Source organism: Sinocyclocheilus rhinocerous, unplaced genomic scaffold (assembly GCF_001515625.1).
Source record: "Sinocyclocheilus rhinocerous isolate Xijiao unplaced genomic scaffold, SAMN03320098_v1.1 scaffold111, whole genome shotgun sequence".
NCBI lineage: Eukaryota > Metazoa > Chordata > Actinopteri > Cypriniformes > Cyprinidae > Sinocyclocheilus > Sinocyclocheilus rhinocerous.
Window position 1 is genome coordinate 1,700,269 of NW_015642811.1, and position 57,306 is coordinate 1,757,574.

Consider the following 57,306-nt stretch of genomic DNA (forward strand, 5'->3'; position numbering starts at 1 on the left):
CACGACTGAGGTGCCCTTGAGCAAGGCACCGAACCCCCAACTGCTCCCCGGGCGCCGCAGCATAAATGGCTGCCCACTGCTCCGGGTGTGTGTTCACGGTGTGTGTGTTCACTGCTGTGTGTGTGCACTAAGGATGGGTTAAATACAGAGCACTAATTCCTAGTATGGGTAACCATACTTGGCCACGTCACGTCACTTTCACTTTCATATAGACATGAGGGTGAGTAATTAATGAGTATTTTCATTTTTGGGTGAACTAACCCTTTAACTTCATACTTTTTTTTTTTAAACAATCTTTCATTACAGCCTGCTTGTTCTTTTTTTTTATGTATTGTTATAACTATATATACTGTATAGGTGGTCATATTTTTATATACTTGTAATTCAATTAAAAAAAGTAAAAAATACTGATCAATGAATCAAAACATCATGACTCATTCATATCTCCTGCATGCACAAAATTTCAATGCTTCTTGCTATAAATCCATAGAGTGACATCTCACTCTCCACTAAAGAGGGCCTAGTATCTTCTGTGCTCATAGCAGTGGTCAGAGGGCATCTCTGTGATAAATGAGCCGGCCGCTCCATCAGAACACTCAGGCCACACAAGATCTGCACTCACTGCAGGCTATGAGTGTGATCTACGCTTATTGACAGATTAGACTCACTGCATGTGGTTGGGACCATGAAATATTCAACAGTGCCCATGTTTATAAATAGCATGTTGATTATTTTGTGCTGAGAATGAGAATATAGGTTTGAACAGTGACATCAATATGAGTTCAAAATTGACTGGACTAAATAAAATAAAAGGTTGTGCTTCAGACTAAAGACTAAAGACATGCCAGAAAGGGTCATGAAGAGTATCAACAGCAACACCTGTCAGTCAACAGTTGGATGGCACCATCTGTCCTGCGCAGCGCTGGCAGCCTATCAACCGATACGATCAGAAAGGCCCCTTAGAATTGATGGATCTACTAACAATAGCTGAGGATTCTGGGATACTAAAGCATGGGTAAAAAAGACAGTGGGCTTAACAGATATTGACTGAGGAATCTAATTAAAGCGTAGACACCCTGCATGTTTATTTTGCTCATAAACTCTGTTTGTCTGAACATAGATAAACAGGGAAATTTATGGGCCCTAAAGAGATTGTCTGGATAAAATAAAGCAAATAAATATATTTTATATAATAAATGTACAGTCATCAAATTGCTTATGTCCTGGACAATATTACTGACTTAAACTGAATACCTGTACAAAAAAAAAGTGGTAACCTGCAAATTACTAGAGCTATTTCTACCGAATAAAAACTTAGTTTTGTTGGTATAAATTAATGTATTTAGGATGATTCAGTTAAATAATATTTTTGACTTAAATAATTTAGATGCTATGTAGTATTGAATCAACCAAGCATCATATTAACTAAATCAGTTTATTAGACTATATAAATGGATGTTTCATTTTATGTGAGTTTACATGATTATAAATGTATTTTTACAAAGTATTATGGATTTCTTTATGTGCAAAAACGTTTTATGAGAAAAAAAGTGCACTTTTAAAAGTGGAAACAACCTGATCTGTAGATTGGTGCAATTCATTGATCAGTAAGATCAGACTCTGCCCCCTGCTGGAGTAGGACTATCAGTGAGGCCCTCGCATTTTGAATTGCCTGAGAACACCTTTTCAATTACACAAGCAATATTAAAACATATTTACCACTTCTTTATCAGTCATACGATTCTCCATAATCCTCTTATAAAGTGCCGAGCCACAGGTAATGCATTTCACTGTTAAGCTCTGAAGTTCATTTATTTCGTTCATTGAACCATATGTATAAATCACCTGACATACTCCATTTAATCATGGGATTTAAGCCAAATTAATTCCTTAAGTCACTGTAAACAACATGGAATTATATTAATCTGCATTGTTCTTTATATGATGGGATGGTTGGGTCAATCATCTCCATGACTCATGATGATCCTTGACTTAATATTTATAAATCATGCTTAAATATGCTTTCTTGGAGATTATTATTCTCTAAAATGCTTGGTTTGATGGTGATGACAGCAGTGCCAAAAACAGAGATCATTATAAAACCTGAATTCTTTCATTACTGCTTGTTCTTTTTTTTTTATGTATTGTTATAACTATATATACTGTATAGGTGGTCATATTTTTATATACTTGTAATTCAATTAAAAAAAGTAAAAAATACTGATCAATGAATCAAAACATCATGACTCATTCATATCTCCTGCATGCACAAAATTTCAATGCTTCTTGCTATAAATCCATAGAGTGACATCTCACTCTCCACTAAAGAGGGCCTAGTATCTTCTGTGCTCATAGCAGTGGTCAGAGGGCATCTCTGTGATAAATGAGCCGGCCGCTCCATCAGAACACTCAGGCCACACAAGATCTGCACTCACTGCAGGCTATGAGTGTGATCTACGCTTATTGACAGATTAGACTCACTGCATGTGGTTGGGACCATGAAATATTCAACAGTGCCCATGTTTATAAATAGCATGTTGATTATTTTGTGCTGAGAATGAGAATATAGGTTTGAACAGTGACATCAATATGAGTTCAAAATTGACTGGACTAAATAAAATAAAAGGTTGTGCTTCAGACTAAAGACTAAAGACATGCCAGAAAGGGTCATGAAGAGTATCAACAGCAACACCTGTCAGTCAACAGTTGGATGGCACCATCTGTCCTGCGCAGCGCTGGCAGCCTATCAACCGATACGATCAGAAAGGCCCCTTAGAATTGATGGATCTACTAACAATAGCTGAGGATTCTGGGATACTAAAGCATGGGTAAAAAAGACAGTGGGCTTAACAGATATTGACTGAGGAATCTAATTAAAGCGTAGACACCCTGCATGTTTATTTTGCTCATAAACTCTGTTTGTCTGAACATAGATAAACAGGGAAATTTATGGGCCCTAAAGAGATTGTCTGGATAAAATAAAGCAAATAAATATATTTTATATAATAAATGTACAGTCATCAAATTGCTTATGTCCTGGACAATATTACTGACTTAAACTGAATACCTGTACAAAAAAAAAGTGGTAACCTGCAAATTACTAGAGCTATTTCTACCGAATAAAAACTTAGTTTTGTTGGTATAAATTAATGTATTTAGGATGATTCAGTTAAATAATATTTTTGACTTAAATAATTTAGATGCTATGTAGTATTGAATCAACCAAGCATCATATTAACTAAATCAGTTTATTAGACTATATAAATGGATGTTTCATTTTATGTGAGTTTACATGATTATAAATGTATTTTTACAAAGTATTATGGATTTCTTTATGTGCAAAAACGTTTTATGAGAAAAAAAGTGCACTTTTAAAAGTGGAAACAACCTGATCTGTAGATTGGTGCAATTCATTGATCAGTAAGATCAGACTCTGCCCCCTGCTGGAGTAGGACTATCAGTGAGGCCCTCGCATTTTGAATTGCCTGAGAACACCTTTTCAATTACACAAGCAATATTAAAACATATTTACCACTTCTTTATCAGTCATACGATTCTCCATAATCCTCTTATAAAGTGCCGAGCCACAGGTAATGCATTTCACTGTTAAGCTCTGAAGTTCATTTATTTCGTTCATTGAACCATATGTATAAATCACCTGACATACTCCATTTAATCATGGGATTTAAGCCAAATTAATTCCTTAAGTCACTGTAAACAACATGGAATTATATTAATCTGCATTGTTCTTTATATGATGGGATGGTTGGGTCAATCATCTCCATGACTCATGATGATCCTTGACTTAATATTTATAAATCATGCTTAAATATGCTTTCTTGGAGATTATTATTCTCTAAAATGCTTGGTTTGATGGTGATGACAGCAGTGCCAAAAACAGAGATCATTATAAAACCTGAATTTAAGAAATTGTACACATAATTACCAATTAACGGACAAATTTGACATTTTTAGAAAATGTGCAAAGTGAAACTTCCTTGATTTGAACACTTCGATATTGTAGAGGAAAATTGAAAAAAGGTAAAAACTCAAAATGAACTTTTCCACACTCTCAAACAATTAAAAAAAAAAAATTAATACATGAAATAAAAGCAGGTTTTCTTTCAAATGATTCTAGAAGAAAAGTTCCCCTAATTGAAGAATCTTAAACAAAACACCTTACTAGAAACTAAATGATTTTGTCAAGTATTTGTTCTTATGTCAGTCTATCAAATAAACTTATGCCAAACCTGAATGCTAACCATAACCAGCCTGACTGGTACATTAGCATTGTTGTTTCATGCCAACAAGGATGTTGATCCAGGAACATTAAGAATAGACACGATCAGCCTTGAGCACTGATCACTGACACTGTCAATCACAAGCTCTGACGTGCCATAATTTAGTGAAAGACCTGCCTGAGAGCAAGACTTTACAGAGAAGCAGGGGTGTGATTTAAAAACCCTGCACTGGAAACGATAGAGACGCATTATAGCATTTATGAGGGTGGATTTAAATGATCACTGGCAGAGCTGCTTTAGATGAGCTCTCCAGGTCATGTGATTTTGAGGAAATTGAAAAAGCCCCGGAATTAAATAGACTGGTATATTGGCATGTGGCAGGAAACGGATGATTTGTTGAACTATAAAGTGAAATGTAGTCCAATATTCATCAGGCTCCAGCAAATCACTGGATGCATATGCAGGCAGTGACTCACTGGATGATTAAGCTGAGTCTTTGTGTTAAACCGTTTGGTTCTTCTCATGATACTGTTTGAAATGCAAAGAGCATCTGATGTGACTGTGTGTGTAACTCAGATAACTCCTTTAGGGGAGGGGCTGAGAGAAGAACCGACAGATCAGCATGATAAATGAGAGGGCAAAAGAGGCTATCGCCAGAGATTTGATTGTCTGCCAAAATTTTGTAATGAAACTTTGTCATTTTGTGCTAGTGATGCTTCAGAAAGAATACAGTATTAAAAACTGTAATCAGCACTTAAGATCCATGACAGTTGATGAGTGCAGTTTTTCCTGTGTTGTTGTATTTCATGATGAAAGAGGAAGTTTGGGTGGGATGTTTTGTCTTTGAAGTAGCCTTACATCACCTATAATTTCGTCAGCTGCACACTACACTACTGTTCAAAAGGCTGGGGTCAGTAAGAGTTTTATTTAAATAATTCTTTTATTTAGCATTAAATTAATTAAAAGTGACAGCATTTCAATTGCAAGTATTTCAATTAGAATCAGCATATTAGAATGATTTCTGAAGGATCTTGTGACACCGAAGACTGGAGTAATGATGCTGAAAAATCAGCTTTGCCATCACAGGAATAAATTAAATTATAAAATATATTCAAATAGAAAACAGTTATTTTAAATTGTAATAATATTTTTACTGTATTATAAAATAAATACAACCTTGGTGAGAATAAGAGACTTATAAAAATCTTAACAACCCCAGACTTTTGTGGCAAGTAAAATAAATAAATTAATTAATTAATTTTGTCAACATACACTAACAAATATGAATTCATAGCTAACAAACACGCACAAAACCCCACAAAACATTAACATAAATATTTCAAAATCTTTGTAAAGGGGAAATATATCTGTCATTTTTGTTTTCTGTAAAAATGCTCACTTAAAAAAGACCCTTTCTCTAGTACAGACTGTGCAAACAGAAAGTGACAATATGCCTATAAATGGCTTTGTTTCAGTTAATGCATAATGTATTCCATTTCCATCTACTGTGATGCAAGATGTGAGTATTGGCCTATTGAGCTCGCCAGCACACAATATGGCTTGGTCCACTACTGCATTGCCATTGTAGTAACAGAGAAGCTGCAGTGCTACCTGCAGCCCCACTGGAGGGCAGATGGGTGCAAACACCAGCCAATGACAGAAGAGCTCCGTTTCCCCTCATGCTCAAGCACAGCAGGTGAATGCATGCAGACCTAGCGCAATCTTCTAAGTGGCTTGAAACTGCAGTGCATTAAGAAGTTCTAAGATGAATTGAGAACCATAGTAGCTAATTAAATAGAAAAAGTCTCTCCATCTTACTGACAAGCAATCATAAATGATTTACCAGAACTTCTAGCTGCTCTATAGGGCAAATCAATGTCCTTCTCAAATGCATGTAAAATACTGTCTCAGCTAACTAACATAACGAAACAAATGTTGAAGGGGAGTTCACAAAAAAAAAGTTATTTACTAACCCCCTAGAACTTTTTGTGTATTATTTGTCCATACAATGAAAGCCAATAATGTTTCATTCATACAGTTTTGGAAAATGAGAATGTGAAGTGAATGATGACAGAAATGTCTTTTTTTTTAAACCTGAGAACTTAATTTACAAACTTTCTGTTTATGAGTCAAGGCTATTCACAGAAAAAAAAAAGAAAAATCTATGGCATGATGAATTATTAAACAGACTATCAGTTTCTTCATGGTCGGTTTTCTCAGTAACCATGGCAAGGCCACGTGCATTATTAACATGTACAGGAACACTGGAGGTGAGGCTGATGTTAACTCACAGATCAACCTCTTTCCGGGTCTGTTCGCTGTGCCTGGGCTCCAGGGGAATCATGGAGCAAAACCGGGGCTAAATATTTCCATCCACCAATGAAACTGAGGGATTAAAATCACCTTTTCTTTGTGGACCATGTAAGCCGATGCAATGGAGGAGGCTTTGTTGACACCGGAGGATGGAAAGAGGCAGAAGAGGGTGAGATTCCGGGTGGCCTCAGGGAACAGCGGGCGGGTTTTGAAAGAGATGTTTAAGGATGAAGGGCCGTCGGATTCCCTGGATTCAGACTGCACCAGCAGCTCCGAGGCGGACCGGGCCAGCACTCCATCCACCAGTGGGGAGGCGAATGGACACCTGTGTGGATTCTTGGGGTCGGAGTTGGATGACAGTGGAAGTGAGCCTGATGACTTGCTGATGTTTGCAGGAGGAAGAGACAAAGTGTTGAGTACCAAACGAGTGAATATCCTCAGCAAAAATGGGACGGTTCGGGGAGTCAAGCACAAAGTTAGTGCTGGCCAAATACTCTTTGATAACTTGGCTAAAAACAATGGGGTAAGTCTTTGAGGGTCAGTTTTTTCCATCTAAAATCTTGACAGTGGATGTCAGTGCACATTAGCTCTGATGAAAACTGACATTAAAATAATCAGACTTTCTTTAATATTGACAGCTGCTCGGAAGCTTTGTGTCCTTAACAGGGTCGGAGCCTCTTTCCTCAGCAGCTATTGGTTACAGAACATGTTCTCTTCTCTCAGGCTTTGGCCAGAGAAACGAGCTGTCCCACTGAGCAAGATCACTGTACGATTAAAGATTAATGATGCATTTCTTTAAGTGTTTTGGCTAAGCTAATCATCTTAATGTATTCTCAGGACCTCTGCTTTGTAGTTGAGCATTGAAAAAGTTGCTGACTGCTTTTGTCTGATATCAGATGTAATTCTATATCTTTTTTAACAGAGGGTAAATAGGGGATTAGACGGACCAATAAAAACTACATATAAGGTCATTATTTAAATAATGTAATACATGACGCCTATCAAACAACTACGGAGCCCATAAGGGGCAAGGAGATTGAGATAGAAAGAATAATTATATTTCGATGCTTTTGCGTTCACTCACAAAACTTGCAAATGCAAAGTTTCTTCACAGCAAACAAAGAAACGTTTTGTCAATGTATCCATTAAGTTGTGAAAATATTATTTCTGATGTTCTCGGAACATTTAAAAAAGTCATTAAAAAAAAAATGTTTTAAAGGGTTAGTTCACCCAAAATGAATTGCTCACCCGTAAGACCTTCGTTCATCTTTGAAACAAATTAAGTTGTTTTTGATGAAATCCGAGAGCTTTCTGACCCTGCATAGAGAGCAACGCAACTGAAATGTTCTCAGGCCCAGAAACGTATTAAAATAGCCCATGTGACATCAGTGGTTCAACCGTAATTTTGCGAAGCTACGAGAATACTTTTTGTGCGCAAAGAAAAATTTCTTTTCTTTGCGTACTTTATTCATCAATTCTCGTCCTGTTCTCCGCCATTATCGAGAGTACACTGTAAAAAATGACCGTGAATTTAATGGTAAAAGACTGTAAAAATGCTACAGTAAAAACCTGTTAAATGGTTAACGGTAAATTCCCCTACTATATATGGTGAAAAACTGTATTGGACATTACATGTATTGGACATTAATTTTACGGTTTGTGTGTTAGACCTAATGTTGTTAAATGAATGTTTATTGCATTATTTCAGTTTCATGTGTGTTACCATGATGGTGTTTGGTGTTTGTGTGAATGACACTGTGCACCTTCTATATATGTTACTATTTAAAAGCTGCTTGTGATAGGTTTTGGTTCATCATGTGACTTTTTCATCACCACCTGCATTTGGTGGTTATCAGTGTATTACAAGGTACAAAACAGATTTCAGTACTTCAATAGGTTGGTATATTAACATTATATCAGTTAATGAAATTACGGTATTTAACTGTAAATTTAAGTTAAAACCTAAAACGTTGCTACCATATTTTTTACGGTAAAATTTCGGCAACCACAGCTGCTGGCTTTTTACCGTAAATTTTACGGAATTTTTTTTACAGTGTACCATGATGCATGTGCGTGCTGCTGCTGACGTAGAAAACGCATTCGCTGCGCCTTGTTTACGAGCAGAGGAAAGCACCTACGTGTGTCGTGGTAAGTTACTCTCGATAATGGCGGAGGACGGGACGAGGAGGAGAAGAACTGCTGAATAAAGTCGTTATTTTTCTTTTCTTTGCACACAAAAAGTATTCTCATAGCTTCGTAAAATTACAGTAGAACCACTGATGTCACATGGACTATTTTAACGATGCCCTTACGTTTCTGGGTCTGGGAACATTTCAGTTGCATTGCTGACTATGGGTCAGAAAGTTCTCGGATTTCCTCAAAAATATCTTAATTTATTTTCCAAAGATGAACAATGGTCTTACGGGTTTGGAACAACATGAGGGCGAGTAATTCATGACAGAATTTTCATTTTTGGGTAAACTAACCCTTTAAGATTATCTTGATTATACAAACGTTAAAGGAATATACAATTTTATTATTTTGCAAAAATTATGGTAATGTTACCGATGAATGTTTTTTGAATGTTTTGAAACAAGTAGTAACTTTGAAATATCATTAGACAAACATCCAAATGAAACATTTCAGAAAAACGTTCCATGAATGATTATAAATAAATTTTTTGTGCTAACCTTTAGAGAACATTATAAAAGACCAGATAACTTGGAACAAATGTTCTATTAACGTTACTGAAAGAATGTTAGTTCCAGAACGTTAGTCAAAGTTCTGTCAATGTAATCACCATTACCTGTTAGCAGGGTAGCTGCAAAAATGTCAGTTCTGAGAACAGTTCATTTTTATTTAATTTTTTTGGAGATGACACTTTTAGTTTGATAATTTGTTATCTAATGCAACGACATCTGTATTTTCTGCTCCCACAACACTGTATCATGTTTATCCCAGATGGCCTAACAAGAAAAGCCATCACCATCTTTGTCAGCATGTTTCAGTATGTCAATATAGCAAGTATATAAACTTTTTATGAGCTGCTATTTGATGTCAGATAAGGATGGTGAGAATCATTAGTCTGACAATAAGCGCACAATAATTGCACTACTGCAGATTTATTGGCACTTCATACTTTAATCTTAACAGCTGACTCATGCTAATGCCTAGCTTACAATGCTACAGTATTTGCACTTGGCTTGTAGTTGTGTTCTTACTGGAATTTGAGGATTAGTACAATTTTCCTCAACTAGAAACATTTATAAATTGCTTGTAATACCACATCAACCAAACCATAATGTAGTAACTAAATGCTACAGTTGCATTAGAAAGTCCATCCTCTAGTCTCACTTCAAAATGTGTGAAGGTTGAGTCTATTTTTGCTCTTTGCTAAGAAAAACACCTTCACACTTCATGAGAGCTGTTCTTCTAAGAAAGGTCAATCTCAAGAAGAGTGACTCACAAAATCAATAGATGCTGCCTGCTGCCTCATGTTACCTGCAAAAGCTGCTGCAAACGTTGTACAGACTTAGAAAGCATAAAATACATTTATTATGCTTCTCAATTACAGTTAAAACCATACTTTTAAAATGAAGTATATTAAACTGATTTGTTCTTATTTCTAAAGGTTTTGTTGCAGATTAATTAGCTTACTCTTGAAAGCAAGTGAGAAGTGTCATGATGATTAGATTGAAAACTGAGAGAGCCCCTCTCATCTATGCTTTCTTTGGCCCTCTCAGCCAGAACTGACTCTAGAGTTCGGGCGAATTGTAATCTACACCACCAGTTTTCGAGTGGTCAGGACTACATTTGAGCGATGCGAGCTGGTCCGAAAGATCTTTCAGAACCACAGGGTGAAGTTCATAGAGAAGAACATCGCTTTGGACAATGAATATGGGAAGGAACTGGAGACACGCTGTAAGCGAGTGGGTGAACCTCCCTCACTGCCTGTGGTCTTCATTGATGGACACTACCTAGGGGTCAGTGTTCACACTCATGCTCCTGTTTCAAAATTCACGCCATTATGCTAATGCTTGAACCCTTAATAATGATTTGCGTATGTTTTGCACATTCAGGGTGCAGAGAAAATACTCGCAATGAATGAATTAGGGGAGCTTCAGGATCTCCTCACCAAAATAGAGGTAAATATTGATATTTTACACTAAAATAAAGGTTTCATAAGGGGCTTTTTGCAGCAATGCCAAAGAAGAACCATTTTGGGTGAACTTGTTTTCTTAGTGTGAAGAACATTTTAATAATAAGAACCCTTTTCCACTAAAATAACTTTTTGTGCATTGAAAATGTTCCTTGGATGTTAAAGTTTCTTCATGGAACTATAAATGTCAATAAAGAACGTTAATTATTTAAGTGTAGTATAAACCAAAAGTCTACATAAAAAGATATATTTTTACCTTTTGGTTCCAGATGCTCAAGTAAAGTCAAATCTGGTTTATTATCATAGTTTATTCTGTAAAAGGAAACATTAGCACTTGTGACAAGAAAGATTTATTATTACAGTTCATTATAGCTCTTTACACAGACATACATGCATTATTTATCAGTGATTAATATTATTTACATTACATTTATGCATTTGGCAGGCACAATTTGCTATACAGTGGCTTCTCAAACATAGTGAATGTCAACAATTTCAACATAATCTTGAGGCAAATTTGTAACTATTCTACATTTTCACAAACTCCTATGAATTTATGCAATCTCATATCGTTTAGGAGTGGACCTTCACGCTTACGTTTTTTTAAAAATTGTTCGTTTTTGTATGATTGACATTGTATACATTCATAAGAAATCGCCACTATGTAAAATAGTTACATCTTTCTGTGAGATTGGGTCCCATCAATAATTGCAAACGCTTTCAAAATAAAACAAAATAAAATAAAAGTACTAATAATAGCAAGCTCAAAATATTATTGTGCATTTATAAAACCAGTGTGCAGAACAGCCCAAAATAATAGATAAAGTCAAGCTTGCATTTGTCTTATTTTATTAAATAAATAAAGCATCACTCAGGTCAGGTATTTCATTCAAATGCACTCACATTCTTCTCTCTGTTTCTCTGTCTGATGGTAGAGGGTTCAGCACCCCGACACATGCCAGACGTGTGGGGGATTTGCCTTTGTCCCGTGTCCTATGTGCCATGGCAGCAAAATGTCTGTGTTCCGCAACTGCTTCACCGACTCTTTCAAAGCCCTGAAGTGCACAGCGTGCAACGAGAATGGCCTCCAGCCCTGCTCCAGCTGTTCTCACTAAGGTCCTCTTCAAGTGCCTGCAAACCCCTTCCCAGCAAAACCTCCACCCCCACAAGCCATGTATAAAACAAGAGACACAGAAAGAACTGCTATTTGTGAATAAACTGTTTTTTTTTTAGAAAACTCAATTACATGTCTACAGATGTAGTTTTTTTTTTTTACCATATTTGCTATTTGATGATGATTAATTATCACAGTATGAGGCTTTTTTTTGTCACATGCCAACAGATGTCTGGCAACATTACCTAATCGGACAGCATGGACACTGTCTGTCACTGTAAATAAATATAGCAATTAAGTAAATTAACTAGTAGTTCAGAGAGGCATATCATCTTTCTGAACCCTATGATCCCAGCATGAGACAAAATTCAAAGCATTATCTGGTGAACATCAAAACAGGTGACCTACCGAGAGAAAAAACAAAAACAAAACAAAAACAAAGGACAAAACCCCAAACAAGTTAAGAATTTTAATAATAATAAAACTTAATATTATTGTTGTCATTTTTTATATATAATAATAAATTAAAAATAATGAAATATTATTTTAGAATAAATAAATAAATAAACATTAGGGATGTAGTTACGTACGTTATATTTAATTATTCAAACTTTTGCAGGAATTAAATTGCTTGACACTGAAAGAAGATGACCTAATGTCTGTATACGAATGATATCGCTTTTCAGTTCAGTTACAGGGTTGATTAAACAAAGCGTCAAATCTGTTAATAATTAAAAGAAGTGTAAATCAAGTGCATTGCAATGATACAAAATCATCACATAAATATACTTAAGGTTGACAGAAATCCTTCACAAACAGCCGGGCTGATATGGAAGTGCGTCTCTGTGCTTTCATAGCCCTGTACAATGCTGCTTGATTCTGGGTCTACAAGGCAGCATTGTAAAGAGGCTCAAAGCTCAGAGTAAATCATCTGTGCATGATGTCTACTGAGGGTACATAACACCACTGGCTGCCTCTCAAAATCTAGCGAGCAGCAGCATTTTTGGACATCATTGTAAGATGCCTCATAATGCTGTCTAGGTAGGCAGCTCGTTAGGTTTTCCAGATGCAGCCAGTGTCACATTAAGGTTAGATAAATGACAATATTGAAAGGTAAATTAACAGATAAATATAGTGTAATGCTTCCATTAATAGAGCTGGAGGACGTGGCCAACAAGACAAGGCCGATAGCGCCCCCTATTGGTGTGTTTGCTATGACAAACATCAATAACAATAGGAAAATTCACACGAATATCAAATATCGACAGTCGATAAACAATTCAAAAGGCCTGGCATTCACACACACACACGGGATATATATTACGGTTAAACTCCAGCAATAAAGCAATACTAATACAAAATGTAGGTATTTTAGAGAACATCTGATAATAAACATCTTATATATTGTGAACAAAACACAAATTTATCGTTCGTTTGACTTCTACAAGGCAGCATTGTAAAGAGGCTCAAAGCTCAGAGTAAATCATCTGTGCATGATGTCTACTGAGGGTACATAACACCACTGGCTGCCTCTCAAAATCTAGCGAGCAGCAGCATTTTTGGACATCATTGTAAGATGCCTCATAATGCTGTCTAGGTAGGCAGCTCGTTAGGTTTTCCAGATGCAGCCAGTGTCACATTAAGGTTAGATAAATGACAATATTGAAAGGTAAATTAACAGATAAATATAGTGTAATGCTTCCATTAATAGAGCTGGAGGACGTGGCCAACAAGACAAGGCCGATAGCGCCCCCTATTGGTGTGTTTGCTATGACAAACATCAATAACAATAGGAAAATTCACACGAATATCAAATAGCGACAGTCGATAAACAATCCAAACGGACTAGCATGCAGACTCGGGATATACATTACGGTTAAACTCCAGCAATAAAGCAATACTAATACAAAATGTAGGTATTTTAGAGAACATCTGATAATAAACATCTTATATATTGTGAACAAAACACAAATTTATCGTTCGTTTGACTTTTAACAAAGCGAATTTAAAAAAGCGCAGGATGTATAAACTCGACAGATTTAATGGAACCTTCGCAGAATCAGTGATTTATTTTGATATATACGCATCTCAACGACAATATCCATTTCTTTACAATCTATCGAGTAAATATTAGTCATCAGATCAAAAGAAAAAACACACTTCACCTTCACAGAGAGATCAAACCCTCAGTCGCGGGAAGAAATCCGATGTTCAGCCGCGGCGTCTCTACCTTTCTTCATGATCACCATCACAGATGCGCCACACGTTTCTCGTGTCCCTCCGCGGCGGCGTCTCAAAACCTAGTGCGCTTCCTACCTAGACAGCGTTTTGGGACGCGTAGGGCGCAACCGAGTCAAATGCTCACAACGCGCTCACATATGTTGTCTAGGTAGGCTGCTCACTAGAATTTGAAACACAGCCGATGTACAATGTCCCTGCTGCTGTAGATGCATCCTGTACACCGCAAACTGAAATCACGGCTGCCATTGACCATACAGCATCCTATATGATGCTGCATATTAGGTGGTCGAAATCTATATGGTTCTATTATTTTGAGAAACCCTTTTATATATGTAGGTTGCAGCTCAAATGTCCAGAAATACATCTGAGCCAATCAACATGAAAGGCTAAGATTACTGATAAGTGTACAAGCCAATGACATTGACATTTTTTTGAAGTGCTATGTTAAATAAGAGCCGTCATATAAGGAATATATGAATATAAAATATTTTTTAAATGTGTTTGGAAAAAGTCTCTTATGCTCACCAAGGCTGCATTTATTTGGCCAAAAATACTGTAAAACAATATTTTTTAAATATTATAACAATTTAAAATAACTTCAAAATAATAATTCAAAAGTTAAATTTAAACTAATTAAAATGTTTTGTAACATTCTAAACAATCAAATTTTATGTAACTTTTGATTAATGCATCATTTGAGGAATAAAAGCATTAATTACTTTAAAAATAGATTTTTTTCTTAAAACAAAACAGTAAAAAAGACAAATATCCAGTGGTTTAATAAATTAATTGCAAGTTATTCATCCTCTTTCTTCAGTAGCTCCAAACAGCTCAAAGATCTAACCAAATAGCAATCTGTCAAATAAACATATTTAAAATATATAGTCTTAAAGCCTTTTCCATAACTAAATTTTACCCTTCATCCTTGCTAACCATCCTTGAATGTGTTCATCCAACCTGCATTAGATGTCTGACTGTTCCTAAGGGGAACTTTTACAATGTTCAAAAACAATACATAGACTTCAGAAGAGAGCAGGTATCTACCACAAAATATACTGTTTGTATGTGTACTGAGGGTATTTAAATGGACTGAATGCTTCTTTTTCAGTTATCAGAATAAGAGTGTTGCATTTTCACAGTCAGGAATTATTTACAATGGAAAAACACATGCGCTAGTGTTCACAAACTAGGTTGGAAACACAACAATGCCACCAATGACTTTAGAAACAGAGCTGTTTTTGGACATCTACAATTGCTTTCTTCATTCAGTCACACTAAATTACAGCATAAACAGATGAACAGTCCAGAAAGCAGCATAATGACATTAGTACTTTTAGTAGAGGAAGGATGTGAAGATCTGAGTAGTCTTCATCACTTGAGGGGTCTGAGGTGGGCCATGGATACCCGTTGTATTAAATTTGGTTCTATAGTTCTCTCATTACTGATAAATGTGGATATAATATGGTTTAGAACACACTTTCTTCATCTGTTATTAGTAATATTTTAAATAAGTGTAATTTATGAAGGAATCTGAATTTTTTTTTTTACTGATTTAAACATCAATTTAAACTGGATTAAAAAAAGTAGATTACAATTACTCTTCATTTTACCCTTCAAGCTAGGTTATATCCTGTTTACTAATACTTTAGTGTTATGAGAGAACTGTTGTAAAATATGAGTGTTCATGCTGCTTTGCATGTAAATTGTGAAATGAAGTAAGACCGGTCCTTTTACAATCCATGGACATGATTTCAAAGCTCTGATGGTACGAACTACCACAGATCTGAAAGTTAATGACTGTAAAATAATCATTTATTAGCCTTGTCTCTATCCAGCTGGAGTCCACTCTGTACTGGCTATGGTTTTGCTATATTATCAGCTACTGAAACCATGTTCAGGTTAGTGCTTGGTTGATGTGAAGACCTCAGCTGATTGGCTGGTTGGAGAGAATGGGGCGCTCATGGTCACTCAAGGTTTGATTAGTTTTCCTTCTGCTCCATCCTGATCTCCATTCTGCAATGTGTCATGATGACATTATAAAATCTCCAGATCCACATGCCGCACCTCAGGATTACGTTGCTGTCGGAGATACAGAGCAGGAGTCAGTCAAGGAAAAATGAGGACTAGTAAGTACTAACTTGTTCTAAAGAACATTCGATTCAACACATTACCATCCAAAAGTTGTTTTTTTTAAGAAAGAAAAAAAATGGACACTTTTATTCTGCAAGACAGTATTAAATTGATCAAAAGTGACAGTAAATACATTTACATGTATTTAAAAGTGCTGTTATTTTGAACTTTCTCTTCACCAAAGAATCCTGAAAAAATGTATCACGGTTTTCACAAAATATTAAGCAGCAGCAACTGTTTTAAATGTTGATAATAATAAATGCTAAAATGTATAAAAATCTTTTATGCTAAAATCTTAAAATGTTCATATTTGATTTTGAATTAAATCTCCTTTCTGTAAATTCAGAGCATAAAAAAAACGTAAATAAATAAATTGAAAAGCAAAAAGTAAATGACAATTTTCACACAACAATGTGCATTTAACTTTCTTGCCATCTGCCAATACATCATATACAGTGTGAAAAGGCAATTACAGTGTTGTTCTCTGTGAAACATCAAATCTGATTTTCCTTTCCCAAAATGAAACCCTGGAGAGTGAAACTGGAAGGTTTCACTTTGATTTATTTTGAATAGTTGTGGCCAAATAGCTGAACTGATTTCCTTTATGTGCAATCATGAGTGTGGTGTCTGCTGAATGTAGTGCTGACTTATTCTGACAGCTAACCATACATCATGTAGGTCAAATTTACTGAAGGATTGTCAGGATGGAGACAAGAGAGATCTGAATCATACATTCTTAAAAATAAAGGCTCCAAAATGGGCTTTTCACAGCACTGCCAAAGAAGAACCATTTGTGACCCTGGACCACAAAACCAGCCACAAGGGTAAATTTTTTGAAATTGAGATTTATACATCACCTGAAAGCTGATAAATAATAATAATAATAATAATAAATAAGCTTTCCATTTATATATGTATTGTTAGTATAGGACAATATTTGGCTGAGATACAACTATATGAAAATCTGGAATCTGAAGCTGCAAAAAAAAAAAAACTATATATAAAGAAAATTTCAATTTAATCTAACCAAATTATGATCTATGCAATGTATAAAACTAATATTAAGTCACACACACACACACACACACACACATTATGCGCAAAACTCCGCATTTGAACAGTCAATAGCAAATACTTAAACTAATAACAAAACATACTTACAGTAGCTGATTCAGAAGCGCCAGATTGTCATAGCAAAGTCAGAATTACCTCCTCTCCTAGGTTCACGAAACGGTCGTCCATAAAATGCATTGCTGTTCTGTTGTAAGTGATCTTAAAGATTCCTAAATGCATCTACTTCTGGTAGGCCAAATAAAGTGCTTTTGCTTTCGCACTGAAACACACAGCGTCTCCCTGACATGGTTGCTTCAACACTAACTGCGGTTACTGAAACCATGCCTTCTTTCTTTGCGTGAACATTTGGGCGGCATTATGCAAATATTTCCACATGGTGAGGTAGATATGTGGGGGCGTGTTAGAACGAGCCGTTTTAGGGGGGCGTGGCAGAGTCTTAACTTTGATAAAGAATATCTCTTTGGTTTTGAGACTTTAGTCTTTGCAACTTCAGGGATCTTATCTATGCACAATCAGCTTGTAACACTCCAAAGAGAAAGGAAAACTTGAAATCGCATCATATGACCCCTTTAATATCCTAACGATTTTTGGCATAAAAGAAAAATCGATAATTTTGTTGACCCATACAATGTATTGTTGGCTATTGCTACAAATATACCTGTGCTACTTATGACTGGTTTTGAGCTCCAGGGTCACATTTATGGTTTGCCAAAGAACCTATCCGTGAACAGTTTTTAAGAAAACATTGGTTTCTTAGTGTGGAAAATATTTCAAAGAATCTTTTTTTCACTATAAAGAACCTTTTGTACAATAGAAAGGTTCCATGTTTGTTAAAGGCTCTTCATAGAACCATAGACGTCAATTAAGAACTTAAGTGTGGTCTTCTCAGATACCTTAAGTTCTTTCTCTAGACGGTCCACCTCTGCTCCTAAGGTGTCAATAATGTTCTCCCCATGCTTCAACATAAAGTTCTCCAGCTCCTCTGGCGTCTTCACCTGCTGAATGTCCTGCAGGCCAAACACAAACAGTTACACTATTAATATGCAGAGCTCACAAAAAGATGATTCTTTAGCAAAAACTACCATGAATTTGTTTGAGTGCTAATAGTTTAGTCACTTCTATGAAACAATGGACAGACTTGAAACAAATGCTAAAGTCACGTCAGATGATCTACATCACAGCAGAAGCCTTGTCTCTTAGCACGTACGTTGAGGATCTGTTCAATGTCTTGCTTCTCCAGGTATGATCGTGTCACCACCCGCCCATCAAAGTCCACCTCTGCCTTGAAGCGCACTTTGCTCAGCCCCATATCTGTGGCTTTGACATCATGAATCGCCCTGGAGACAAAATGACCTGAAGTGAGGACATCAAATCTAATTTCATCAAAGCACAAATGTACACTGATGTAACTCTGTCTGAGCAAGCTTACATTTCAGAATGTGATGCTTGCCTGAATTTGAAAAACATTTGAAGCAGGTTGCTTCTGCCTCCTTGTTAAAGCACTGTCATGAACTGTAAGATGGCAGCTTGTTTGCTGATGAAGCTCTTATTATGCAGACTTTGGGTACATGTAGTGGACACATACAATGGAGAAAGGCAGGGACGGAGGACTGACCTGACAGCAGGGTCATTTTCCAGAAACTCTGTGAGCTTCTGCACATGCTCGGCCTGGATGGAGCGACCCAGCAGAGCCTCTGTGTTAGTGTAGATGAGGAATGCAGATACTGTTCCTAACAGGGTGCCCACACCCAGAGAACCCAGACTGTCATAGTAGGGGTTACCTATGAAGGGGGAGAAAGAGAGAGGCATTAAATGCATTAAATGTCATGTACAGTACATAATATGTGAGTGCAACCCACATCAATGGTGCCGGATGACATTCTGACAAATGAATATAGCATCTACCATGAATAAGGTTACCCACGACCCACTGAGTTATAAAAAAGGTGCAACGAGCTGTGTGTGTAATATTAGCAGTATCTAAATGGCAACTAAATGTCACATTTTTACATTTATGCACATAAAGGTTAACAATGAATTCTGAAGTAATCCATTTAGCTATATGCTAAAATTCCCACACAAATTTTCATATATTAATTCGCAATATGAATGAAATAATTGTCTTCATATTATCTTCTCAAAATGCCTTCTCAAAATACTTAAATATTCATATATATATATATATATATATATATCTCAAGGTTCAAAGTTTATTATAAGCCTGGAGGGCATTTTTTTGTGCAGCATAAAATTCAAGAATTTTATATTTATAAAATTTGTAATAAATTCAAAATAAATTGTTTCTAAACAATTGTTTCTAAATAAATTAGTTCTATATTTCATCATTATTTTTCATTTATGTCATTCGCAATGCTTCATGGGACTGTTATTGTTTGCCCCGTTAAAGTTAAGTAGTTAAGTTAAGTCTTGTACCTTTTCTTGTCTTTTTTTTTGCTTGAACTACAAGTTTGTAATGTTTTGATTCACATCATAGCTGGTTGCCTTGATTCACAGCTTATAAACAAATAAATTTTGCTTGGTTGGAACAGCAGCTACGCTAATTATGTCTCTATTTGTTTCTCTGTTTCTGTAACTAGGATTTACACAAGCTTCAGTCTGGATCCAGAACACCTGAGAAGAGATGATGCCAACCCCTCAGAGGAAGGAAGATGATGCCAACCCTAAAACAACATACAGAACTACCACATTTTGCTATAAGTTTGATTGCATCAATTAATAATTGCTGTTAATAGTGTTCATCATCTGTTTGATTACATCTTTAATACAGTCACCACTGATAAGCTAGCTACCACTAAATATTGTAGAAACTTAATTTGCTGTAAAGTTGCTTTGTAACGATTTGTATCGTGAAAAGCGCAATACAAATAAACTTGAATTGAACTGAATTGAATAACACTTTAACAAAGACACTTTAACAAAATCTCTATGGAAAAATACTGAAAAAGTTGGCGGGTACTAATGCACTCCACAATACAAATTGTTTCTTGAGTATCAAATCAGCATATTAGAATGATTTCTGAAGGATCATGTCACACTGAATACTAGAGTAATGACTGCTGAAAATTCAGCTTTGCCATCACAGCAATAAATTAAATTTTAAAATGTATTATAATAGAAAACAGTTCTTTTAAACTGTAATAATATTTTACAATTGTACTGTTTTTACTTAAAAATTTTTTTTTATCAAATAAATATCAATAAGACTCTTATTTCAAAAGAAAAAACCTTACTCAGGGCTCGACGCTTACTTTTCTTTTTAGGAGCACTTGTGTTTAAAAATTGTAATTAAAACGACAGAATAAGAGTAGAATAAGAAACATAAGTTAAAAATCAAATGAAATCAGTATTAACAAAATTAATTTGTAGAGGTGGCACAGAAGAACACAAAAGTGGCTTGATGTACTTTCAGACATTTAATGAGGTTCAGAAGTGGAATGAGTGCAATTAAATCCATAAATTCATGATGATATTAATGTTTTAAATATAAAATTTTGAATATAGAAATATTAAATGATTTAAATAACTGAAAAGATACTTTAAAAATGAAACTAAAACTGCCAGCACAATTTACATTTCAGAGATCATTACAAATAAATTATTAAATGCTAAAACTGAATAAATTTAAATGAACAAACTTGGCGTTGCATTTGCAACCATGTGAAAACAGGGGGTGCTGCAACCCCCTCAGCACCCCTACTTCCCGCGTCCCTGTCTCGATCTCACATCTATAATCAACGAAGCTCTCTACACTGCACAATGAATCTCTTATTTACACCCTGTCTACACTTTGCTTATGAAAGGATCCGTGAGATATGTCTGTGATACATTACTCAACGCTGCAAAAACACGTAGAAACCTTTGAAGCTCCCGAGCGCAATCACAAGTATGATGATGATCGGGTCAGTCGCACTGGTGCTCCTAAAAAAATTTTCATAGTCGCATGCAGTAGTTTTCAGTCGCACTGTAGAGCCCTGTTTGGTCTTAATTATTGCCACAAAGTTTGGTTTTACTTTTCTTAGTTCAGTAGTTTTCAGTCGCAAATGCGACTGAAATGGTCGCACTGTTGAGCCCTGTTACTGATTGCAATCTTATGAATTATAGTGTACGTGAATTGGTATACAGCAGTCTTTAATGCCACAATAGAGACCTCTAGTGGTACAAACAAAAGTGCTATTTCCTTCTTTTAAAGCCCTGCTATGTAAAATAACATTGCTGTTAGTTTCATGGTTGATTACACTTCAATAACATACAACTGTAGTAAGCGCCAGATAATAAACTGAGCTGAAACTGCCATCAGGGCTGTTCTCAAGCATGAAAGCAGGTTTACTGAATAGAGCATTATCCAGATCTCTACACAAATTTTCCACAAAGCCATGAAAACCACAGGGCAAGAGGACCAAGCTTCTGGGCAGCCGTAGGTGTTGACTTTGTGTGTGCACAGAAGTGCATTTAGAGCTGGATATACAAAGCTTAAAAAGAACATCAACTGCTCTTTATAAAGGGGATAAAGCTCGGGCCCATGTGCTTATTAAACCTGACCCTGTGGTAGAGACCACGATTAGCATGAAACAGGAGGGGCAGGCACTATTCTTGTGTTTATTTGAAATACCTGTGAGAGACGTTAGTCCCATACATCCAGCTGCCAGCACCACCCCGAGCACAGCAGCAGCGTCCTCCAACAGGACCACGTTAGTGCTGGGGTCTCGACTTTGCATCACTGTCATACACAAACAAACAAGGATTATCAAACTGATCATCTCCAAACTGTGTCAAAACTATAATCACAATCAAATAACATACAAGGCTAATAGAAGAATTAAAGCTGCAGTCCGTAATTTTTTTGTGTTCAAAATTTACAAAATAATCGAGTACACCATGAATCCATTTTCCAAACCGTGTTTTTGGCTTGTCCTGAATCACTACGGTACACCTATAATACGTGTTTATATGCGGATTATTTTAGACTGGTTCGGGTAGGTACCGCTGCGGAGTAGCCCAGTACCTGCGTGATTCGTCCTAGACATAAACAGAGACAAGTAGCTCCGGCTACAATGTTCTTCCGCAAGACGCACGCATGTGTTTATTAACCGCTAGAGCGCCAAAAGTTACGGACTGCAGCTTTAACCGAAGGTACATACCGTACTCATAAAAGGACAAGCCTTGTTCACGTGCACTCTTCTTGATCTCGTTAATGGCCACCAATAGTGTAGCTTTATGGGGAATCAGCAGACAGATGATATTAAAATAGTGATACTGTCAGACCTTTCTGAATATTAATGAAACTATGGAAGAGGAAACCACGTCTCACCTCCTTCAGATACCAGAGATCCTGCTAAAATACAATAAGCCTGCAAAAGACAATAATAAAAAAAAAGAGCTATATTCACTATTGTTCAAATTTTGAGGTCTGTAAGATTTTTTAAAATCCACTTTTATTCAGTACACTAAAGGCATTTATAATACAACAAAGATTTCTACTTCAAATAAGGCTGCGTTTACACTTGGCATTAACATGCGATCACCGTGATCCGATCAAGCAGATCGGATCATCAGTCAATCAGGACCAGTCTATGATCAGGACACGGCGCGTTTACACTTGGCAACATCAACTGACTTTTCTATCTGGATAACCGACCGGATCTGTCTTTCACGTGCAATATTTAAATAAGTTTGCAGAGAATGGCCCGGTGCAAAGTCAACCTGAAGTTTTACAAATCAAAGATAAGTGTAGGAGTCTCAACTAGTCTCCACACGGGTGTTCTCCGTCTTTTTTTCTGACAGTTCGCGAGAGAGGGGGCGGCGTTTTGCGTGATGTCGACCTGCGAATGCAGACACGATGGCTGGATTGCGTTTACATTACACTGAGATCCGATCACAATGCGTCCTCGACTACCTCTGGACCAGGACACGCTGATCGGATAACATTCCGATCAGAAGCGCGTTTACACTTGTCTTTTCAATGTGTATGTGGACAACATCCGGATACAGGGTAATGTAAACGCAATCCAGCCATCGTGTCTGCAGCCGTAGGTCGACATCACGCAAAACGCCGCCCCCCTCTCTCCCGATCTGTCGGAAGAACAGAGCACTAGTGAGACTCGTAGGCTACATTTATTTTGATTTGTAAAAATGTCCCGCGACTGAAAATAGTTTTCAAAAGAAAACCCACCACTTCAGGTCGACTTTGCACCGCAGACTTATTTAAATATTGCGCGGGAAATACAGATCCGATCGGTTATCCAGATCGAGAAGTCAGCTGATGTTGCCAAGTGTAAACGCGCCGTGTCCTGATCATAGACTGGTCCTGATTGACTGATGATCCGATCTGCTTGTTCAGATCACGGTGATCGCATGTTAATGCCAAGTGTAAACGCAGCCAACCTCTGGACCAGGACACGCTGATCGGATAACATTCCGATCAGAAGCGTGTGTGGACAACATCTGGATACAGGTCGCATGTTAATGCCAAGTGTAAACGCAGCCTAAATGCTGCTATTTTTAAATTCCTATTTATCAAAGAATCCTAAAAAAATTTAACATTTTCCATAAAAATATTAACCAGAACAGCTGTTTTCAACAATGATAATAAGGTGTTTATTAAGCCACAAAACAGCATATTAAAATGACTTGTGAAGGATCATGTGTCACTGAAGACTGGAGTAAAGGTTGCTGAAAATTCAACTTTGCAATCACAGGATTAAATTACATATTAAAATACATTCAAATAGAAACAGTAGTATAAAATTGTAATGTTTCACAATATTAAGATTTTTTTTTACTGTATCTTTGATTAAATAAATGCAGTCTTAAAAATCTTACAAACACCAAACTTTCGAAAGGTAATGTCACATCACAGACTTCATATAATTTTGTACATCTACAAGTTCTAACCCAATGCTACTAACCCAGAGCAGTGATTCTATTGGCTGAGGGTGCAGGAGTCCCATAATGCCGTGATACCAGGACAAGCCAGCACCCATCATGAAGATGCCGACTCCGCTGATGAGAGAGGCGATGTAACGCATGTTGGAGAAGCCATACCTGTAATAACAGAGAACAGTTGGCTTAGACATGACCACATGACCAGAGGACAACATCAGTCTGTATAAGCTGTACGTACGGATGGACGGCATCTGGGTTCCGGACAGACTGGCTGATGCCTATTACAAGAAGAGCCTGTCGAAGTGAAAGTATAAGAGAGGAATTGAAAAAATGAACAAGTATATACGTCTATGTAATTTATTTTTAAATCATACACCATCTGTTGTAGGTATATCCTGGAGGTCAAAGGTGGTAATACAGACATGAATGGCAAATTACCTGATTGCAGGTATCAGCCAGTGAGTGGATGGCTTCAGAAAACATACTGGCAGATCCTGTATAAACCCACGCTAACAGCTTGAAGAAAAAATTCAGTCCATTTCTGCAGTTAAAAAAAAATGAAATTAGACATTTATATCTCCACTTGATACACAAATACACTGATGTTTAAAACAGTAATACTTTTATTTAGCAATGTTGCATGAAATTGATCAAAAGTGACAGTAAAAAATCTTGTATTTCAAAAAATGTCAAAGAAACCTGAAAAAAGTGTATCATAGTAAATACTAAGAAAATGTTAAGCAGCACAACTGTTTTCAGTATTGATAATAAGATATTTCTTAAGCAGAAAACCAGCATATTAGTATGATTTCTGAAGGAACATGTGACACTTAAGACTGAAGTAACGGATGCTAAAAATTCTGCTTTGCCATCATAGGAATAAATTACATGTTAAAATATATTACAATAGAAAACAGTTATTTTAAGTTGTAATAGTATTTCACAATATTATTCACAATTATTTCACTGTTTTTTATCAAATTAATGTAGCCTTGTTAAGCATAAGAGACTTCTTTGGAAAAAAAAATAGTACAATGTTCACGGAAAAAAAATTAAACTTGTCTTAATGTAACTGATTCCTCAAGCAACACATAATTACATAATTTGGCTTGTTGTATAATGTACTAGACAAAGATCTGGTTGTTTTAAGGCTAACAGTCAGTGTGGGTCATACCTCATGTGGAAGCACGTGTCTTTTAACTCAATATCCTTAATCTAATAGCTAGATAGCATGAGGTTGGTAAAACTTACATGCATATAGCCACCATCACCACTTTTCCCGGTCCTTGTAGAAATGTCGCTCTCTTCCTAGACCGAGGCTATAGAGTCAAAAATGATAAAAAACAGTTAGCTAAAAATGCATTGTACTCATCGATATGCTCTGCTTTGAGGTTAAATTAGGAGCAGCATGAAAATACGAATATGAAAAAATGTCAAGAAAGAGACAGAAGCTGAGGAATATCATGAATCATGAGGACTGGCTACACCCAGGCATTATTATACCAAAACAGAAAAATCATAGTGACAGGCTTGAACTTGTTTTTACCTTTGTGTTCCCCCAGAAGTCTTTGTACTCCTTCAACAGCTTCTGATTTCTAAATATGTCTTATGGGTGAGAAAGAGAAAGACTAATGGTTATTTAGACAGTAGATGACATGAAAACATTAGAATGCAGATCATGCAGTAAATGAGGGGAAAATGACATACTTTCTTGGTACTCCCTTTCCACATCTTTCCTGAGATTCCTCTCTCTAGCAAGTGCCTCTTGACTTCCCCATACATCCAGCGCTCTAAATAAAGACACCGAAACAAGCTAATTGATCTCTCTACTCATAATTTCAGATCCTTGTACCTGATGCCAAATAGTACACTACAGTTTAAAAGGTTGGGGTCAGTAAGATTGTATACTGTTTATGTTCGATCAAGGCTGCTATTATTTGATAAAAAATACAGCAAAATATTTCTTGCTTAATATTTTTGTGGAAAATGTCAGCATTTTTGTCCTTTAATTCTTAGTAATAACTGTAAGTGTAAATGAAACTGTATCTTACTGACCCAAACTTTTGAATGGTAGTATATAAATATGGTAGTGTAACAGTTGTATATACTTTGCCTCCACATCTGATCGCAGGAAGACAGTGAAGGCTTCTGTGTCGTCATGGGGACTACGTCGACGGATTTTTCTAAGCTGCTCAAGGTCACTTTGAACACACAAAAATGCATAGATTCACATGTGAACATGGTAGTTTACTGGGTTACAACAAAGTAAACTACAACGCTCCACTTCCTAAATGTACCTGGGTTTGAGGCAGAACTCGTTCATAGCTCTAACTGCGGTAATGAAATTATTCTGGGTGTATTTGGTGCCATATTCCCTTTTTTTCAGGACAGCCCGTACTGAAAACACAAGAAACATGCAAGATAGTTAAAATACATAGAATTGTGATCATTCTGATTGGTCCGAAAGGAAAGTGTCTGTGCGTAAAACAAGGCTGCGCAACCTTTCACTTGAATGCTCTCTGCTTTTGTCAGACCTTGAGTTTTGGAACCTGAAATGCAAAAAAACCCAAAAACTAACTGATTAAAACCCAGTAACATTTAGAATAAATCATAATTACCATACATACATTATAAATATATAATATATAAGACACTATTTATTTATATTTACTCACAAAAACCTAAAAAAACTAATTGTTTATAGAAATGAGCACACTTTGACGTAATTTAAAAGCCTGTGAACAAATACAAAATAATGCAGAATCATTACCAGCTGTTTTTGCAGAGGACTGTGCAGCTTGTTCTTTCTCAGTGGGCTTTGGCTCTACAGGACCCGCTGGAGATCCAGTTTTATCACTGCCTGATGTGGAACAGTACTGGACCTGTGTCCACATTAAAGACGTGACTCTGGAATCTGGAAAGCTAAACCAGAGTTTGTGCACCCCTCCTCCACTTTTCCAACCTATTGAGTATATCAAATGTTGCATAATGGGAATGATTTCCGGATCTAGTCTAGAATTATTAAAACTGTCAACGTTGAATAACAAGATAAGAAACAGAATTAAAACAACATCCTCTCTCAGTCCTTATATTGACAAAACATGCAAATGACACTGTGTGATGCTCTTACCGAAACATGGCGTTGCTATTTTAGAGGGTCTCTGAGATAAAGGGGCTCGTTGTTGCAGGTAGACCCGGCAGAGGACTTGCCATGGTCTGTGGGCCAGGCAGGGGAACATCCTCTCTGTGGCAAGTCCAGGAGACACACACTGAATCCTGCTGGACATTGACATTACGTTATGTTAGTAAATACAAATCTCTGGATGTATGTGATAATCTGACAATGAAGCATATATAGTAAAAAAGGGGAGTGTGGACTGGTCTACAAACATCAGATTAAGCCTATTAGAGCAACGTGATTGATCATATGACCATCCACATGAAATCTCTATGCACAAAACTGAACACATTACACAGGATTTTAATAGAACCTGTATAAATAAATGTTGCCCACAATCATAGTGACAGTTCTATCTATCTGCCTATCTATCTATCCTCCCATCTTATCTATCTCACATCTTGAACACTACGTCAGCTAATTAGCTAAATGTGACAGTGAGTTCCAAGAGAACTTTTCCATAGTTACATAAAACCTTTCCAATTCAGTAAAAGTCAAAATTCGGAAACATTTAAAGCTAGTATAAACACTTGCATGATTTTTTAGATCAGCATAAGTTTAGAATTACCACTAAATGATATCAGTACCCGGCTAGATATCCCGTTAACGCGTCCCTGAGCCAAGCAGCAGATGTCTGAACGTCCGACTGCTTTAATTTCTATCAGATTAAGTGAAGACTGCCGCTCTGACAACAACACACACTGCTAACTGAACCTGACTGCAGCCGGTGCCTTTCAGTTAGCTTAGCATGACAGCTACATTTTAGCAAGTGCTACAGTTGCTGAGGTAATTATAGACATATTACACACTGAAGCTGAAATAATAGACACTCCGTTTGGTATTATTTACCTTCATATAGCTCAGTCCATTATTTACTAGTGGTGGGCGGCTAACTCAACACAGTCCATAACAAACAGTACCAACACCGAAAGCAGTGAAGACGGAGAGCTCGCGAGATCGTGAGTCATTGAACGATAGAGCGTTAGTTTTGAAATTGCGCCTGCAGTCTCGCAAAGAGGTCTAACAGTGGAGGAGCCTGTCACTGGAGCAGTGCTTCTTCTTCTTCTGGTGTTAATGGCGGTTGGCAAACCAACTTAAATGGTGCATTCCCGCCACCTACTGGATAGGAGTGTGGAGCGCATAATGATTGGAACTGGAGCAGTGCTGTTAAGATATCTATAAAACTACATATCTTTAAAGGGGTCATATGATGCTTTTTTAAAGATCATTATTTGGTGTATTTGGTGTAACAGAATATAAAAATTCAATTTTGAATTGTAGTACAAAGTAGTATTTGAATATACAAAGACATAGAAAGATGTCTTGAAGACATGAGCAAAACAACAACAGAAAAGATAATCTATTTTTATTTGTATTTTCCTCAGTCCCATTCAGAAAAGTTTTCAAGCTCTTGAAGCCACTGCTTCTCCACCTTCACAAAGAGAGATAACAAAACAGTTAGGATATGCATTGTACTGTATAGACATCTTTTTGTGACTACGTATCGCTTTGAACAAGTGGCATACAGTATTTCCAATAACTTTAGAATTATCCACCTGTTCATTTTTCAGGTTAGTCAGGCTCAGCACTGAGGGTTTGTCTGCGATCATTCTGGTTTGCTGACTTTGAGGAAGCTGTATTGGGGACAGGGAATTTTTCTGGATGTTTGCTGCCTCAAAGACATTGTTCATGAAGGTGTCTGAATTCTCAGAGATCATCTCTGAACGTTGTCTCTTCGTAGGGGTAAAGCTTGAGTATTGAAGTTCAGAGTGAATCCTCTTAGAAGACAGTTCTGGTGGACATTTCAAAATATAACAATCTCAGCCAACTCTATTAATGATTTCAAAGTCAATAACCCCCCAAATGACATGAAATGAGAACAATTATAATGACAAAATTCCCAGTATCAGATCATTTCTAGGAAGTATTATTGTATGAAGACTATTAAACTCATTTAAAACCGTACCTTCCTCCCAGTCAAGAATGTCAAGACTACTCTGTTCAGTGCTAACAGCCTCCACCACCTTGTGAGGACATTAAAATCACAAACGTTCAAAGGCAAAATCATGAAAGCAGAAATGAAATAATCTAAAAGAAGCTTTGCAAAAGCACCTTTTCCTTATTACACCTATGCCTTGGAGTAAAGCGCCCATCCACGATGCTTTGAAGAGACTGCTTTAGTGAGGCATGTAACTCGCTGGTGCTCTTGACCTAAAACAAACCCAGTTTTAAAACATTTTATACAACTTTCACAAGTTAGCAAGCACTGTTCTTAAGAATAAGAAGTGAAATGACACATAAAATAGGGTGTTTTGGGTACCAGTATAAATTATAGCCATATGATATACCTTCATGCTCTCAAAACACGCTCTTCGAAACTCTCCACTGCTGCTGCTGGCAATTATACTGTTCATTGAGCTCAACACAATGGGTATGGCAGAACCTAACCTCTGCCTGGCCTGAAGTACACACAGAAAAGATGTATGGTTCAGTGGTCTTTAAAAAATGACTAATGGCTATACTGTCACTATTGTTCCATGTATATGTGTTCAAAAGTTTGGGGTCTGTAAGTTTTTGAAAGACGTCTCTTATGTTCACCAAGGCTGCCTTTATTTGATAAACAACAGTAAAAACAGTAAGTTTGTTACCTTTTATTATAATGTAAAATAACTCTTTTCTATTTTAATATTTTTGACTAATTTTTTTAATGTAATTTATACCTGTGGTGGCAAAACCGAATTTTCACATCAGTGTCACATGATCCTTCAGTAATCATTCTAATATGCTGATTTGGTGCTCAAGACCCATTTTTATTATTTTCAAAACTGAAACAATATATATATATATTCTTTTTGCAGATTTCTTTTGATGAATATAAAAGTCAAAAGATCACCATTTATTTGAAATAGAAATCTTTTGTAACACTCTTTAATCTTACTGACTCCTAAACTTTTGAATGCTAATTAAATGAATGAATGAAAGTAGCCAAAATTTTTTACATTTAAAAAGAACGTTAACAGATGAATCTTACAGCATGTTTTTGCTGAAATCCTTTCAGCGTGTTTTTCATGGTAGTGTGCAGCGTCGCCCTCACTTGATCTCCGTTGTACCAAAGAATTGCATCCAAGTGTCTCCCTAAAACCTCTTCACTGCCTGAAACATTTAAAAGCAGAATGTCAAAATATTATGACCCATCTCAAGATGTCTATATGATATGAAAAGCAAACGTGACTCACCTATGAAGTCGGAGATCTGGGAGTGGAAGGGGTCAGTGTATTGAGTGAAAACGAAGACAGTCAGAGTCTGTTCTACAGCATGGCTCCATTCTGACTCAATGTCCTGCTGTACAGCACTACTACATCTTGTTTCCTGGCTGCAGTCAGTCTCAACAGAGAATTCTACATCAGAACACAGAGATTCTATAAAGAGAAAAGCCAGAATTAAATAATATATAGACATGCTGGAAAACTGTCTGAACAACTCTAGCCTCAAAGCCAACAGTGATTTGTAGCTCTATACTTTATGCTTTGCAGCGAGGCTTCCATCCATAAAAGTATAACACAGTGAGGGAATTTGCCCTCAGTATCCCCAATTTCTCCCCATTTAGGCCTGTAATTTACCCTGGATGTTTTGTGCTTCCATACAACAGACTCTAGAAAGGCCGAGATCTGCCCAGGAAAGTGAAGTAGCCAAACTCTGGAGGAAACTCGTCTGTGTTTGTTGCATTAAAGGCATGCCGCATGGACTGTACACTAACATGTGCAATGAATGTTAAGGAGAACATATCTTTTTTGTTCATAAATATGAATAAGAATACATTTTACCAAAAAAAAAAAAAAAGACAGGCAGCCTAAAATCATATGCACACTCTTAAATTTTAATAACAATATTTATGTGCACATTACAAAGGATATCCGTATGCATGAGAGACGAGTGGGCCAATTGGAATACAGATTCATACAGGGAGCAAGTGTTGCCATGGTAGCCATGCTCATTTCCCCACACAGTCCAGCCTCTATGATGTCAGTGGGAAGCACACAGCTCAGTGTGTTTCCCAATACTGGGTGCATTTGTGGACAGGACGGGAGACACCGTACAGAGAACGGACTCCTTCAAAATAAAATAGAAATAAAATGTGCAAGGACAAACAAAATGCAAGTAGAGATTTTTAAGACGTTAAAACTCAATGACCAGTCTGAGGTGTTCATTCTGCTTGCTAGTAAGTTGTTCTATTTAATAAAAAATTGCAGGAACTGACTGTCCGTATGCGGCAGTGTCCATAGTAATGCTATGATCCATCGCTGAAACTTTACTTCCTTTCTCTCCTCCACTATAAAAGAGCAAATAAGGACAATTACACCCAAAACATTTTTAAAAATAAAGAAGAGTGGGCTTAATTAGTAGACCTGTAACACATCATTACTTGCAGAGAAGAATAAGAGCATCAAAAGCATAAAAACATGCTTTGACTTTTTTATTATTATCATCTACACTACCGTTCAAAAGTTTTGAGTCAGTAAGATTTTAGATGCTTTTGAAAGAAGTCTCTTATGCTCATAAAGTCTGCATTTATTTGATAAAAAATACAGTAAAAATGGTAATATTGCTAAATATTATTATAATATTTTGGACAATATATTTTCAAATATAATTTTAAAATAAGTAATTCCTGCAGTGTCACATGAAATCATTCTAATGTGCTGATTTGGTGCTCAATAGCCATTTCTTACTGTTATCAGTGTTGAAAACAGTTGTGCTGCTTAATATTTTTGTGGAAACCACGATACATTTTTTTTCAGGATTCTTTGATGAACAGAACGTCTAAAGGAACAGTATTTATTTGAAATAGCAATCTTTTGTAGTTTTATAAATGTCCTTACAAATTAAGGAATTCTTTCTGAATAGAAGTATTAATTTCCCAAAACTTTTGAATACATGTTTATTTAGACAACCTGAACATTTGCTTGCGTGTTGTTGAACCTGTCCTAATCTCAGATATGATTTTCACCTGTAATAGATAAAAAGGCAGAACCAGACCTTCACTTGAGGAGAGAGAATAATACCTTCACTCACAGTTAATTAAAAATTCTAAATACGCAACAGTTTTATTGCAAATATACACATTAACATAAATCACCTTAAGGGTAAATGTTTTGGTTTATTTCAATGTAATTGCAGGAAATTATCAGTGTTGTTACAATAGTTTGAATGTACCGCACTGGCCTCACCTGCGCATGAACCAGACTGAGTCTGTGCAGACATTTTTGGATCTTTGACAGTTCAGCCTCCACTGACTGACTAGTAGCCTTTTCAACCTTTTAGAAATTAAAATAAACTATTTATAATTAATATGTGAAAACATACAAAATATATAATCACAATATCAGAATTAAACACAAATGACCTTTAAGGAATGAAGATAAAACAAATTGTACAAAATATGTGAAAACATACTAAATATATAAGCACAATATCTGAATAAAACAGAACTGAATTTTGTCAAACACAAATTTCCTGGTAGATTATTCAGTGAGGAGGCACTCACATGGAAAGAATAGGTAAAAAACAAAGACCCAAAATTGTCAGTAAACCTCTGAAGCTCTTCCTGATGAACACACTCACAAGGTGGGACCTCTAAAGAAAGACCGTCTATAGCCTCTGAAAAATAAAAACAGAAGAAACAACGTAAATCTGAACATATTTAAAATTACAATCAATAGTTTTTATTAGGCTAGTACACACTCACCTTTCAAAGCAGATTTAGACATTTTCTTACACCAAGCACCAGCAGCAGATACTGTAAATGACATTTGACAAGATGAATGAAATATGCACAAAGCATTAAGTCAGTCATTTATCAATCTTACAGAATTAAAAAGTGACAAGTAAATCAGCATTAGTTTAGTTCGTTCGTGTTTTACCGGTTAAAATTGCGGGAGATTCAGATAGCGCTCTCATGACAACCATCAGACCTCCTGACCGTTTACACTCACCACACTCCCGATGAACTAAAGCCAATAAACACCTCAAAACCTGCAGTTAAATAAAGTTAAAACAATCATACGAGCGACATATAGTCAATTCAGTAGCTGACAAACGCAAATGCAGCTAACGTTAAATAAAACGCTAAGTAAACCCTGTATAAAATACATTTTAAATAAAACAAACAAAACACATTAGGGATTTTTAAAACATAAGTTTGAACGTACCTGTCGTAATTTACAGTACATTTTCAATCCCAATAACAGTCAGCTTAGTCTGAAACGCCCTCAGAAAAAGTTCGCTAACGCAGTTGCGCTGTCCATCCGCTCCACTAGATGGCGCGAAAGCCTGCAAAAAAGGAGAACTCTTGGAAAAAAGAGACACTTTTTTTTGCCAGCGTGTTGCCAAGTCCGCGGTTTTCCCGCGGAATTGGGGTACTTTATCACTGTTGCCGCGGGTTGTTTTTCATGTCCGCGGGTTATAGCGACCCCGATAACGTGATTTTTATCCCCTGGAGTGCGAATTTTACCAGGGGAACCCCGCCAAAAACGTGTATTTTACCCACCGGAACGCGATTTTTAACGGGGAGCCCCCCCCTCGAAATGCGATTGGTCTAGTTTTGGGCTAGGTTTGAATAGCAATTGGGCGGGTTTTGTTGTTGCAACCCTGGCAACCTTGACCTGGCAACCCTGCCTGTCACGTACTTTTTTAGTGCAGCCCAGCACATGTAAATAGGGAAGCGTCTGTGGATTTCTGTTGTTATCATTTTCGTAGTGAACATATCCATTTGGCCTTTAACGTTAATTGTGCAGGATGAGCGCGCAGCAGATGCTGAAAGTGTTCGTCACGAGACGCATTCCGCAGGAGGGCATGAAAATACTCCAAAAAGCCGGGATGTACGAAACTTTATTTGATCTTGTATGCATGCATTATATGTGAATTTAACGTATATAAAATGCCTTGATGCTTTCCCTGGAGTGTTAATGAGATGAAGTAGCTCGTGTCAAAACTAGGGTGGCCACGGTGTTCATTAACAGCATGTGTGTGTGAACCTCAAGGAACTTTGGAGGAAGATAAAGTTTGGCTTCACTCCTGCATTTAAAGTTTCACCAGTGACCTTGTAGCATGCTTACAGTCTAATTGTGAATGTCACACTGTTAGGACACGAGCCTTACAACAAATGTAGCAGAATAAAAACGATTAAATGATTGGAAACCACTTGCACAAATTTTAGGAGCAGTTTTTGTTCATTTAAATGCCTCTGTTATCCATTATGTGCAGGTGTAATTTGTCAGTGTGGGACTCTGATGAGCCTGTGCCCCGGGCAGAGCTCCTGAAGGGGGTGGCAGGTGCTCATGGGCTTCTCTGTTTACTCTCAGACAAAATTGATGCTGAAGTTTTGGATGCGGCTGGTAAGGCAAACCTCTTGTTCCACTTTAGAACAACTGCAGGTGAAGATACTGATTTAGTAATACTGATAACACACATTAAATATTCTCAGGACCCAACTTGAAAGTGATCAGCACTTTCTCTGTGGGATTTGACCATCTTGCCATAGATGAGATAAAGAAACGGTAAGTTTGTGTTTCTGTAAGCCATTAGATTTGACCCCAGAAAGTGAGAAAATGGACAGTGGATCGATGATGATGGATCACAGTAAGGACGTTTATACAATTTAAACACATGTACTATCTTTCTTCGCCCCAGAGGGATACGAGTAGGCTACACTCCTGATGTTTTGACGGATACTACTGCTGAGCTGACGGTGGCTCTGCTCTTGGCCACTGCCCGACGTCTTCCCGAGGGTGTAGAGGAAGTGAAAAAGTCAGTCCAACACCTTTTCTAATATATTACGTCATATATCACAGCTTTGCACAGTTCCAAATGTTCAGTAGTCTTAAAGGGATAGTCCATCCAAAAATGGAAAATGTTGTATTCATTTATACACTTTCTCCTGAGGAACACAGAAGAAGATATTCAGAAGTATGTTGGCAGCTAAACAGTTTTGGTTCCCTTGACTTTCATTGTTTGGACAAAACATAATGTCAGCCAATGGAAACTGAAACTGGTTGGTTACCAATCATGTTACTTGAAATATCTTCTTTTGTGATCCTTTTGTGATGAAAAAAAAGACACGAGGGTGAGTAAGTTATGACAGAATTTTCATTTTTGGGTGGACTATCCCTTTAATGTTTAATAAGTATTATCTTTAAAAACAGAGTCAGTACCACTGTAATATCCCAGTTTTTTTGGGCATATTTCCCATCTCCCAGTGGCGGCTGGAGTACATGGAAGCCTCTGTGGCTGTGTGGTTACGGTCTTTCAGGCAGTACTGTTGGGGTGATTGGTTTGGGCCGCATAGGTACAGTATGAATTATTCATTTTTTCTCTCTCTACCTTAAAATAAGCTACCTATGCATCTGCTCTATTATGTACACCATCTGTTCTTTTAATAAAGTGACTAATTCAGTGATAATCATAGTGAAAACAAGTCACTTTACACATAAGCAGCTTGTTACCATATGTAGTGTGATCTCTCTGGATAATTGAAGATGTCGCCCAATTTATGTTGTTAAAACAATGAAGGTGAATACTTTAGACTTAATCATTATAGGGAGAATTACATTGACTCTAATGCCTTGTTTACACTGCAGGTCTTGATGCCCAATTTTGATTTGTTGCCTATATCTGATTTTTTTTTGACCGTCCGTTTACACGTTCTTTCAATTGAGACCCATATCCAAATCATGTGTTTACACTTGCCATATCTCCTCCATGTTTCCTGTGTTGTTGTCATTTACCGCCTCCACACGTGCTTCTTCCTGAGAATAATATCACATCATTAAACTGCGGAGAAGTACCAAATTGTCGCAGTTTTTATGAAGTACAGAACGCAAGGCCTCAGATAATCTGATCTGCCTGTTTACGTGACAGTCGCATTGGCACATATCTGATATACAGTGGTGTGAAAAAGTGTTGGCCCCCTTCCTGATTTCTTATTTTTTTGCATGTTTGTCACACTTTAATGTTTCAGATCATCAAACAAATTTAATTATTAGTCAAAGATAACACAAGTAAACACAACATGCAGTTTTTAAATGAAGGTTTTTATTATTAAGGGAAAACAAAACCCAAAACTACATGGCCCTGTGTGAAAAAAGTGTTTGCCCCCTAAACCTAATAACTAGTTGGGCCACCCTTAGCAGCAACAACTGCAATCAAGCATTTGCGATAACTTGCAATGAGTCTGTTACAGCGCTGTGGAGGAATTTTGGTCCACTCATCTATGCAGAATTGTTGTAATTCAGCCACATTGGAGAGTTTTCGAGCATGAACCGCCTTTTTAAGGTCATGCCACAGCATCTCAATAGGATTCAGGTCAGGACTTTGACTAGGCCACTCCAAAGTCTTCATTTTGTTTTTCTTCAGCCATTCAGAGGTGGACTTGCTGGTGTGTTTCGGATCATTGTCCTGCTGCAGAACCCAAGTTCGCTTCAGCTTGAGGTCACGAACAGATGGCCGGACATTCTCCTTCAGGATTTTTTGGTAAACAGCAGAATTCATGGTTCCATTTATCACAGCAAGTCTTCCAGGTCCTGAAGCAGCAAAACAGCCCCAGACCATCACACTACCACCACCATATTTTACTGTTGGTATGATGTTCTTTTTCTGAAATGCAGTGTTACTTTTACGCCAGACGTAATGGGACACACACCTTCCAAAAAGTTCAACTTTTGTCTCGTCAGTCCACAGAGTATTTTCCCAAAAGTCTTGGGGATCATCAAGATGTTTTCTGGCAAAACTGAGACGAGCCTTTGTTCTTTTTGCTCAGCAGCGGTTTTCGTCTTGGAACTCTGCCATGCAGACCATTTTTGCCCAGTCTCTTTCTTATGGTGGAGTCATGAACACTGACCTTAACTGAGGCAAGTGAGGCCTGCAGTTCTTTGGATGTTGTTGTGGGGTCTTTTGTGACCTCTTGGATGAGTCGTCGCTGTGCTCTTGGGGTAATTTTGGTCGGCCGGCCACTCCTGGGAAGGTTCTCCACTGTTCCATGTTTTTGCCATTTTTTCACACCACTGTATTTCCACATATGAATGAGGCCTGAAACCGATCTAGAAATATCTGAATGCATGCATTTTTTTCCCCCTGTTTACACGGTCATAGAACACATCCGATCTGTGACATATGAGCAAAAAAAATCTGAATTGGGTCACTGTGTAAATGAGGCTTAAATAAATTTGTTTAATTGACGATTTGTAGGTTTGGCTATTGCAAGGCGACTAAAGCCTTTTGGAGTGAAGAGACTTCTGTACACAGGCAGACAACCCAAACCTCAGGCCCAAGAGGTTGATGGGGAATATGGTAAGAAAGGACAAGAAATTGCCTGATGTAATTCTATATATGAATTCAGATGCAATAAAACTATTTAGAGGGGATAAGAAGATTGTATGATGGCCTCTTTTTTTTAATTTTTTTTTTTTAATCTTCATTCAGTGCCTTTAGACACTCTGGTGAGAGAGAGTGATTTTGTGGTGGTGTCCTGTTCTTTGACTCCTGACACTCAAGGCCTTTGTGACAAAACCTTCTTCAGCAAGATGAAGAAAACATCAATCTTTATCAACACCAGCAGGTGAAAGACAAAGCAGAAAAGCAGAGCGGCAGTGGAACATGTTTGATTGTTTCACATATTTTTCTTTTACTACTTTGCAGTTAACAATTTCTCCTCAAGTCAATGCTAAACTAAAAAAATACTGTTTTCTTTTCTCTAGAGGGGCGGTTGTGAATCAAGAGGACTTGTTTGAAGCCCTCAGCAGTGGTCAGATTGCAGCAGCTGGGCTTGATGTTACAACCCCTGAACCTCTGCCTACCAACCACCCACTGCTGACCCTTAAAAACTGTGGTGAGTGAAAAGCAGCTTTTAAATCTCAATAGTGCTCTTGTAAATCCACTTCAATTGTTATTTTCATGCCATGTATTAGTAGAAAAACCTTGTCTAACTCAGTCTTATGTTGTCTTACAGTGGTTCTCCCTCATATTGGCAGTGCCACCTACTCCACACGTGGTGTCATGAGTGAACTGACAGCAAACAACTTGCTGGCAGGCCTGACAGGCTCTGAAATGCCCAGTGAGCTGAAACTGTAATGCAGATGCCATATTATGTCATTATATGAATGGAGAAGTCAGTAGCGCAAATCTAACTATTTAAATGCACTGCATTAACTACATGAGATTAGAAGGGATAAAACATGTATTACAATCATCTCACATGGATAATCTTGGTCATGACTGGAATAAGATGATATTATTTGATATGCTAAACATGCACATTTGTTCTACTGTGATATTGCACATTCAAAGTCAACACTGAAATGTCCTGATACACCCCAAGCTAAAGTAGCATCAATGTTATAGGTATTTAATTTGTAACAAATGATTTATTGAAACTCCTGTATTTGACATCTCTCGGAGAAACACAGCTTTTGTTGGGGAAACAGTTGAACCACGTTTTCAAGACATCAGGATATTAATGTCATTGTCATTACATTGATTTAGTTGAAAACTTAAAATGTCAAGTTTAGTTTTTACCCTCATAGCACATTTATAATAAAACCAAATATATAAATGGAAACTACTGGGATTTTAAATTTACATTAAAGCAAAGTAGATGATATAAATCCAATCCAAGTTTAAGTCTTGACAACTCAATGGGAATAACTGATCATAGACCATCGTGATAACATTCTGGTAGACATCTCTTGTTTGCCATAGTTTTCAATTGAGATTAGATGAGAACAAACCAAGTACATTCAACTGCATCCAGTAAAAAATATTAAATAAAATAAATGACACAAAGTTACACCATCTCTTCATTAACTGCCATGGTAAGTGACTGTGCAGCATCGTCCAGGTCCTGCATGCTCATCTCAGGGAATGTTTCTGTATCCAGTGAAGTTTCATATGCTGTCAAGCTTCTTCAAAACATAAGGTGCTGAAAAACAAAAATCAACTTATTTTAACCATAATTAACTTTTTAATGGACATTAAGAGACGTTGCTCTGTTTGACACAGAGTTGAATAAGCTCTGTTTGACCATAATGTACTTTAAAGGTGACCTCTATCATTCATAGCCATAGAGACTCCACTGAAATAAGAAGCTGAATAGATTATCAATTAACACACCTCACAGTCACACTGTGCCTCGAGAAACTAATAAAAAAAAAAACTCAGAGTGAGATAATGTCAGTTTTAAAACGAGAACACGCGCACATACATTCATGAAACGCCTGGATACTCACTGACTCGCAGAAGCGCAACATAAATCAAAAAGTTGCGAACAGACGTGATGACATCCTCGCGCATTTTTTTCTTCATCTCCTCCGGGTCCATTTTCGGCCCAAGGCCCTCGATTTTAAACATGTTTAAGATGGAATCAAGGATTATATGTGCCTCAAATGATCGCTCCAAGCCACATTCAATCCAAAATGCATGCGAGAAGGGAAATACGTCACGCTGGACCGGCTTCTAGGACCCCCGCTATTAGCCAACTACATGGTGCCTGATATTAAGTCGGGTATTGTCACGATCAATACATGATTAAAAATAAAGCGTTCCTAATAACATTTTATGATACATCAAGGTGCATATATACCACGAGTTTTAAAAAGTACATTTTAGAAAAAATACGTTTAAAATGTGTCATTTTAGTCAGGCAATATGAAAACCAACACTTCGTGTGACAGCTCATTGTTTTGATTTTTGGTGCGCGCTTGTTGTGAATTGCCTCTAACGTTACCTGTGCTGTGTATAGGCCACACAACTAATAACTTTATTTATTTTAATTATTTTATACAGACATTATCACAGATATTCTGGCGTTTATTTGGTATCCTGTGGCACTGAAGTCTTTTTAAAAACACAAATATTGTAGCTGCATGTAATTTACCTACAAAAAGTCCACATTATTGAATCATGGAGCACAATGGACTGCTGTCCAGTAACGCTTGTCAGACGCACCTGAAATGGGTTAATGGATTCACTGAGACCTCGCCCATCTGGTTACCCAGTAAACGTAAACGAAATGATGTGAATTCTGTAAATGGCCACGAAGAGGATGGTCCTAAGGGGGTTCCCTCCAAAGAGAGCTTGAGGAAACGTAAGTATGGCTCTTGGTTCAGGACATACGTGTAGAATAGGTTGCAGGATTACATACAAATCAGATTTTGAATTTAGGTCTCAAAGTCCTTGAAAATAATTAAATCATATTAAATGTAAATGTACTAATAAAAACATAATAAAAATGACAACAATTCAATATATCCTGTCCCTTATACACATTCTTATGTCCCTTATCCTTGCTGTACTGTATCAATATAGACCATTTGGTCAATAATTGTATTATTATTCATTTTCTTTTTGTATTTTTTAAACATTTTTTATTATTTAAATTTTTTTCTGTGTACTAGAAGCTACAACAAATTCCTTGTGTGTAACTAATAGTTTGCAGTAAATACCTTGCTGTGAATCTAATTTTGATCTTCTACAATTGCTAATACAATATGCATGAAGTATTTTAAATTATTAACCTAAACCAACATCAGTCTGTCATTTAGCAGTTCCAGTTGCCTTGTTTATGGCTACATTGTTAAACATTAAGATGTTAGGATTTGAGTATTTACTATATTGATAACATTTGTATTAGGACAAAATTGTAATTCATTTGACTCCTGTGAATTACTTCTAGGTGGTTTTGTCTTGATTGATGGCCAGAGAGGTGTGTTCTACTCTGAGAGCTGGGAGCCCAATGGCAGCACTTTATACCTGCCTGTAAATGGCACTTTGTTAGCCAACATCGAAAAATATGATCAGATCAGCTTTGAGCAGGGCTGCTTCTGCATTGGTAATACAGCAGGTGGATTTCAACAGAAAGTCCAAGGTAGTCCTCATTAGTTTGTTTGAACAATATGATGGATCGAATTAGTAGTAGCCTGGTTATTTCAAGTCTGCATTGCCTGTGGACATATTTTCTAGTAATCAGATATTTAAAACTACTACTAAGGGAATCTCTTTTTGATTATGCAGGTCAAGCGATCCATTGCTGGCGATATAGTGAATGTGAGCGAAAGCTTTTCATTGCACTTTCTTACTTGTTCACAAACTTACAAGTGAGTTTACTGTTTAATAATATAAAAACAATTGTCTATGCATTAAGGTATGGCAGTTTCTGTCTTCTCGTCATAAATGTGTATTTTCCTTCTTTATTCTGTAGGTGTTCCAGGAAGTTGTTAGCACTCTTGATTGTCTCTGAGGATTCGGAGTACACACAGTGCCATCTAAACTAAAAAGCATAGACCAATCCTATTTTATTTAGTGTAGCCTAGACATTTCTCTTCTTTGTTACAATGTCTTTTTTAAACATTATTTTACATATTGTGATAATCAGTTGAAATATATGTGCCTTGTTGACACAGTGTATTTCTGTTCTGTGCTGTTACAGCGCTTTCACAGTGAGTCAACGATGAAAGATATTCAAAAAAGTTTATTTAGCTAAGCAATGACATGATGTTCCATAAATGTGGATACTGATTTGTTTTGCATGACAAACAATATTGTCAGCGATCTTGAAGCCTCTGTTATTGCTGTGAACCAAAACATGACATGAAAATACTGTATTTTAGATGCCTGTCAAGCTTGTTGCTGATTTTGTGCACATAATTTGTACTCTAAAAATGTTTGTACTGCTACATTGCTGTTGTATGTGTTTAAGCTTTGCTTTTGGTGACTTTTTATATTTTTTACAATAAAATGGAAGACTAATAATTGGAAATCCATTCAATCTGTTGCTGTTTCTTTAAAAATGAAGTTTGTTGACATTGTGTGTAGCATGTAAATGAGTTTGTTTCTTCATGGGAACAGATTTGGAGAAATTTAGTATTCCATCACTTCTTCACCAATGGATGATGTGTAGTGAATGGGTGCCGTTAGAATGAGAGTTCGATAAACATTTGATAAAAATCTCATAATCCACACAACTTCAGTTCATCATTGTTCTGACAAAAATATGTGTTCTTTATCCATAATACTGCTTTCTCCAATGAAAAACTCATCTCTTTTGAATCAGGAGAGAAACATGCACAGATCAAGCACTGTTTACAAGCCAAAATAGTACTGGAGGAAGTGTTATTATGGATCACGGACTGGTATTTTGGCCAGAAGTGACAGTTTAATGTTCGAACCCCTTTGTGATGGATGTTTCTCACAGACACGCAGCTTTTCACTTTACATGTCATGTTGTGTATTATTGTAATGTTTTTATCAGCTGTTTGGATTCTCATTCTGACAGCAATCATTTATTGCAAAGGATCCACTGGTGAGCAAGTAATCTAATACTAAATTTCTCCAAATCTGTTCCAATAAAGAAACAAACTCCACTTACTCATCTTGAATGGCCTGAGGGTGAGGACATTTTAAGCGAATTTCCATTTTTGGGTGAACTATTGCTTTGAGTCCATTGCGTATCATTTTCTAGTCCTATTCTTCCTCTGTATCTTTCCCCTTCTCATCTCTCACTGTTTATACATCTAAAAATGCTGAAATGTTACAAAATTGAATTTGAAATTGGAAAGGGCAAGAGGCTAATATCATTGTTCCGTTACTCTCAAAATTGCTCGCCCTTGGTAAAGTTTGCTGAAGTATAGACTTCAGTTCAGTCTAGAGGCTGTTCACACTCCCCCTCCTCCACCAGTCGCAGCGGGTAGCTCTCCATAGATCATTCATTACGTAGATCCTGTGTGAGTCAGAGGCCTGCTGTCAGACTGGAAAAATAAGATGGAGTGGAGAGACTGTTTGCAGTTTATTTGTTCTTCATGCCTTTTCATGAGGTGAATGAGTGAATGTAATATCTTATATGCAAGACAGATGATAAGCTATTACTTTTTCAAAAAGGAGTAAATTAAAGACTTCATTACTCAAAATGCCATTCAAAATTGTATTATACAAATTATACAGTGTGTACAATGGCTATTAATGTTTTAAATGAGTCTTTTAACTGAACTGCTCAGCATTAATGGTAATTTTGAGAGTACAGTTACTCTATTCGTGTTAAAAGCAACTGGCTGATGGTGAATGTTCCAGTTATTATGGTTCACAGAGGGATTAAAAACACAGCTGGCAGCCAGGATTCACTTGCAATTTGGTGCAAAGAGACCTTATTGGCACCAGTCTACATGATTTGTTACTTTTAGAGCTATGAACATAAGTGAAAACAGCACCATTAATGCTAAAAATTAAGATGAACTTTAAGTGGAATTTTAATCTTTGCCATTAAGTTGAATTTTAATTTGATATAGAACTGACAATAATGACTGAAATCACTTTCAATCACCCATTTAATATAAAATGACTAAGTCAATGCATGTTCTAAATGTCATTATAGTCATAATAATTTAATGTAATAATTATTATAAATAATATTAGGAATAATCATTTATAAATAACGTTAATAATACAATTTCTATCTAGCACATTAAGAAGATTTTTACATTTTCTAAAGAAAATGAGAGGAGTGTTTACACATGCAAACTCAAAAGCGTTCACCATACTTTGCATTTACATTATGGTCTAAACAGGTGTAGTTCATCTCTTTGAACACTAGACTGCAGCGTAACACAAGCCATCTCCCATGATGCTTTAACAGAGCGGTTAACCTAAACATGAAATTCAAAGTCTGGATATCAAACCACATGTATGGCACCTTGCACCCTGTAGTACATAATGCACTATATAAATAAAAGACAAAAAACACCTTCACCTGTTTGTCGTTATTGTCTCTGAGAGAAAACTCTCCACACAAGTATCAAGCATGACCTATTTTTTTTTCTACTTCACTGTTATATATCTAACAAAAAGGTGGGGATATCTACCCCCCCTACTGAAACCCAGCACAAAAAAAGGTATTTTTTCCAGCCCCTAACTCCTCTCAGGTGGGATTAAAGCAGTACGCACGCTTCATTAAAGACAGCAGACGCCTGTGTGCCTCCAGTGAGGATAGAGTATTTAGCTTTCTGTCATAGACAGCTAGAGCTCTCTCATCTTCTGTTTCAGCTGGCGAGGGGCATTGGACAGCCCTAACCTTGAGTTTCTTCCTTTCTAACTGAGAATCTGATTAAATGAGGCCTGGTTGGCTCTGACAGATACCGAGTGCTGGTGTGGTGATGAGAAAATGAGCTCTTTATCACCTCCTGAGAGAGTGAGTCGGCATGTTTAGTGGGGATGAGATTTGCTCATTTCAAAAGCTTCTACGTGGTCACCAACTAAACTCTGATTTTGCACTTAAACATTCGATGTGGGTATATGTTTAGTTAAATTGAGATGTAAATCATTTTGAATTTAACTCTGCAGCTAATACACCATTAAAGAGGATATTGCTATTGCGATAATGGCAATTATTATGATAATGGCTTATACGTCTATGGCAACATGCCTTTATGGTTTCTCAGACTGCGGGCTCATATTTTGGTTTGTTGCACATAAGGGAATACTAACAATTTACGTGTTTCTTTGTCCTTAACTTGAACTCAGTAATAAAAAACCACTGTGTTTTTTTTTAATTTCGTTAAATCATTTCCCCTTTCTCATATCAAGCCATTCTCAGATGCCTGTCTGTATGACGTCACACAGACCCAGGCCCCTCCCACAGTTGTTGATTGACACTAGCGTTCCAAATTATGACAAAAATTGTAGTTGAACTTAATACATTACTTTACACATTTTAGGTAATGTAATCAGACTACTTTTTGATTACTTTTGACCTAAGTCATTCATCACACATTTATGACATTATCACATTGATAATTGTGTACCATATTGATATAAAAATAAAAAGACTAAGAAAATATATTCCATTTGTTGTAATTAACAACATGAAGTGCATTAACTTTATGTTACGTCAAGGTTTCCCAAACTGGGATTTGTGAGTTTAATGAAAAGCTAATAATTAAATGATAAAAATGTAAAATGAAAATAAGTCATTTTAAAATAACATCAATCGAAATAATAAAAAAATTATTGTTATTTTCGATTGCTGTGCTGTTGGGAAATTTCAACACCTGTTGATGCTGTATTTTTCGTTAATTTAGCCACTGCATTGAATAAATACCTGGGGTTATGTTTGTTTTCTTCTAAAAGAGACGAAAAGTAATCAGATCAAACGGTTCCGGTTACAGAGCCTCTGTACTTCACAAAGAGAGAGAAAAGAAATGGAGCGAGAGAGAGAAAAAAAAGAAAACAGCAATAGATGCGAATGGAAACAGGAATGACAAGCTAACCGGCTAACGAATGCTAACGCACTGGAAACGCGGTTTTAGAATAAAAGCGAACGATCAAATTAATCAGATTAGTTTGATAGATAATATCAGAAATATGGTGGGAATTAAGTTATATTTTAACACTTTAAACAACAGAGAGTGATAATAAGATCGAGATTCAATAGAAAAGTGAAGCTTACACGGAGCTAGAATCACAAAACACTCAGCAGCACGGCAGACCAAAACATTTTGGGAATGTCTGCAATACATGTAAATGAGAAATAACATGAATCTGTGCAATTTAATGTGTTTGAAAGACAAAAGCATTTCAAAGCTATAGTAATACATGGTTAAATAACCTACTAATTCAAATAAAAATGTCAAACTACGGTACTATCATCAGTAGTTGAATCTTAATTTTTGGAATCTGATTACGTAATCCAGATTATATGTAATCAAGTTACTACCCAATCTTATAGTTGGCATTAAATAAAAATGGTTATATATTCTCATAAGTTCACATCTTATTGTGAGCAATTCATGCGTGCATGTGTTTAATGTAAAAAAAAAAAGAAGCAATTTTTAATAAAAATTTTCAGTCATCAATAATCAATTTTCAATCATCTCCAATCATTTAGTTTGGATAAACCCTGCCCTTTTTTCCACAAGCAAATACAAGTTCACATTCAGATCTGCTTCTATCTAAAGTTCCCACCCAATTTTTTAAAATTTCCGATAAGTCAATTTTATTTGTATACCTTTTTTTTTTTTTTACAATACACATGGTTTCAAAGAGGCTTTATTATGTTAATGTTTATAATTTTTTTGTCACATTTAGCAGAGCTGGGTGATAATACAGTTTACATTTACAACGATACAAGCAAGCAATCAGTTGGGATTTGCTATACAGGATATATTATTTTACATGGGTATATGCACATAAAACTGACTATATTTATTAATCCAACTTTATACAGTATATAGTGCTATGTGGTGTAGTTAAAATATATGGTAAATTTTGATTTGCTATTTAGTATATATAGTTATACGTAAATAAAGTTACGTAAAGTTGGATGTATTAGATTCAACTTCAAATATATTTCTCTGAATGATATTATAATCTAAAATATCTGTCTGTACTCCTGTTACACTTTGGCCATGCAAGGACAAACATGTTTCCTGAATACTCCTTCCCTCTGCTATTGGTTAGACAAACAGAAAGCCCCGCCCCAAACTCACCCCATTGGCTGAAGCGGTGTTGATATGTCAGGCTGGTCGGGATTATCAAACAAACAAAGCAAGGTTTTCCACAAAGCCACAGTGTTTACACTTTGCAGGGAAATCAACATACAGCTGGCATATAATTGTCTCTGCATATCAAGAAGGTACTTTAACCTTTTAACACTTCACTTTTGAACTTAGCAAGCAGGTTTTATTTGGCATGTCACACAGGAGTTGGTGGAGGCAACATAAACCTTGTTTAGAGATACATTACCCAAAGCCTTTCCTGTATATGATGGAGGTGTTATGCAGTGGAGTTAATGCCTGAAATGAGCTCCACATGGATGCAGAGGCCAGCTGTAAGAGCTTCAGTCTGATGTGACATCAGATCAGTGCTTACAGGCATCTGTGCTTGTCTAGTCAGAGCCAGCTTTCCTGTGCTATGATTGAGATCACACCGGCACCTCGTCTGTGCCAGACTAGCGGTGTTTGGCACTCGCCATCAGCCATTATCCAAGACCCTGCAGCTCCTCCATGCACTGCTGCACAAATGCAGCGTAACTGCCATCTGCTGAAAATCATGTCACAGTCAGAATCTTTTAACCAGTCAGTGCATTAGCCAGGGAATGGATTGCTACATGGTTAGAGCTGGGTGGTAGTGGATGATGGCTGCATTCGAAACCGCATACTCTCTGAGTAGGTACTCAATTTCAATAAGTACTTACTCACCGGGTGCTAAAAGAGTAGGTACTGTTTGGCCTCAATGCATTAAATATGAATGCGATCCGCCATGTTGACGTAATCTTCTTCTTCTTTTAATTTTTGTGGCGGTTTACAATCATGATTTATCAGATGTATACCGCCGCCTATTGTACGTAGCATGGATCATGGTCCCTTAATGTTGATGTTAACATGTGACCTCCGACGTTAAAACAAGTTCAATAATTACTTGAGGTGACAGGTGTGCACTACCACCTGATCACAACAGTAAATTGCTTACCCTGCCTAGTGCGGTTTTTCTTAGCGTTTGGAATGTTTGGAATTGTATTACAAAGGAGACATCGGGCAGCTGCTCGCAGATCTTGCCTTAGGAAAAGATTGTTGATTTTATACTCAAAAAATGTAAGTGTCACTACTTAAAAATTAAGATGACCCCAGAATGAACTGCATTGCTAGCCCACCCCAACACTTTCACACAATGATAATAACAGATGCAGACCTATGCATAATTGTACTACATATTTTCTTACTGAAAATTGTATAATTTCATGAAAAAAGATTAATTTAATTGTTTTCATATGTCATGCATGAAAACACAAGACAAATTGAGGACAAATTAAGTAATGAAACAATTGCTTTATTTACTGACATTAGGAAACAATAAAAATGAGTGAATGAATTAAATTAACCATCACATTAACTGTATACATATAAAAGTCAACAACACATGAAACAAAGCTTTATTTGAATTTAATGTTCTAATAAACTCACACATATTTACAGGCAGTAAACGCCGCATCCTACTGCCATGTCAACACAGCTGTGCCGATTCTGTGGTTTTATTTGGACCAAGCAGCTGACCACCGTGCCCACCATCGCCTGTCTTTGCCATCAATCGGGTCTCTCATTGCAGCAGTCAGATTGGAATCTGACCATGGATGGGAAAAGGACATCGAGGTCCTCGTGTTCCTCCACTGGCTTGCACATGCAGCATCCTACAGGGTCGTGTCACAGACCTTTGATATGCCCATATCCTCTGTGCATGGGATTGTGCACAAAGTGAGCAAGGCAGTCATAGGAATTTTGAGGAGGGTGATTTCTTTTCCAACCGGTGATGAACTGGAGGCAGTGGGAGCAGGATTTGCACATCTAGCTGGGTCACCAGCTTTCAGTCGAGCAGTCGGTGCAATAGACGGGTGTCATATCCGAATTAAACCTCCAGCAAATAACTCCCACTGTTACTATAACAGGAAACTGTTTCATTCCATCCAACTCCAGGCCATCACTGATCACCAGGGGAAATTCCTTGATGTTTTTGTGGGATATCCAGGGTCTGTGCACGATTCTAGGGTACTGAGGAAGTTAACAGCCCTATATATGCCGGTAGCTTATATCCACCTGCAGGAAAGTGCATCCTCGGGGATGGTGGCTATCCTTGCCTGAGTGCACCCATCTGCCTCATTGCCCTGTATAGGCTCGTTTCAACAGCAAGCACTCCCACGCACGAAGCATAGTAGAGCGAGCCTTTGGCATGATGAAAACATGCTGGCACTCCCTTTTCTTCAAGGCCTTGGAGGTGAGCCCTGTCTTCGTGCCTGAGGTTGTTGCATGCTGCACTGTGCTTCACAATCTCGCTCTTCTCAATGGGGACATCATTGAGCCAGTGGAGGAAGACCATGATGACGGTCCCCCTGAACCCCACAACCTTGAACCAAGAGGGGTAGAACATGTGCGGGACAATCTGGCTGCTGCTGTGTCCGCTCCAAACATTCGTGTGCCTGCTCTCCATGAGCACGACTACCTGTGAAAGATTAAAACAGGTTAAGACACTTTGGATAAAAATGTCTACTAAATACATTAATAAAAATAAATGTGATTTGTATTTCTTAGTAAATCCTTTTTTGAAAGTGTCTCTGTCGTCTTAGTTTATTTCTTCAGGGTACTACTACAGGCTTATATAAATTTATATAAATTTCATACAATTTTTATTTGAGAGGTTAGTTCACTCAAACATATAAATTCAGTCATTATTTACTCACTTTCATGTCGTTTGATCCCTCTGTTTTTGTTCATTACACTATTTGTTGATGCTTTTGAGGCTTCTAAAAGTCAGGCTTTATCAGGCATATTATTGTATGATCAGAAACCAGCAGAATATACTTGACCAAAATCACCATTTATGTTCAGAAATAAAACTAGAGGGATCGAACACCATGACGTTGAGTAAATAATGACTTTAATAATGAGTTTATAGTGTATGATCTAGTGTGTGAATCGCGTTTGGTCTCGTACTGTATCGCGTACCTTGTCAGTGTCGTGCGCTTTGCTTGGCCATTTGGTGTGATAAACAGGAAAGTGTGTCCAGCTGAATTTAATTTGAGTTTTGTTAGACGAATATAAAAAGCTTAGTACACCGCGGCAGCGGTCGCGGCAGCCCTCGTGTGAAGACCGAAGAGCGTAAAGACCATTGACTCTACCGTTAGACTCCACCGAGCAGGGACACCGACAAGACACATAAGTATCACTTCTGAATCATTCTCTTTCCTACTACTTGTTCCCCTTCTGTTTTCAGTTATTATAACCAATTCTTACTATGTGTTTCCAGATCCCTACTATCACTACCGTGTGTGTGTGTATAATGTGTATGTATGTAAATATAAAAGCGTCTGCTAAATGACTAAATGTAAATGTAAATGTATGATTGGGTGAACTTTAATCACTGTTACTATGTGTAGTTAATGCAAAACTTAAGGTGGTTTGTGCAAACAGTCTCAACATAGGTTATGAAGGGCCATTGTCCAGCAGAGTTAATTTCCTACCCTAATGTGTGTGTGTGTATGTGTGAAATTAATTTCTCATTTAAAATATGTTTGTTCTTCACAAAAATACACGTTTAAATATACATATACATAATTTATTTATGGACTTATTTTTTTTGCAATTGATTCAAGGAGGTGAAGTAATCTTTCCTCCCTTTGACTTGCTTCCCGGCGCCACCTTTCTTCTCTTTCTCTGTCCTCAGCATGTCATCTCTCCTCCTGCTCTTGTCTGTCTCGTTCTCGTCTCTCCTCCTTCTCCATTTCTCTCCATCTTTTCTCCTCCCTTTCGACTGCTTCCTGCTCTCTTGCCAATTCCCTCTCCTCCATCTCCCTGATCTGATTCTCAGTAGATTTCTAGGTTCTTTTCCTTGATGCCCTTGGTGTGTCTGGGGTTGGGCTCACTGAGGATGTAGAGGCCACAGCAACATCCGGGCCAGATGAGGCAATAAGGGCAGGTGGAGCGATGGAGGGCCTGCCCCCAATTGCCTCATCCATGGCCCTGTACCACTTCCAAGATGCTGCTGGGCTCTCCATCCTCAGTGCTCACACCGGTTGCCGGACATTTGAGATCCTACAAAATTGCACAAACAAAACAAAAGCAGTCATTTTAACAGCACAATGTCAATTGATTTCTGTATTAGAAATAACAGCATGATCTTTATATTTTTTTTCAGGTTTTCCCATATATATATATATTTTTTACAAAGGCCGCCGTCACCCTGCCTTGCAGGCCCTGCTCCATCACAAAAGCTCTGCTCACAAATCAAGAATCAGAAAAGTGCTGTAATATCTCTGTTTGAAATAACATTAGTTAACAGCATATGACATGAGTTTTTATTGGTTTCTGCAGTATACTCACTCAAAGCCTTTGATGGCTGCATTTAGTTTTCCGGTGAAGAGAGCCTCATTAGCCACTCTCCACCGGATAAGCACACGTGTGTGCTCATCTGTCCCTGTAACATTCAAACAAGATTGTTACAAGTTACTTCTGTGATTTATATTTTCAACACTACACACAGAAAAAAAGTCCTTCAGTGGTTCTTGGGGTTGTTTGAGGTGCTATATAGCATTAAAATGGTTCCCCTATGATTACGAGCCAGCGAACCACTTTTAGTGCTATTTAGCACCATTTCTTTTAGAGTGTACATTTAAATGTTGAGGCAGTTGCTGATGTGTTTTATCCAAAAACATTTGCTACTCAATTTATCAACAGTACTAATTGACAAATACATTTGATAGCTTATTGATAACTTTAATTACTTGAAACGTTAAAATAGTATGTTTTTATTTACATTACATAATTATTTACATTAGCAGTGTTGACAACAGTGAATTCTACTACATAGCTAATAGCACACACACATCACTGATGTTTATTTCATGTTGTGATGTTCTCTTCTGCAATACTTGTCGAAGATGTTTCTGTCAGATATTACATACACATTTAGTAAATGTCTTTAACTATGTATATGATTTAGAACATATAAAAGTCACAAGCCATCTGAATTAACGTACGTCATTTTCCTAGTTAAAAATTGCACATTAACAAGCTTGCAATCACGACTTTAGAAGTGGGAATAATGAAATTTACGATAGCGTGTGAATGCAGCAATCCACTTTGTAGACGCATGTGTGCTTATTGGAGCTCCCCAGTGGCTATAAATAAACATGTTTTTACAACAAAATCACAAATATACTATAATGTCTGGGTCAATACCTTAAACAATTCAACAGCTTACTTTACAGTAGTTCAAAAAATGCCATTTTAACACAAGAAACCATGTTTTTGTTTTTTAATACTCACATTTGAAAACATCATCGTTCTTCTCTGCCATGTTCGATTATGACGTATCCTCTTCCTCTTCCTCTTTTTCTTCTTCTTCTTCGAGTGCGTCTCAATCAGCTCCCTTGTTCAGTAGTCAGGGCACTGATCAGGGAGTCGGCCATTTTAAGGGCTGTCTCAATCGCAAAATCTTTACAGTGCACTGGAACGTTCGCTCCCTGAAAAATCCCATAATGCACCTCAAAAACTAGGGAGCATCGGCGCTCACTATGCTCCTTTGCCGGAAAAATTTATGAAACGTGAAACATAAACCACACGAGTCAACTCGATAAATATAATGACACACGATAGAAGATTTGAAAAGACAGACCGTTTTTTTGTATATTTCAACATAAACACACATCGCTAGACAGGTAATGAACACATCTAATTAAAATGTATAATTAATATTCGGCTGAAATGTTGTAAGAACATGTAAGAGAACGATGTGTTTAAAGAGAATAAAAAATAATATCAAAATCAGATTGGTCCTGCCTGTTGTTTATTAATTCCATTTCCAGTGATGACGTTCTACTATGTTGTCCGTTGACGTTGTACGTAATCATGTCACTGGAAATCGAGTGATCACTGTCCCCACGTGCAGTGAGTCAGGGAACTTACCAGTGACCGAATTCGTGTACACGATCGACTGATTCACGAGCTCGGGAGCTAGGGAGCTGATTGAGAAGCACCCTTAGAGATTTGTGGCTGTTGACGCATCCTCTCTTCTTCTTGGTTAACGTATCCTCTCCCATGGCATTGTGGGATAGAAAAGTATCTTTAGATTGGCACTTCGGAGACTGGGCGGGACGCAGTAGGCAATCCGGTAATCTCTCGCCTACTCTTTTATGGATACTGTGATTTTGAACATACTACTCTTCTCATGTACCCATTTCACCTACTATACAGTAGGTAAGTAGGCATATTCTAACAATATTTAATTATACGTACGCCCGAATCTCGCGAGAAGTACACTGTAAAAAATTAATGTGATTTTAACAGTAAAAGACTGTAAAAATGCTACAGTAAAAACCTGTTAACTGTTAACAGTAAGTTTCCATTGATTTCTAGTAGTGTCCTCTTTTGGAAGGCCAAACAAAGTAGTTTCACACGGCGGGCTAGAGTGAGCGGAGGCAGGCTAGAGTGAGCGGGTGGCGGGCTAGAGTGAGTGGCGGCCGGCGGGCTTGAGAACGGCGCTGATACATTTTTAAAGGATTTTTTCATAAATGGATATATTTTGTTGCATTATAAATGTATTTACTTTCACTTTTAATCAATTTAATGCAGGAATAACAACATAAATACAGTACACTGACCCCAAACTTTTGAATGATAGTGTATATTGTTTTTAATATTAATCTTAATTAAAGTGAAAACTTAAATAAATTAGTTTACAGGAACCCTCTGATTCACTAGAATGAATCAGACTTATTAGTGGAACATATGAGAGAGAAGAATGCTAGTTTATTGCCTCCGTTTACCGAATTGTAAATGTGCGTTGAAAAACAGCACAACTATTGTCACACATAAAAAATAGAAAAAAAATGTTTTTAAGCGACTACCGTTGCTGTAAGTTTGTTTTGATACTCCCCAGAACTGGCTTGTACAGATTCACTTGTATTCCTAGCACATTTGAAGCAGCTTGTCGCATATGATAACAGTTATCACACATATCCAAAGGCTTCCCAAAGGTGCGTGTGACACAAAAAGAGATACTTTCTGCATGATTGTGTGAGTATCTTGTAAAGCCTTGTGGAAATTTTCCCCAGGGAAGGCATTTTCACCCTCAATAAGTCATAATTCAGACATTAAGTCCCTTCAGTGATGATAAGACTATATGAGCCATGTCAACAGGGGGTTCAAAGAGCCCTTGGTCACACGCTCACCTGGCTCCGTATAAATACCCATGCCTGGACAGGGGGAAGATAGGGGTCGTGATAACCGGTTGTATGAATCTACAAGGGCTTCTGAAAGAGCCAGCAGCCTGCGGACATGTTTATGCAAAAACATCACGAGAGGAAACAACATGGTGTGACTAGTGTGCGTTTACTTCTCTGTAGGTTTGGAAAAGGTTTTGCCGTGCCCTGTGGCTAACTGTCATATTCAAATGGTTCCCAAAAGATTTGAGAAAAAATCCTGCTTGCACAGTGCTTTCTCCTGACAGCTGTCTCTAAATTTTGCTCTCATTGTGCCACAGGATATTCCACTTGACACTTAAAAGCGACACACTAACACAAAAAAAGACAGTATTAGCCCTCTCTTTCATAGGAATATTCTGATTTTAGTACAAGTTAAACTCTACAGCATTTATGGGATAATGTTGATTACCACAAAAATGAACTTGTCCTTCCTTTTCCTTAAAAAAGGAACAAATATTTGGGTACAGTGAGGCATTTACAGTTGAAACAAATGAGGCCAATTTAAATAAATAATCACTGTTTCAATTGTATAGCTACAAGGTACAAACAATATGCAGGTTAATATGATTTTAGTGTGGGAAAAAATAACTAACTTACCTTATAGACGTGAAGTTATTCAATTTGACAACTTTGCCATGAGTTACGACAATGAAAGGCTATAAACTCTAAAATAACTGTAAAATTATTTTTTAAAACTTCTTCAAATAATACACCAATTTTAGCAGAATTAAAGTGCTTTTATAAAATTATATACTTCACATTTCTGCTTTTAAATCTCTAATTTGCCCCATTTACTTCCATTGTCAGTGCCTCACATTTTTTGCTTTTTTAAAGGGGTCATATGATGCGATTTCATTTTTTCTTTTCTCTTTTCATCGACTGAGTCAAGCATCTACACAAGATGAAAATGGGAGACAACTAAAGAATAATGACACAACACATTAAGCTGTCTGTCTCCTGATTATGTCCGTTTCTCTGTGATAGGCCAATTGTGGCTCACTGTCAATTTGTGGAAGATTAGCAAAATTCATCTTTCTGATAAACTCTCTCTTTTTCCCTTTTCTCGCCCCATCTGTTTCATCTCTCCTCTTGTCATTAATTATGCCGGGGCTCTTCTGAGTGGTAACAGCCAGTGGAGATATAATAAAGAACTCTTATCACTTTTTCATTACGTTCCAAATCAGGCCTCCCGGTCAGCGGCTGCGGGATAACAGATTGGGCCGTGTAATATTAGGTCATGGCTGCGGACAGATAGTGGCCTGGGGTTGGATCTGATACACTACAGGTTATCAGAGTGATAAGGTTAGAGCTGCGAGATTGGTCACTCAATGGCACGGATGCTGGTTCACTGAGGGTATCACGTCAACAGCAATTATAGTCAGAGGAGTATAGTGCATCGTTTGGCTTTAGCAGGACAGAGTATATAGACGTGTGATGTATTCTGTCCATTGACATCCATGAATCCATTCATCCGCTTTTTCAAACCAACATTCAAAGTTACTCTTTTCGTCAAGCGAGCAAGTCCTATATCCTGTGAAAATTTTGGTTTTTAGACTTTTAACTGGAAAAGAATGTATAGAAAAGAGCAAAAATTAGATTTGATTTTTGAAGTTTGCAAAATATTCTTCAGTTTTTACTTCAGTAACACCACTTAAAATAACTATAATACCAATTCTTATCGCAAAGTGAAAACATCAAGGCCAATGACAGTCTTGATGACAAATATTAATACTAAGCTCAATAATATGGTGATTAGGAAGCTGTTTGATGTCACATTCTACTTCCTTTAAAGTACATCCTCAGACATCTTTTAAATCATTTGATGACTCATCGTCATAATAATACTGTCATACGTTGCTTTTTTCCTCAGTGGGCTTCTTGAAAGATCTAAAGACACACATGCACGCCTTTTATATTGCCATGGTAATGTGAGCATTCAGAAACCATTCTGGTGTGCTCAAGCTCATTCACATCATAGGTGTTTTCAAATATCCTTGTTCTACAGAACCCCGGGAAGATTGTTACTTTGCAGATTGCCAAGACACTAATCGTAAGGATGAAAGACCCAAAGAAACATTACTGCCTGTATCAGCATGGTGACAGAGTCTACTTCACAGAACGACAGACAAATTAAACCACAGCTTCTAGCTTTCTCTTATTTGACTCACTGGCTAACAACACAAAATACGTGCTTGTAAATAACAGATGCTGCATTAGTTATAGTCAGTGTGCTTGAGCATATGGATGATGTGGAAAATGGAGTGCCTGTCAGTTATTGTAGATAAGTGCACATGCTGTTGACGACGTCTCTTATGCTACGTCTGCAGCTGTCTTTGTCCATTTACAGGATATCAAAAACGAATCTTCTTACTCAAAACTTTAGCAAGGAAAACAGCTACATAATGTCGGACATTTCACAGGGAAGAAATACTTTTTACTTAAGGAAAGAAAAACAGGAAGAAGACTAAAAAAATAACAAATCCGTAAATTGCCCATTATGCTTCTGCCGAGAGTGGTGCTGAGATGCCAGCTTGTTTCAAGTTATTGATCCAGAATATCAAAGTTCTATTGTAGCCCTGCTTTTCTCCTGGAAAAGCTCTATATTTTTTCCCTCTCACCTGGCACTTCATTTTCACTTCATTTTAACCAACACTATGAAAATTGCTGCAATTTTGCCTTTGAGAAAGATTTGTGTTTGTGTGCATGTACAGATGCAATTTGGTTAACGGTTAGCAGGTGATTTTTTTATTCAAAAATAAGTGCCTTTTTTACATCCACATACACCACTGTTAAAAAATTTGGGATATACTCTTATGCTCACCAAGGCTGCACTGATTTGATCTATCAGAACTACAATAAAAGTATTACAATAAAAAAATACTGTTTTCTATTTTCCATATTTAAACTGTATTTGGCAAAGCTGATTAGTAATGCTCATTTAGTCTTCAGTGTCATATCATTCTTCAGAAATTATTCTAATATGCTCAAGAAACATTTCTTATTATTAGTATTGAAAACAGTTGTGCAGCTTAATATTTTTGTGGAAACTGTGACACTTTTTCAGGATTCTTTGATGAATAGAATGTTCAAAAGATTTATTTGAAATAGAAATCTTTTGTAACAATATAAATGTCTTTACTGTCACTTTTGATCAATTTAATGCCTCCT

The 57,306-nt window shown here is 37.0% G+C and overlaps 4 protein-coding genes and 1 long non-coding RNA gene across 5 annotated transcripts; 2 read left to right on the plus strand and 3 right to left on the minus strand.

The window, feature by feature from the left end:
• Positions 1 to 6,675: 6,675 nt before the first annotated feature.
• LOC107756434 (glutaredoxin domain-containing cysteine-rich protein 1-like) lies at positions 6,676 to 12,279 on the plus strand. Its single transcript, XM_016573534.1, has 4 exons — positions 6,676 to 7,077; positions 10,298 to 10,537; positions 10,634 to 10,699; positions 11,649 to 12,279. The coding sequence occupies exons 1-4, from the start codon at positions 6,676 to 6,678 to the stop codon at positions 11,826 to 11,828; spliced, it is 888 nt and encodes a 295-aa protein (XP_016429020.1). The 3' UTR covers positions 11,829 to 12,279.
• Positions 12,280 to 15,862: 3,583 nt separating this feature from the next.
• On the minus strand, positions 15,863 to 33,365 carry LOC107756435 (zinc transporter 9-like). Its single transcript, XM_016573535.1, has 34 exons — positions 33,275 to 33,365; positions 33,100 to 33,150; positions 32,899 to 33,011; positions 32,582 to 32,668; positions 32,306 to 32,361; positions 31,612 to 31,683; positions 31,268 to 31,463; positions 30,974 to 31,112; positions 30,590 to 30,772; positions 30,385 to 30,506; positions 29,702 to 29,812; positions 29,466 to 29,564; positions 29,320 to 29,377; positions 28,910 to 29,157; positions 28,747 to 28,785; positions 27,941 to 27,999; positions 27,306 to 27,451; positions 26,946 to 27,137; positions 26,677 to 26,724; positions 26,473 to 26,572; positions 26,284 to 26,376; positions 25,883 to 25,965; positions 25,722 to 25,780; positions 25,427 to 25,494; positions 24,614 to 24,716; positions 24,414 to 24,469; positions 24,199 to 24,334; positions 22,602 to 22,641; positions 22,432 to 22,503; positions 21,903 to 22,010; positions 18,888 to 19,053; positions 18,480 to 18,609; positions 18,166 to 18,279; positions 15,863 to 16,147 (listed from the first exon to the last, which is right to left on the minus strand). The coding sequence occupies exons 1-34, from the start codon at positions 33,318 to 33,320 to the stop codon at positions 16,103 to 16,105; spliced, it is 3,438 nt and encodes a 1,145-aa protein (XP_016429021.1). The 5' UTR covers positions 33,321 to 33,365; the 3' UTR covers positions 15,863 to 16,102.
• A 661-nt stretch (positions 33,366 to 34,026) lies between these two features.
• On the plus strand, positions 34,027 to 38,678 carry grhpra (glyoxylate reductase/hydroxypyruvate reductase a). Its single transcript, XM_016573665.1, has 9 exons — positions 34,027 to 34,231; positions 34,617 to 34,747; positions 34,837 to 34,909; positions 35,043 to 35,159; positions 35,609 to 35,697; positions 37,596 to 37,697; positions 37,830 to 37,965; positions 38,105 to 38,235; positions 38,356 to 38,678. The coding sequence occupies exons 1-9, from the start codon at positions 34,149 to 34,151 to the stop codon at positions 38,475 to 38,477; spliced, it is 984 nt and encodes a 327-aa protein (XP_016429151.1). The 5' UTR covers positions 34,027 to 34,148; the 3' UTR covers positions 38,478 to 38,678.
• A 72-nt stretch (positions 38,679 to 38,750) lies between these two features.
• Positions 38,751 to 39,829, minus strand: tomm5 (translocase of outer mitochondrial membrane 5 homolog (yeast)). The gene is made up of 2 exons (XM_016573666.1): positions 39,632 to 39,829; positions 38,751 to 39,324 (listed from the first exon to the last, which is right to left on the minus strand). The coding sequence occupies exons 1-2, from the start codon at positions 39,750 to 39,752 to the stop codon at positions 39,290 to 39,292; spliced, it is 156 nt and encodes a 51-aa protein (XP_016429152.1). The 5' UTR covers positions 39,753 to 39,829; the 3' UTR covers positions 38,751 to 39,289.
• Positions 39,830 to 51,098: 11,269 nt separating this feature from the next.
• On the minus strand, positions 51,099 to 52,267 carry LOC107756448 (uncharacterized). The gene is made up of 3 exons (XR_001641814.1): positions 52,202 to 52,267; positions 51,253 to 51,350; positions 51,099 to 51,149 (listed from the first exon to the last, which is right to left on the minus strand). It is a non-coding gene; the product is annotated as an uncharacterized LOC107756448 (long non-coding RNA).
• Positions 52,268 to 57,306: the final 5,039 nt, after the last annotated feature.

What these genes read in the sequence shown, in the direction of transcription:
- LOC107756434 (XM_016573534.1), top strand. Translation starts at nt 6,676, where the DNA reads ATGGAGGAGGCTTTGTTGACACCGGAGGATGGAAAGAGGCAGAAGAGG. An exon ending in ACTTGGCTAAAAACAATGGG is followed by an intron (nt 7,078 to 10,297) that starts GTAAGTCTTTGA and finishes TGGCCCTCTCAG; the next exon opens with CCAGAACTGACTCTAGAGTT. An exon ending in ATCTCCTCACCAAAATAGAG is followed by an intron (nt 10,700 to 11,648) that starts GTAAATATTGAT and finishes GTCTGATGGTAG; the next exon opens with AGGGTTCAGCACCCCGACAC.
- LOC107756435 (XM_016573535.1), bottom strand. Translation starts at nt 33,320, where the DNA reads ATGGTTGTCATGAGAGCGCTATCTGAATCTCCCGCAATTTTAACCG. An exon ending in TCAGTCTGGTTCATGCGCAG is followed by an intron (nt 32,362 to 32,581) that starts GTGAGGCCAGTG and finishes TATCTATTACAG; the next exon opens with GTGAAAATCATATCTGAGAT. An exon ending in AAGAGCTTGAAAACTTTTCT is followed by an intron (nt 28,000 to 28,746) that starts GAATGGGACTGA and finishes AAATTAAAGCAG; the next exon opens with TCGGACGTTCAGACATCTGC.
- grhpra (XM_016573665.1), top strand. Translation starts at nt 34,149, where the DNA reads ATGAGCGCGCAGCAGATGCTGAAAGTGTTCGTCACGAGACGCATTCCG. An exon ending in ATAGATGAGATAAAGAAACG is followed by an intron (nt 34,910 to 35,042) that starts GTAAGTTTGTGT and finishes TCTTCGCCCCAG; the next exon opens with AGGGATACGAGTAGGCTACA. An exon ending in GATTGGTTTGGGCCGCATAG is followed by an intron (nt 35,698 to 37,595) that starts GTACAGTATGAA and finishes GACGATTTGTAG; the next exon opens with GTTTGGCTATTGCAAGGCGA.
- tomm5 (XM_016573666.1), bottom strand. Translation starts at nt 39,752, where the DNA reads ATGTTTAAAATCGAGGGCCTTGGGCCGAAAATGGACCCGGAGGAGATG. An exon ending in TGTTGCGCTTCTGCGAGTCA is followed by an intron (nt 39,325 to 39,631) that starts GTGAGTATCCAG and finishes TTTGTTTTTCAG; the next exon opens with CACCTTATGTTTTGAAGAAG.